At 38.2% G+C, this 53,431-nt stretch overlaps 1 protein-coding gene across 1 annotated transcript; it reads left to right on the top strand.

Annotated features, from left to right (window-relative positions):
* Positions 1–3,443: 3,443 nt before the first annotated feature.
* LOC139726665 (transcription factor SUM-1-like) lies at positions 3,444–24,446 on the top strand. Its single transcript, XM_071637650.1, has 3 exons — positions 3,444–4,027; positions 12,144–12,205; positions 24,325–24,446. The coding sequence occupies exons 1-3, from the start codon at positions 3,444–3,446 to the stop codon at positions 24,444–24,446; spliced, it is 768 nt and encodes a 255-aa protein (XP_071493751.1).
* The last annotated feature ends 28,985 nt before the right edge of the window (positions 24,447–53,431 follow it).

Here is a 53,431-nt window from a genome sequence, read left to right as displayed (position 1 = left end):
AATACATTTGCATAATTATACAATCGAAAAAATTGCAGCTTATTTTTTTTACAATAAAACAAACCATTCCTTTCGACGTATCATAAATCATAACAAGAATGAATAATGTCGCTCTTATTATATTTGCTGTTCCCATGAACGTAAAAATTGCGACTATACCAGTTACCATTAGGATGTGCTTCAAAACATTAGAATGGTGAAAATGATCACCATCATCTTCATCACATTCATCTTTTCTTTACAGAACTACGTCTTGTTTTCACCTTGGGGAACGTCTAGATGTTTGAAAGCTGTTTCTTTGTTTGTTTATTTGTTTTTGGTTGCTCTACTGAATAATTCATATAATGTATGTTCTAAGCGCTTTGGGGGAAAAATGATCAGCGTGTTAATGTAAACAAGATATCTGACAGATATTGCTAATCAACTATCGAGTCAGGTAACGTAATGATCTATTTTTGTACCAAAAGGACAGACTTTGGGACTAATTTTACACGAGCTTGGGGGGGGGGGGGAGGCAGTACACTCCTTCGACGAACTGATGAACGCTTACAATTTCTATTAGCATGGAGACTATATACGAGATCAGCTACTGTCGTACAGAGAGTCGCTCCAAGATGTTGGTGTTTTTTTTTCTGTTATTTTTCATTTCATTTTTGTTTTTGCTTTTTTTTTCTGAATGAGGATATGGGCCAGCGTGGAACGTAAATCAAAGCCTAGTCGACGGCCATTTAGTGACCCTGGAAACCTTCGTTCCACGATTCCAGTTAACGAGGACGGAAACAATTCTGAACATTTTTCTCCCTCGTTTATGTGATACAACGGCCGGAAATGGTCAGTTGCCGCGTTTTATTCAGTCGGATCATCAAGGACAGAGCAGTCAAACCGATAGTCAGGGGGAATGAGGCAACGTTTTGCCAGGATTTCTTTTCTCTGTATACTTGTCGTATCACCTACTGTAGCTTTAAAGGGATGGGTATAGTACTGCAGCTTTAAAGGGATGGGTATAGTTTTGTCTGAGATAGGGATTGTGATGCAAACTTTTTAGGAGATAATTAGAAACGAATTATATGAATTATTAACGAGCATACAATTCTAATATGAAATCGAAGTTTTTTGATAAAAATTGGTTTTGAAATGGCTGAAATATCTACAAGCAATGAGGTCATAATAAAAGGTGGGACCCACCTTTTATTAGGACCATTTTGTTTTACTTTGTTTTTGGATATCTCAGCCATTTCAAAACGGGTTTTTTATCATGTAAAGTTTTAATTCCTCTCAGGATTTGTATGCTCATTAAAAGTGTTTTCTGATTTTTTTCTTTTTTATCTCGCAAGAAGTGAAAAACAGAATCCCCATCTCCAACAAAACTATAGGCCTACCATCCCTTTAAAGCTTCTACGATAAATTTGAAAACTACCTTTTTCTTTTACAGCGCCGCTGATGGGAAAGTGAAAGATCAAAATATTAAAGTAATTTAGAATTAATGCACGTCTAAACACAAACGATATGCTTCTTCGATCGAGTCATTCTCTAGTTATCTATCATCTTTGAATTAATCTGGAATCAATTTCAACCAAAAAAAAAATGGAATGGAATTACAAACTTTGTAAACACATTTTTGGGGTGGGGGTTGGAGATGGCAATGAAATAAATGTAACCTTAAATTTGTTTCAGCAATATACTGCACTGCCATTACTGACATTGCCAACGACGAGGTCGCTGCAAATTTTTGCTGAGCGCCTGACTGGTTTTGAAAATCGCCTAAATGGCTACATTTAGCAATACCTCAGGGGCTAGTAAAACATTATAGTTCCGAGTTTCTCACCAGAAGTCATGACCGTCTCAAATTTGATTATGCCAACTGAAGTTCTGTTGAACCAGCATTTTTGCGCTGAACCCTCAATATTTTGGATGCACACAACAGCGGTCTCTGGAGATGGTAAATGAAGGTTATCATCCTCGGGCATATTTCGCGATGTCGTGGATTTATATTACGTTATATGATTAATCTCTTGTTTTGTAATGGGTGCAATATGCTGAAGGGAATTTGGGGCTCAATCACCAAACAGAACAAATATGTGATACAAAATACGTGGAAGGTAAATACACTGAAATGCCCACGGTATGGTATTGTGACGCTGTCACAACATCCAGGACTTATTTTTCCATCTTGAAGTTTTGACGTTTGCATTCATGCTGGTTTGAGCCCGTTTCAGACAAAAAAAAAAAAACGGCACTTACATTACTAGTATACAACATTGCAGGCCCTTCTCTGAGGAAGGAACTCTTTGGAAATGGGTGTATTGACAGCCACTGAGACATACCACAATTTTTTTCCACACTTAAATGATTGTATACCGGTGTACTTAAAGGGATAGTACAGTTTTGGTTGAGATGAGAAATAGGCTTTCGAATTTTTGCAAGATACCAAGAAAACACTTATGATATAGCACAGAGCATACCATTTTAAGAGGAATTCAAAGTTTATTTGATGAAAATCGGGTTTGGAATAACTGAAACATCCAAAAACAAAGTAAAACAAAGCGATGGTTACAAAGTGTGGGTCCCACACTTTACTAGAATCGTTCTTTTTTGGATATCTCAGCCATTTCAAAACCAATTTTTATCAAATAAACGTTGAATTCCTCATAAAATTGCATGCTCTTTCATATTTCATATGAGATTTCTCATTATCTCACCTAAAAATGTTAGAAACCTGAAATTAGGTCTCAACCAGAACTGTACGATCCCTTTAACGATAAACATGATACCAAATGTTGTTCCAAAAAGATGGGTTCCCATGAATAGCCACGTACAAGGTAGCTGTTTTGGCTGCGAGAATGTATTATAGTCGCTTCCGACATAACCGATTGTTTTGTTCACTAAAAATTCAAACATATAGGTGCCCATGTATATAATTATGGTATAGGCCCCCTATAAGATTAGGCCCTATAAATGCATATCTAAATGCATTTGTGTAGGCCTATGTATATTCAAACCGAGAATACCCTTCTTTTCTAAAATGTTATCGAGTGCTTCTTTATTTTACTAATAATTTTACTAATTTTACTAATAAATCAAAACAATTGCATGGTTCACTGCTATCGTCTTATCCTCATCTATTGGTAATTATGTTTGACACATGTCATGACCGTTTCCCGTGGGATGATACAGTGATTAATTATGTTCATAGATGACTACATTCAACTTTGTGAATCAGTTTAAACACTTTCGTTCATTTTCTTTGGATTTTATTCCAGATGAGCGAGGGGTAGGACAGACGGACTTCTGGAATCCCAAGTGTTTGTACACGCCGATGAGACTAGTCGCTCACTTGAATAGGTCTTCAAGAAAACTATTACTGACGGCAATACAGGTGATATGATTTGTTGGTATTGGGGCGAGGCCTTGTGATACACACAGAGAGGGTCGGCGGCGAAGTGATGTATCCATACGGCGAGTTGTCTACAGATGGGTATTCGCTGTCATTAGGGGACTCTAATGGACACTCCTGCACCTACACTGCTCTGCAGTACCACAATCGCGGCGAGCACGATATTGAGCGATCCGACGCCATGATGCTGGCGACAAACAACGGCAACGCAGGTTTGGAGAACGGCTACCACCACCACCCCCACCACCATCATCACCGCCACCGTCACTCGCACGTCCTCGCGCCCGTGTCGGGAGCCGAGCACGGTGAGCGCCGCTGCCTGCTCTGGGCCTGCTCGGCGTGCAAGAAGAAGAAGAAGTCGAGTCTGGTCGACAAGCGGCGCGCTGCTACGCAGAGGGAGAGGCGGAGACTGTGCAAAGTCAATGCCGCTTTCGAGGTGCTGAAGCAACGAACGTGCTCGAACCCGGAGCAGCGGATGCCGAAAGTGACAATATTGAGGAACGCTATTCAGTACATCGAAAGACTCCAGCTCATGCTGCATGAGGCCGACGATCAGGAGGCCTATCTCAGCTCGTACGGCGGCCTCGATTGTCGGGATATCGACATGTGCGACGAGGTAAGACACGGGGAGAGGTTTTCACAACTTTCACACTGTCCCTGCCGTGTCCGTTATGAAAAGGCAGTTGCTGAATTTGTTCGCATATCTATACAGCTGCTGTGATGCGAATCACAGACAGTGAGTGATTCCTTACATAAGAAGACAAGTATCTCATAACTTTGTTGACTTTTGAGAGTGAAGTTCAGTAAAGTGCTTGTCTACTTTCAATGGACGTCATTGTGTGAGGAGTTAGTGGAATACGCTGCATTCGTCAAAGGCAAACCAGGTCTTTTTCTGTGCTCCTGCCTTTATAGTGAAGCTATACCAAAATCTCAGGTCTTAAATATGTTCAAAGGCTTTTCATCAAATGATGGTGATTGAAGACAATGTATCGTGTGTGTGAAGAGAAGCAGAGAGATTGAGAAATTCGGGGAGTACGGGAATCGAATATATGGACATAAGACTTGTAAGATAATTGTTATAACAGTGTACTCATCTTTCAATGATGACTGGTGGATATTGGACGAAAACGCATCAAGATGGCATTATGCTAATCACTGCAACCAATACCTTTCACTTACGACTCACGTCAGTTCGATCGAGCACGTTATTATCATAATTAGATGCAACTTTTCATCAATGCCAGTATCATAACTTTACTGTCGTCATTGTTATCATTGTTATCAACATTGATATGCCAATTGTATGGCTGTCATTATCTTTATTTGTACTATATCACGTCCATCACCGGTGACAATAGCGACTATAGTACTGATAGCCATTTACTAATTATCATTATCATTTTCTGTGGGGCTGGAGAGTTGTGTGGTTAATTTTCATTACCACAATCTTCTCAACTCAAATACATCTTATAGAACCATAGCAATGCGAGAAATAGTCAAGTTCATGAAATAACGATCATTGATAATTTCTAACAGTAGTTAGCAAAGCCATCAAGTTGCGCAACAACCATTTTGTGAGTGCTACTAATAGGGGGAATGTGGCGAAATTTCTCCTTGTTGGCAGTAACACACATTCACTGCTACTTGTGCGGTAGTCCATCATATCTAAGCCGTGAACTAACTACTAGTATCCTGCCACTTTTATTTCACTGGAGGCCAGCAATGGAGTGATTAGAATCGGCATTATAAGACTTATTTCACAAAGTTAATGATTAATCGCAGGAAAACGATGTGAGCTGGGATGTCAAATCATCAAGATAATTGTTTTGGTTGTCAATTTGGAACTTCCTGAAAATAATTGCAATCCCCTGCGACACAACCAAACGATACATGTTGTTCTTTTAATGTCATACTTACCCCTCCCCCTCCTCCCCCCCCCCAAAAAAAAGGAAACAATTGTAAAGATTAAGTTTTGGCAGTCTGAGAATTATGAGTCCATGACGTCACCATTCTCATCTAATTTGCATAGGCGTATATACTTGCTGCACATATCCCTGTTGTTTCTTTTATTTGAAAATGTATGTGAAACTGAAAAAAAAAGACACCAACTTTGTATCCGATTCTGATATGAAGTCTTCGGTCTAATATTTTGATTTTGCACTCCATTTCTTAAAGCCACATTGAATATGGTGATAAATTTCAATAAAAGGAAGTTGAACACTAATGTAACAATATAGACCTACCTTGATTTAATCCGTAAAGGAGAACTCTAAATCTAACACTAAGTCATATTATGATTGTGATTGCTCGAAGAAACAGGTGGTGTAAATTGTAATTGAAAAGGTGCCATTTTTTTTCTTTTGACTTGAACATTACCAGTATCAGAAGTGTGCTTGTAACAGGCAATATAGGCAGAATGCAAACTGAGTTACTTGAATCAATGTGATTACAATGGATATATTTCCAACGCAGCAACGCAACAAGCAGGTGTGGGTGATGACCACATAATAGGGATGGACAAGGTCAGTTACCGTGGTTACTGGCAGCACTGATCAATACATAGTCTTCTCAGTGTCAGATTTGAGTAACGTGGTGGAGAGATGCGAGAGACAGAGATGGAGAACGAACGCTTGACTGTTGAGAAGAGTGACAGATGAGATCTTGGACCCCGAGTCAACTGGACAGACAGGTGTCAAAGTCACACACCCGATACCTGTGACCAGTTCGGATGATGCTTTCTTCGAATTGTTGGAATTTGTAGGGTGAGAGATATGTAATACCATAGCAAGCGATATCTCTCCACCCCCTCCCAAACCCCCAACCCCCACACCCATAAACCCCGCATCCCCAAGGTCTGCAACCCTAGGTAGTGAACTTCTGTACCGCTCGCTTTCCACAGACTCACTGCACAGACGATGAGATAACACTCCCCATTACTGAAATATGAATGATATTACCGCCATGCTTTCGTACGCGGCGGCATTTCCCGTCCGTCGCTCGAGAATCTGTCCCATAGTTCTTTTTAGTGAGTCTAGACCACCATGTGCATTAAAGATTGCATCACTTATATAGGCCTATATGTGGGAAGATGTAATTAATCACTTCTATTCATTTCATACGAAGCACGGGATGCTTGCTCGTGAATCTTGAAAGCAATAAAGATAACCACATCGAGCGTCAATGTTATATGATGTGTATATTGCATTCCAGCGCAATGATTGCAAACATGTTACTAGACTACTGATTAGATTTAACATGTTTGATCATCTGCGCCAAAACATTCAAGTACCTTGGATTAGAGGAATTGATTCATTTACATTTTTAATACCAAAGATTACCAAAGCCTAAAATTAGCAGACCTCTCATTTCCCTTCTTTTGAGTGTTACGGTTGATACACTAGAGAATCATTTCCCGTGTCACCGCTGTAGGCAGTGTAGAAACTGCTCGTAAAAAAATTGCTTACATAACTCTTCCCCTTGCAGCAAAGCAAAGAATTAGATCTTCATCAAATATACAAGCAATAGTGACCTTCATATTGAATTTCCTCTGTCGGACACTTTTTCGGCCCCGCCGACCAGCATTGCCGTTGACCGCTGTCGAGGATGCAACGCTATACCATCAAGGTGTTACCCGGGCGAGCTGTTTGTTTATCTCGACCCTACCCAGAGCACTTTCAAGTACTCAGATGAACCGGGGGATTATGATCTTCATGTTCGACTTCCAGAGAAAAGTACAGGTGATCCCCGACTCTTAAAGGGGATCATCAGAACTTGCAGGAACCGGCGACCCAGCGAGGGTAGGCTTTCGGGCATGGGAGTCCAAAACGTAGGTGGCTTCACAAGATGATGTAAGGAACCTTAAAGGTTCAACAAACTGCATCCAGACCCCACTGCTTTTCAAGGTCTGAAAACATGGAGTATATTTTCAGAGCCCAACAGCTATCGTATAGCTACGTGGGAACACGACAGCTAAAACAATTTTCGATATGACTTAATTTCATAATGGTATTTTTTTTCTTGAAATGAAATTACGGACGGGTAGGTTGTCAAATCCGTATATCTGCAGATGTACAGACACTCCAGGTCGTCGTCGATCTCCGGGTTTTTTTTTTCTTCTAAAATCCTCCTTTTTGCTGAGATTGCTAGATTGCTAGATTAGATTGCTGGATTGTGCCAAGAGATTACATCGTAGAAACGGATGAGTAGCAGATTGACATGCAAGCGGACGGGACACAGAGCCATGATTGTTGTGATTGGTGTGGTTGTTTCCATCTTTTGTCAGACAATAAGGCAACGGGGCGTTTTGAAAATAATTTTACAAATCTTTATTCTCTATGAAAAGCACATTCGTCAGACCTGTATTTCATTTCATTTTATTTCCGACGAAAGTATACAATATGACATTTGCATATAAACAAAATAAAATACAATGTGACTTTTGCATATTCATTATCAATATCTATTACTAACAAGGGAATAAATTTTGGATGTCATGGAAATTTTAATTTTGGTAAAATTATTTTATTCTTTCAAATTGTTCTACTTTAGTGACATCACATAATGTTGTAAAGTTCCCTGTAGCTCAGATGTAATGATTTGATTCTCGATGATAGATTATAATGGAATCTGGCATGGTCATTCAACAACCATCAACGCTTTTATTGTGTACCTTTTCTTCTCAATTCAAAATCTTTATAGGGAGCCAGAGGATGTGGTACTATCTTTATGAATCTTATTTGATTCCTTAAGTATTGCAAATTATGATTTATGTTTTTGCATCATGTTCTCTAAAAACCAAACATGACATTGCTTACAAAGTATTGTTTAGGAAGTATTGCTAAGGAAGCATCTAAATGTGATAAGATATCATACCGTCAATTGGTGCGATAGTTCTTACAGATATCAATACCGTATACAATTTCCATTCATTTTTTTTTTGTTCTTGAAAATCAAATGTTTTGAAAAGGTTTAAAAAACTTTCATGAAATTAGATATGGTGGCAAAGTTTTGTATCTGTCGATTTTCACTTGCCAAATAATTATGATAATTCAATTCATGCCGACTTTCATTCTGAAAAAAAAAGTGTAGAAATCTTTTGGTAATACATCAAAATAGCCATGATATACATCTCCAGTGAAATTTAGTTAACATCGAGAGAATTTGAATGCAAACACAGACAAAAGCGGAAAGAGGACGGGATATTGGAAGACGTGGCTTTGTGATCAGTTTCACGAAAATCATTTGTAGCTCAGACTGCTTGTCACTGTTAGGGAAAGTAATGGACATTCTTATTCAAAATCAATAGTGGCACTATGAGATGCATGTCTTTTGCCACATCGCTCAGATTACATCGTATCTATTTATTGCAATGAGAGCGCTAGAACAAAAGAAAAACAAATAATTATCTCCAACTCTAAGTGAGTTTTCATCAGCTATATACTTTAATGACGTGTAATACAAAGACTTTGTCCAGATGTTCTAAAGTAAATGATTTTACTGTGTAATTACACGGACGTCATTGAACTGGTGAATTCCGTTTTGCCGAGAAAAGAGGAATTGATAGCAAAGTAAATAGGCCTAAATCATTCTGATTGGTCGAACCTCTCCATTACTCGTATGCTGCCATCAGTCATGATTGGTTCATTCCAGTGAATGCCTTTTACCTCTTTCTTCCACTCGTGTGGATGAATCCGGATGAGTACGTTGAGTGACTACTCGTAACCAATCAATCACTCGACATCCAAAACGTTAGTAGTGAAAAATATGTAACGACATGGATTATTGTAGGCCTACTTGAGTAATAAATTAAGATATAATAAGATGGATAGATAAAAGATAGGACAGACAATCATGTGGCAAAAATGAAAGAAAGAGAAACATAGGCCTAAGACACAAACACACACACACACACACACACACGCACACATGCACACACACACACACACACACACACACACACACTCAGTGACAATTACTTTGTTCGAAAGTTTCCAAAATCCTGTCCTTTGCGTCATTGCGTCAAAAGAAAGATAAATTGACTTGCTTTGACTTTGTTTGTTTCTGACAAAGATGAGTCATATAATAATATGGGCATACTAAGACAGGTGAAGTTGAAGTCTCCCACCCACCCCACCCCACCCCCCTAAAATATAGAAAAAATAAACAACAACAAGAAACCCATCTATGGCATTGGCGTAGAGCCGAAAAAGTGATTGCAATATGTCGTTCCGTAACTTCAAAGTAGAAAATTCATACCTTAGCCCTCAGGTGCGCCCGTAAAGTCCTGGACTTACCGGACTGGAGGGCCCGTTAGCTCCCCCTCGGTGTTAACTCCCCGCTGATCGGCTAGATCAAGGAACGGCTGGAATTTCACTGTTAATCTGCTATCGATAATCTGCGAGGAAATGGCGGGTATAAGCCGCCGGGAGCACTCAAACAGCGGACGACGAACGCCGCTTGCATGTTTGTCCCTTACCTCCAATTGCGATGTTGCAATTTTATCATACCTAATTAAAAGTGGGATGGGGGTTAGTAAATTTTAGCAGTTGGTCAATGGGCATCAAAGAACACCAGAGTCATTGCGGTGCGAGAAAAGTTTGAATCGATGAAGAACTGACGAATGACCGGAAAATCTTTAGGACTAGCTTTAGAAACAATAACATCTATTATGCTAACAGGAGACTATGTTTAGAAAAAAAAAAACATCCAAAACAGACACAATAGAAATACTCGGGGCATATTAACCCTTTGTATGCTGTGAGTGCCGATTGTCAAAGATAAGCTCTATGGCGTTGTACACACCGTCCCAAGTCCTTGGCACAGGAAGGGTTAACCGGTAGCACTGATTACGTTGCGTAGACAGAGGACAAAAAAAAAAAATCAAATATTGATGTGATCATTACCTCACATTGCTCAATGAAAGCAAGCAAAAACCTACATTAACTGGTTTGTCATATTTTTTCATCTGCAAAAGAGTAAAATGGTCAAAACAGTCGGACAGCCAACAAGCAGGGACCAAAATTTCACCTGCACGCGTTCAAGGCCGCAGCATACCACCGCAGTGTTCAAGTCTTAGCGGCTTGAAGAGAGCCTACCGGAGGTGTGAAGGAAAAAGACCCGCTTTATCCTAGCGAAGACTGACACGAGAATTCTTCTCAACAACCGGCGTCATATTGTCAAAAGTATAGAAAGAGATAAACAAAAAAAAGGGGGAGTGATACGGAAGACAAAAGAAGAGAAGGGTGTAGGAGAGACGAGATGTGAAGAAGAGGAAGAAGAAGAAGAAGAAGAAGAAGAAGAAGAAGAAGAAAGAATAGAGAAAAGAAAAGAAGAGAAGAGAAGAAAGAAGGAGGGGGGAAAGGAGAGTGGGAAAGAAGAGAGAAGAATATGGAATACAAAGCGGGAGAGAGATGGAGGAAAATTGAAACGTTATCTCTTGAGTTGCATCCAAAGTTCCATTCTGGTTGACCTTCGTCAGTTCGCCATTCATTCTGACGAGAGGGTCCGACAGATGCTCTAACCACATCTGAGTCATGTGGTGCCTATGTTATGATGGATTTTTGAACTCTTTTAGCAGCACTTTGATGTTTTAAGAGGTTGTTATTCTTAAGATTCTGTTTCATTTTCCCGTCATTTGAAGTTACTGAGGTCATATCAAGAAAACATCCGAACAGCTTGATTTACAATGTACCAGTTTTATACAAGGAACCGGTTGTGCAACCAACTGACCATATACTTCCGCTTTCTCTCCCTACAGCATCGGTTAGATTGGTAAACAAGATGTTGTGGTAGAAAGAATGATAACGAATTCAGAAATAATAACAACAATGTCGATGGTAATATTGAGACAATTATATCAAACTGCATAATGATAATGGTGTCACTACAAGCGATAAAAACAATTACATTTTGTAGGACTATAATCATCACAATCGCGGTGAAGCATCTTATCAAATTTACACATTATGTTTTACCATCTCATTTACCTGTTGAATATAGATTCAAAATAGGCCTTTAATATGAATATGACGAAAGTAAACGATTGAATACTAACCTTGGTACATGTACATACCAATAATTATCAATTTCTGCATATGCCGAAAACATACGTCATACCGATACTAGTAAGGCGATAAGTTTAGTACAGTGTTCAATATACCAACATAGAGTACTTGTACATTAAAGTCAATAAACTAAACAACTGAAATTTGTGTTAGTAACATTCAATACAGTGACGACACCTTAAAGTCAGCACTCATTTCTCGATAATATTGTGATAAATTAAACTGACCAAAATACACTTAATTCTATAGCATTTACCCTTAAAGCTGAACTAGGAAGCACTGCAAATTGTCCTCGACAACTCCAAATGGTATAGGCCCCTATGTATTCGTATGATGTAACGGCCAATTATTGCACGGACTTATGCGATTCACTTTCAGCATTTTCTTATCAGGGCAACTAAAAGACAAATCTTGCACCAAATAGAAATAAAGATGCAAGACGTATGCCTATGTTTGTTGATATAGAGTCGACAAAAGGCTTATGTTAAGGGAAAAGAGACAAAGAGACGAACAAACAAATAAACTTAAACTTATAAATATATTATACCACCATCATACATCACAAATTGGCCTCGAAATCTCGTATCCGTATAATGGCAAATGGGCTGTTACCCTCAAGAAAGTATTGTTCAACACTTACTTTGTCGTTGTTATTTTCTTCTTTTTTTCATTCAGATGAGACTCAGCGGAACCATTCTAAATGGAGGAAACCATTCAGGCATCACTCACGACACTGCCTGTAGAAGAGGTAGGCATAATATTCGTCGTAGAGTAAACTAAGCCTATACTTTGATTGGATCTGCCAACCGACATTAGTTCATGAAAATAATGAGCAACTCGATTCACACCACGTCCAATTTGGCTTTAAAGGGGAAGGCTAGTAACTGATCAGTGGGAATCAGTGGAAATGCTGGGAGATGATTGTTCCCATCCTTATGGGATTTATTCAAGAGTACATTGTATATCTATTGTTGTGTGAAAATGATTTGCTTCAGAACGGTCTCATATTCAAGTAATGTGCAGATTAATGCTCCGTCACTGACCAGGGACGCTAACCTGGAAGCATTAAACTGCACATTACTTGAATATGAGACCATTCTGAAGCAAATCATTTTCACACAACAATAGATATACAATTAACTCTTGAATAAATCCCATAAGGATGGGAACAATCATCTCCCAGCATTTCCACTGATTCCCACTGATCAGTTACTAGCCTTCCCCTTTAAATGAATAATTTATAAAAGAAATATTTTTGGTCCAAATCAGGGATTTAATTTCTGTTTTGACCGTGTTGATTACATTCAATGGTAGGACATGTAGGGCCTATGCTTATTGCTCTATAAAAATCTGCATAGTAAATATGCAGTGTACGAGTACATCCGAGTAAGTAATGAGAATGATTGACATTACTATCCTACCGTAAATGTTTACTTGAAAACAAAACTACGCTTTCAATATAAGGCGAGAATCTTCAAAATATACAAACACACAGAACGAACCATGGTCAGAGCACACACACACACACACACACACACACACACACACACACACACACACACACACACACACACACATACCAACAAACAAGCAAGCCAACCAGTCTTTTGAATTCTCACAAAAATGTGGTTGACCTCGGGTATGCCGATAATATGATAAGCGGAACCCTGTTCGGGATGAAACATTGCGCAAAAAATTGCTCTGTTTAAAGGCCTGCACCATCTATTCTTTTACCGCAACAAGGAAAGACACAGAAGATATGGAATTCAGAGCTCGAAGAATTCCCCCTCAAAAAAAGAAAAGAAAAGAGAAAGTTCTATCAATTCATCATGAGTTTTATCTATAATAAGGGTGACGTACATCGAGGAAGCAGAGTCCCCAGAAGTTCTTCCATCATAGCCATCATCACTGTAATCGAACATGAGTTAGTGTTTTATCGAGTCTTCCAAATGCTTCCAAACGTCTCTTTGAAAAAACATTACAAAATGAAATACAATTTTGTTGAAATTTTGAAGGCCTGTCGGCCGAACGCCGTTCGTCTCTGGGGACGAGGTTGTTGTCATTTTCGTCCGCCACGGCTCGTGAATCAAGCTGGGCGGCGTGCGCGTGTAGAGCAAGGTTGATATACGACAACGTACCGGAGTAGACTCCGGGACGCCACGGATAGCTGGCGTGCTAGCGTGCCGCTGCGCTCCCCAAGGCTCGGTGTGCCGTTAATTTTGTCCTTAGAATTGCGTCGGTGACACTCATCGTCAGGCTCAGTGCGTTGACGGTTGCGTGAGAGAATCAAATTATTTCCGCACGGAAAGGCAAACTGGTAAACATGTTGCATGCGGTAGTCCTTCATATCGCTTTTGAAAGCTCGCAGAACCTTGATAAAAAATAGTAATAAACGTTTCATATCAGTATATTCTCAAAAAATATTCTCTGACGAAATTATTCAAAATGATAAGCTGTCTCTTTTACAATCGCATATCCCATACCTACAAATTCTACTGGCACACAGTTTAATATGAGTATGAAAACAGTAATGATATTCGGTCTCCTTTAAGATGTATCTACAGTATGTATGCCAATGAAAGCATCGACAAACACAAGAGTATTGTTTCCATTTTGACACTACGCGCACATTACGTATGGAAAAAGTGACTTTGATTCATTAATATGTTCCATAATTTTCTTAATACACATACACAGAATTAGGTCGAAAGTCGAAAAACATAATAGTTTAGTCGAAGTAAAATCACAACAATCATAAAATAAATATAATTTAAAGAAATACGTAGGGAAAAGTTTCAACTCATTAAGACTTAGTTGAAACTTTCGTACTATATTTGCCAACCTTCAGAAAAATTGAACCCTCTTTTTTTCCAAGGAAAATTCACCTTAAAAATGTTCATTTGATTTTACTATAAAAAAATGTATTTGTGCAAGATAAAATAGAACAAAAGCAATATGTCTCACCATGCACGACGGTGTACATGATCTTTGGTTGTCAATGGTACTTATATAGAAATAAAATGAAATATAAAGCTGAGAATGCTTGTCCACGTGTGAGCAGATGTGGAAGATATCAAAGAAGAAACTATAATTGTTTGTAGGAATATCTAAAGAAAAACAAAATATGTATTGAAAGCTTTCCTACTATCACTCAAGTGGTTAACTAAACTCCTATTTTTCAAACGTTATTAATTGAATTCTGTTTCTAATTATGATAGTCTTTTGGCAAATTCCTCTAACAAAGCACTTAGTGCACCTTGCGTTATAATGTGTTGAGTTTTTAGACGAGTATTTCTATAGTATCTTGAAATAAATAATCTCACACATTGTATATTGTGTCATTGAGGTTATGTCCTTTCGCATTTAGATATGACCTTCCAGCACAACTGTTTTTAGAAGTGGAAACGATATTATATGAAAGAGAAACAGTGGTTAAATGGATGGTATAGTAATGGTGGAGATGAGGATTTTAAGTTTTTGCGAGATACCAAGAAATCCCTTATGAAATGATACAGAGTAGGCCCTATTCCATTCCAAGATGAGTGTTAATTCTATTAGATGAAAATCGGTTTTGGAATGGCTGAGACATCAAAAAACAAAGTATAATAAAGCGATCCCAATTAAAGGGGGCCCCACCTTTTAGAAGGATTGCTCTGTTTTGGATATCTCAGCCAGTTCAAAACCAATTTTTCATCAAATGGAAGTTGTATCTCTCTTGGATTACATGCTCTTTCATATTTCAAAAGAGGTTTCTCATTTTCTCAACGAAAAATGTTGGAAACATAAAATTAGATCTAAAACTATACCATCGCTTTGAAATAAGCGGCAGTGTGTTCTCTAATACGTGACGGATGATTATGGTTTGCAGTTTTCATGCAGATGTCAAATATGAAGATCTCATCAGAATATGTCTCTACATAATACCTAATTATATGAATTGCAATATACAGGGGAGGGGGGCAACGGAGCTCATCTTCTAGTTGCGTGTGTGTCTGTGTGTGTGTGTGTGTGTAAAGTATACTTCCTGCTATCTATTCAGGATGAGCTTCTCTAAGTTTTACGTCAAATGGTTGACTATAACATGTCGAATCAAAACTTGCCAAGGTTTCTTCGGGAGGTGTAAACTATTTTGAGGTGTCTCAATAATGATTCGAACGACCAACGACGGCTTTCGTTTAGGTTCGACATGATAGATATTTAAGTTTGGAAAAGCTAAAAACTGTGTGCTCCCCCTCCCCAAACAAAGGGGAAAAAACCGCAGATGTTCTTTTGTTTCCTTCAACTTGATTTGTTTTGTCTCGTTTCACCGTTGTTTGATATGGTTTGATTTGAGATGATTTGTTTTGTTTTTTTTTGCCGTGCTGACCTTCCGTGTGAGCAGCAAAAGTGCAAAGAACGAAGTCTATGAATGTTTCCCTTGAGGACATGCCGCCGCAGACTGCCCTCAGCCGCACAGAGAGGGGGAGGGACGGGGGGGGGGGGGGGTAGGGTGGATGTCTGCGAGGACAAGTTGCATGGGTATAGTACATGTCGTCAAAAATCTACATCCGAAGTGGGGCAAACGGACCTTAATCCCAGAGCGCGCTCGAATATGAACACATGGAATTACTGCCAAATACCAAAGATAGTTTTTTAAGCATTCTTAAATGTGTACCCCATGAAACGGAAAAATATTCATAAATTGCTACATCATTCTCATCTTTGCCTTCTTTTTGAGTTCCTAAATTTCTTCCTCATTTTTACCTGTATCCCTCTACTTGTTTTTGTTTTTATTTTTTCTTTCCCGATAATCCTATCATATAGGCCTATACTATCCTTATTTTCCCTGTACTACTGCAGTCTGACAGTATTGATATATTCCGCCATGTCCATTCCCCCGTGTTATTTTTTTTTTCTCTTTTTGTCCGTACTGCGATTTCGAATCACTTCATTCCATCCTGCCAATTATCATGTATCTTCTTTCTCTCTTTCTCTATCCTCTCTTGATTAGGTTCATCCTGATTTTGGAAGATACTAAACACACTAACTTCGTGAATTTCTGGTCCTATCCTTTCTATAATAGGCCTACATAGTTCTAAAAGTAGGAATATTCACTTATTAAACGTGATGTTGGGACTTTACCGTAATTTTCTCTAGTCACTATTGCATAAACTTCATGTTTAGTGGAGTGATAGGCCTAATTTTATGGGTGAATGGCAGTATAATGTATCAGCGGCAATATCATGAGTGTTTGAGTCGGAATACGGCATACTATAGTTACACGATACAAGAAAAAGAATAGGCACAAGTTATATTGCAGTAGAGCAGTGGCAGTCACAGACGAAGTGACAGTATATTATGCTCACAAGGATGAGAGCAATAGCAGCAGAAGTCAAGATTTTTCGAAAGAGCATTCTAGTTTCGGATGTAATTCAGTAAATTTCTGGTGTCACTGTGCTGTAATTGTAGTTGGACTGGTGTGGAGAGCGTTGACGAATGACTGCTGCGGTTTCTATACCGCTTCGATGTTACCATGGGTCCATGCTGTTACCAAGGAGATTCTAGATACTAGTACCTCCTTGCTGTTTCCGATTCAAATTCAAATTCATCTATTGTAAAGAATGGTGTACGATTACTGATCAACAGGATGCATCTTTAGGACCGTTTGCGTTAAAATGCATGTTTCGCGTTACAGGTAGGCCCAACATCAAATGAATTACCCGCACTAGGCACTGATGAGCTAATGATCTCGAGCCGAATTTTCTACTTGGTAATATCTTCGTCATCGAAGTTCTCAAACAATGACAACCAAATATAGCTTTCATAAATTGTCCAGAAAGGAAATTGACCTTTTCTTTTCTCCCAAGCATGGTCTATGAACGTAATATTTCCACTGACGCTTGAAATGAGAGCGGAAACAACATTCTTCTCAAGAGCTTGTTACGGCATGTCAAGAATTGTTTCGGGTTTTTTTATAGCTCGCCAACAGCTGAGAACCATTCGGCACGAAGGTCGTGCTCGTGCACAAGTTCGCATATAGTTGGCCATTTTCTGCCAGTGTTACTGTTGTAAGCTGTCATCAGGTAGGTAGGAGGCCATAGCTCCTTGGTATGTCCAAGGAGGGTGAAGAGCTGGTTCGTCACGCTGTGCACGAAGACTTCTAAAGCGTTTGATCTGAATCAAACTTCACGGAATAGTTGCATTTCATAGTTAGTGTATCTGACTGATTTATATCATGAGATACGCAGGGAAGAAAAATAAACACACATTCTTCATTAAACGATTTGCTTAAATTATTCTCATTCATTCTGCTCCATTATTATAGGGGGTCCGTGATAGAGAATGATTCTGATCTGTACTGAAACGCATTTACTCATCAGTCTATTTTATGTTGCGCAATATTATGCTGTTGCTTTTGAGAAGCCAAGATATCAATGTTTATCATGTATCTTTGACTTTACGCGCACACACGCACACCCACACACGCACACACACATAAATGAATAAGCCCGTCTTAGATAATTAGGCCTATAAATCGTCAAGACTCCTAACAGCATGGCCGCGTGCTCGTGAACTTTCCTGATATCAAAATTACAAGTTCAAATTTTCTATGAAAGTCCCGATAACTTGAACAAGTGCAAGAGAGTAGGATAAACGGAGAAACAGAGAGAGAGAGAGGGAGAGAGAGAAAGAAAAGGAGGGAGAGGAAGAGAGGCTAGCGTCTTGCCAACATTATGACTGGTCGTTAGAGCCGAGTTGGGTTTTTACATTGGTAAGCGCGTTGGGGGAAGCTGTTTACCGTGTGCTACGCCTCAAGGGCGGCCCGACTCGCGGGGCAGAGGGTGAGCAGAGATCTGCGGCTAGGCTTGCCAGCGGCTGCTGCATTCGACCCCTGTGAAAGGGCGAAGCCGAAACGACTCTCCCGGGAAGGTGCGGGGGTAAATGTGTTTTGATGGTGCTGGCTGCACGAATTGGGCTCAATCGAAGTTTACCTCCCCATCTTTATTCTAACAAGTTGTGATCTAGTTTTCAAATTTCAAGTGGCTGACTTCTTTAGTAGACGATCTGATGATCAGAAAAGCATAATTTACGCTTACCAGCTTGATTGACTGTGCACTAGCTCAAAATACATCACCAAAAAGGTTGTCCGTGGCATTCAAATTGGACCTCTTGAAGAGAACTTAACAAGATACGAGGCTTGCAAAGCGAGTCTCAGTAAAAAATTATGATGTTGTCACGTAGAGTCGCAGCCTTACATACGTATATGTTTATAAAATACTATTTCTAAATCATTGTAATTCGTGAACGATTAATTTTCAATTACTAGCTGATTTCATGAGCAAAGCCTGAGAGAATCACGGAGGTATAGAAAGAAGAAGCTTTCTTTCTATTTTCATGAATGAATCGTATCAGCACTTTCCTACACCATGCAAGAAGCAAGGAGGCCATATTAGTCAAGCCATTACAACCTTTTTAGCCCATGTTGGCTTTTAATGTTTTTACACTCCTTAATATAAACACAACTGCACGAATTTAACCAATATAGGTCCTATATAATATATCTCTCTTTGCAGTGTTCATTATAAAACAACATTTACCCATTTCGGATTTGATTAGTTTTGACAAAGCTAGCTCAGAGAGAATATTTATTGGCTGGGCGATGATATGATAGATTTTGTATATATTGATGTACCCGGTAACTCTGTTAATAAAGATAAACATTAAAAGGTCTTTCGTCATCCAACATTAGAAAGAGTCATGAGGGTACTTTGAGAAGCAAACTCATATCTAACAGACGACAGCCCATGCAACTTCTTCGTTGTCCTGCATTTGATCTAATTTTGGTATAATACCAGAAGCTGTAGGGAAGAACATAACAAGGCAATACAAAAAGAACCCAGCGAGACCCCAGAAAAAAATCCAGACAATGTGATACCTCTCCAAATGGACAGCCATATGGGACGGCAAAAACAGGGCAAGATGAGGCATCATTTATGACTGACCTTCCCTTATCTCAACACCACGCATGAGCAGCGAAATGTTAGTGACTCTGGCGTCATCGAGATGGGAAAGGCTACCAGATGACTTCCACCATTAAACTCTTTTAGATTAATTCTTTACCTCCCTCGGGGTCTTCCCCACATCTTTTATGATCGTGTACTTGGATAGTATTGCGTCGTGAGAATCATAAATGCTAACTATAAGAGGACAAACATCGGAAAAGGAGCAGGCGGAAGGGAGGGGGGAAAGGATGACGAGATTGGCGGCGGTTCTTCTCTTCCAGAAGACTGTGAGAGATGCAACCCATTTCGTCATATCTGCTTGGTAGTCAGGCATCAGTGGACAAAGAGATAAAACAGAGAAGGCAGATTGACAAACATTTGATTGTTTAGCCACATGAGGATCTAGCCATCTTAACTAAATGCATTGTGGTTCACAGTAAATGGTACAGTTATTGTGATGGATCACTGGGGGGTCCATTTCCTCTGTATTGGTGATGAAAGAGGCGAGCTTTGGTTGCGTCATTAGAATTCATTTCATATTTATGTCATACAGATACTACAAAATTCATGTACTGTTGCGCTAAAAAAGTTTAAAGTGGGGTCAGATTTGAAACAGAAATATCATGTGTGAAACTGCTGCTGTAAGTGAATGATGTTATAGGCCTCTAAGGCTCACATTTTTGAGATATCAATGTTCACACATTTTATGTGTACTCAATATGGTATATAGTTGTATATTTATTTATTTATTTATTTTTTGATATAATTTGGGTTCATATATCTATTTCATTCAAGCATGAAACCTATATTATATAGGGTCATGGATAATGATTGCATGGAACGCAGTTTCAAACAGGACATCTGAAGTGTAAGTAAAAATTATGTAAATCGTAGTGGGTGCTGTTCGGAACGCACAGAATTGGTATTGGCGTGAAGTGAAGATGTATTTCCGACAGACTTAAAAATTGATTTGTTTTTTAGGGACTAACAGCAAAGTTGACCATTTATATCACACAGGGCCCGAGAAAAAAATACCATTGAAGTAAAACATTGTCTTTTCGTCCGTTTGTTATTTTTTATATGTATATATTATATACAAGAGGAGAGGAGGGGAATAATCATTCTCACATTTATTTGATGGTTTCGGTAGCGCAGGGATTTCACTTGAATGTTGTTTTCCAAATTATGCCACTGACGTTCACGTATTGTCGGCTTTGTTGTACATTGCATCCGTTTGACATTCCGCTAGTTTTGACGTCTCACCGTAAACACGTAGGCCTATACAAACTTTCTGCATTTCACCTGATGTAGTCCTACAATTTAGGAATGAGCCCCTCGCGACGATGGAGATTTCGGTCGACCTCTTTGAATGCGTTTTGAGGGAGCGATATCATAGGGGGACAAACCCGGGCCACGAACCGAGGTTCTCGTCTGTTCTCCTATGCGGGAAGACCAAATCCTTCCAATTTAGGCAAAGAAAACAAAGAGGTGTGAAGCTGAGCCTTGGGTAGGCTTCACTGCGCAGTCTCGTCTGGGAATCGATGTCCCTGTGTATGTCGTCCCCTAAAACTTCACTCGTCCTGTATACTTTCAAGGCTTCACGAAGATGTTAAATATTTAGTATTTAGTTGAATACTTAATAGTATCACCGTGATCTGATTTTACTATGAATCAATTCATCTACATATTATTTGATTGATTGAGCAAGTTGATAATGGTTCATTCGGCAGCAATACAGTGCCGCCTCGAATTGGAATTGAGAACTGTTTTACACCATGAACATTGAAAGTAAAGTTTAAAAATGCATAGTAAACAATAATAAACCTACCAATCTTAATTCCCCCGTTCAATAATCAATTCCTCTTTATTTTATGCATTATTAATCAATGTATATTCGTCATTAGCCTAAAATGCAAGCAGGAGTGGGGCCTAAAGGAAATTACCTCAAAATAAATCGGTGAAAGCTGCAATGTAGTAGAACAAACACAAACACAATTTCAAGTGTTTTCATCTCGTTAAAAAAAAAAAACCGGGCATTTCTCTTGTTCCTCACATCATACATCAATCAGGACATTTGAACGTTTCGCACGTTGTTGGTAGAGAGACAAGCAAACTGCTAGGACAGTTTTTGCCAGCACTTCACATGAAGTCCCACTTAGCGACGGGGGCATACTGAAAATCCTTTCTTAACGGCATCCTTTAGAAAACCAATCTTGATTCGGAGGAAAGAGGGTGGAAGGTTGACTAAGCTATTCCCTGAACCGAGAAGAGTTTGTGTGTTTTGTGGTTTTGAGTTTAAAAATCTGAGTTTTGGGTCACATACCTGACACAATAGTAAGTTATACTGCAATGTTTGTACAGGAGTTACACAGAATCTACAGTATCGTTGACTTCACTAGAATGCAATCAAATATAGCGAAAATTGTGCCTATAGGTTGAATAGATCTGATTCCACGTTTTGTAATTGCACAGTGAAATAAACAAGAAAAAAAAAAAACACGGCATATCATGGAAGTAATGCGGAATTCACACTGTATCATCTTTAAATGGCAAATATAATGAAGTAGATAAAAGCATGATGACAAAAGTGGTTCAACCTAGAGAAGATAGTACAAGATTGAAAGTTCTTCAGAAAAGACCATTTTATTTATTGTTAGGATGAAATGATACAGAACTCAGGTGATTCGGTAAAACAAATAATACATCTCGGTAGGATGTCAAAATTTAGCATTTTCACTAGACATTCAATTACTACACTCTTGGAAGAGTCTGCGCATCTGAATGCTTTATAAAACAGATGTATGGCGCCATACAAATGCTGTAAAGAACCATCATCATCATCATCGTCGTCATCATCATCATCATCATGTCAGGTTATCAGTTTCGTTTTTGACTTCATTCTCGAAAATGAAAAGCGCGAGTATTGTCTATACTCATGAGAATGCGGTGATCGTGCAGCAAACCCCTATGTCCACTTGCACAATAAAATTTGTGGGTAACTTAATTGCAATTAGTAGAGTTTCATGATATTATGTATTTTCATCAATCGAATCTCTGCAGCATTTTCATTTTGTCCCACTCAAATGTGTATTACGTTTCGTGGATGCAAGCATCAGTGAAACCCCTTGCATTATTTGAATTATTCACCATGTTTTTAAAACAGGTATCGGATTTCCTATACTCACACAAAATGTTACTATGACAACGAAAATTGTAGTTTCAACGTTTTTGTTTTTATTTCTTCTTCAAGCTGTTGAATTTTCAACTACAGTTTGTATAGTTTCGGATTATATTCCTACTCTCTTCCACTCCTCAGAACAGAGAAATTGAATTTAGATCAAATTGGAACTGAACCCCCCCCCCCCCCCAAAAAAAAGACCAAACCAACAAACGATTTGGAGGTATAAGTTTTCTTTTTTTTTTTTGATTTACAAAATTTTAGCAGTACTGGTTGCACCACATAATTCAAATCAAATAAGGCTATGAACAATCTAATCTTTCAATCCTCCTACAAGTTTGAACGCGCGCGCGCATACACAGCACACACATACACACACCACTTTACAAAATACAATGTAATGTTTGGAGTGTTGAGTCAGCAACTGCATGCCTCCTCGCTAGCATTCTATCATTTTAATGTTTTAGCAACTCTACGATGATTCTCTCTCTCTCTCTCTCTCTCTCTCTCTCTCTTTAAAGTGCACCATTTTCTTTATTGTTTTATCGGGTTATTAATTCATTTATGTTTATCCATCTTCAAAAGGCCGGTCTCTTTACAGCCATACTGACTTTCTTTTGTAAGGAAGCCCCGGGCCAGATGCATACTCGACTTAATTTCAAAAACAAATTCGCACAATACAGTGTATAGTAAAGTTTTATAGGGAGACAAGGGAAGTCTTTGAAGACATCATAATTTAATCAAATCTGCATATCATTATGTGGTTGCGGCCAGCATTATTGTTCGGTGAAAACAATGTGAAGTTTGAAATTCCAGAACTTTCTTACTTTCTATCCGATTTCAATTAAACTTTTAGGGATTCCTTTGCGTGTTTCTACTCTGTCTATAAGAGGCATCTTTGACATGGAGTGGAATCGCACTTACACAATTATGATTGACTTTATACGTACCTTTAAGGTTACGGGCTCGCCATTACATTTTGTTCCTGCTTCTACGGGTCGTCATACCTCCCTTGCTCGTGTGTGTTCTAGCTTGGGGCTAAGTACGGCGTTGGCGATGACATGCGCTATTTAGTCAATGTCGATGGACGGATAAGACGCCATGGTCTAGAAATATCAAAAGGGGGAAAGAAGACTATTGCCCTCTGAGAAAGTACTTTTCCAGAGAAACCTTCACTACTTTCGTCTTACCCCGCACTCGTCCTCCCTCTCTCTCTCATTGTTGTCCCAAGTATTTTGCTAAGGTCAGAGGGATCTGTGTATACGTTGTGATGGAATGAATCACGAATTAAGATATAAAACGTCTTCTTCTTCTTCTTCTTCTTCTTCTTCTTTTTTCATATCATTTTGCAAATACATGTATAGCAGTACAATGACTTTATGATAGACTAGAGGGCGTCCGAGGAAAATCTAGTGTAGATTCCTGCTCGCCATTTTGTCGCTCTTCCTCTCTTTATCTCTCTCCCTCTCTCTCCCCCCTCTCTCTCTCTCTCCATTTCTTTGCCCGACTCACCTTTTCCCAATTTTATCTCTATTCCCTCTTGTGTGTTTCAGATAAACGGAAAAAAATAAGTTTATTTGTTAATGTCCAATTCTGCAACGGCTTTAATCCTGCGATGTTTTGCTTGGCCAACATTTACGCGTGGCAATGCATTTTCCATTTTAATTATGACTGTAACATTTCTCATTTTCTTCTTTTTCCCTACAGTTAAAATTGAGGAACGAGTGTCAAGCTTGGATCACCTTTCGCTGATGGTGGAAAATATCAACACGCCGTGCACTTTTCCAGGGGCGAGAGAGACCAGCGAAAAGTCCAAGGGCGAAACATAAAGGGACAACACCGTGTTTCTTTCTTTTTTTATGCCTCCGCCCGAAGGGTGCCGGAAGCATTATTTTTCATCTCTCTTTTGTTGATTTCGTGTTTATCAAATTGGCAACGCAGGCAAACTATCACAAATTTGAAGATTCAGAGAAAGTCCTATGAGTAGATTTGACATCATCGCTTATGTGTGCCTGTTGGAGATGGAGCGTTGCCAACAGCCCCACCGGGATAATAACATCCGGGACCTTCGTGCAGACAAGACCGAGTAGTGTGATGGGTATGATGGCGCTTTTTCTCTGCAAGCGGACACGGACATCTAACAATCGCGCATCCGTATTCTGAAACTGCTGTGTGCACTGTACATTGCGGTCGAAACAGATGAACTGAGATGAAACAGCAAAGCAAACAAGTTTTTTTTTTTAATCTATTCTTAAAAAGAAATCGGCACCAATGAGCAGTGTTTGATTTTTGTTTTGTGTATTTTTTTTTCTGTGCGTGTGTGTGCATGCTCTTCGAAACTACAACAATGTCCTGTTGACGGCGGAAACAAAACAGATGACCACAAAATAGGTCAAAGATGACAAGGTATAAAAAACCAGGTATAGGCCTAAGTCAAATCAACTGTGTGGCCCATAAAACAGCTTTTCGTCATCTAAACATCGTCGCTTAGCTGTAGTTTTCACGGCTTCACGGCTCATATCATCATCAATGGTAGCTACCGGCTATGTTTATTTTTTTTTCTCAATATTCTGCATTAACATGCACTGATAGGCAAACTAAAAGGTGTCGCTCGTTACTCGAACAAGAAGTGTATGATATGAATCTTATCACTCATGTGCACGACATGCACAGACCATGGAGCTACAACACGGTGACTAGGGGAAAACGGTGTGGATTTGTGTTTCATTCGTGCAGTGTCTTATTCGTATTCTCGTTCCTATTCGAAATGAAAATAAGTTGCAAGGCAAATTCTAAAGACTTGATAACCTTATACTCCACTAACTCCGCAAGGGAGGATTTGAAAATACATTGTAGATGGAAGCAGTCCAGAGGCTGATTTCACTTTCCTTCTCATACTTACCAAAAGTGTAAACAGTACTTTAAGATGGAATCGTAGTTTGGGCTTCCAAAAAATTGTCCTCGTGTGAAACGGTTTTTCTGTTCTGTTTTGTTTGTCTTTATTTTTATTGTCTGCTACACAGATTCGGGAATATAAAAATGTGAAAAAAATACCCACCTATGTGAGATTTGCTTTGATTCACATACAATCCGTTGACAGTCCGCTAATTTACGAAACTTGTGATATCAATTCATCCATGTCACGTAAAGTTGACCCAAACTTTCAATCCAGCGTCCTGATTAAATTTAACATGTCTATGAACTTCAGCAGATCAAAAGCAATTTTTTTACAATGATTTTTATTACAAGAGTCTATTCGAAAAAAAAAATTATGCGTGCTTGCTCAGAAAATCACAGATACAAAAAGAATGAATTCTTTTTTAAAAGATATGATGTGTTAGGATATCACATTTGATCTCAGTGGAACATTATGAATCGAAATGTGGAAATCCTACACAGTGAGTTTGCTTTTTTGTTTTGTTTTGTTATTTTGTCAGATCGGTTCTGTGAGGTTAGCTGTATTTAGGATTTTTTTTTTCCTCCATAAAAGATGGTTTCTCGTTTGGCATGCATCAATCTATGTAGGCCTACTTTCCTTCAATTTACATGTGTTAAACTTATTTGTTTGATAACAGAACGCATTCCCAAAATATGAATGCGTTCTTTAGATGTCTGTCACATTTAACACCTGAAAGTAATAGTTGTTATGGAAGCAACTATAACACAGTAAGAGGTTTGTCTTATGATGTGTTTTTGTTTTGCTTTTATTTGTTTGAGATATTTTAGTGTTCAGCTTTGTTGCATAAAAAACAATAACAAACGAACAAACAAATAAAAAAACAACCTCACGTGGACTCCACTATAACTGTTTCTGACAGGATGACATGGACATTGACGGAGTAAAGGACTGTGTCACCACGCCCTCACGCGGATGTTCCTTGTTTTTATTTTTTTTAACAAAATAAAAGTGTGTGTCATCCCTGAAAAAAAGGGGGCAAATGTTAGCGCGAGAACATTCAGAATGTGTCACTTTTTGTCCAGGCATGGAGCCAGATGACTTCTTATTTGTTTTGATTTTCTTCCATCTAACCATCATCTTTAATTGCATGTGACAGCAATGATGAAGTGCGACGTGCCAAGCGATTCGAAACAAACAGGAGTAACATTTTAATTTCTTCTTTTCACTTTCGTAGAAAAGGGAAATCTGGGGACAGGTTATCGAGACTGATGATCTCCTCGTGAAAATCTCGACTTTTGGGAGAAATATATCATGGCATTTCCTCTGAATTTTAAAAATATGTCAAATAATGACTGAAATGTCAATTATGAATATCATTTTTCAATCATTACTAAAAGCAAGGCAGGTATTGAAAGCAATATTCACATTTGTACTCGTTGTCTTATGACACTCAATCCACGATTTGCAAAGTCTATGCCAAAAATAAACAATCCAATTGTGGATTGGTACATATGACAACGGTGTATTCCAATAGTATATGTAAATTTTCTTGTAGACACTTTAAGCAAAGTAAAAGTGTCAAACACAACCATGTGATATACTTCTTCTCTGTTGGAGAGCTGGGCGGTGTATCTTAAGCTCGTCCAAAGTTATTAGTTTATATATTAATTCTATATTTTCATTCAACGAACAAAAAAGAGAAGCGTAATAGGAAGCACAATTTCTGGGACAATAAGATACAAATTACCTAAAGAAAATCATCACTGTGACATTCTGTAATTGACGATAATTGAGTTGATGTTTATGTAACAATTTTTGCGATTCGGACCAACATGTATTTGAATGACAGTACAATGTAATAAATATCTATTAATTGTTATACCTAATTTACGATGCAAGGAAATGCAATATGACGCCTTTACAAAGAACTATGCAATTAACTGGGAGTTATTTCGTGTGTAATTTGTCGTTTGTTTATGTCTGTATGTTTGCTGACGTGTGCGTGTATGTGTGTGTGTATATATGTGTGTGTGCGTGTGTGTATGTATGTGTGAGTGCGTGTGTGTATGTGTGTATTGGCTAGTTTGAAAATTAGTCTCTGAAGTCTTGACACATGCGTAATGACAAATTGGTATAATGGGCACAAGTTGTAAAGTTATTTACGTATTTTAAGAAACCATTCATACAACCATTCAAGTTTTTGTTTTTTGTTTTGAAGTAACAATAATATGTTATATCATATCACGGATAATATTCGTAATACGTAATATGAATATGATACAGTTGTATATTATATCATATTCATATTCGTAATACGAAAAACGGTTGATTGATTTCTTATGGTTCATCTCTTTATCCACTGCTTTCAATGAAAGAGAGAAAACATAAAATATTTACCATATTTTTTATTTAATCTAATTTGATTAGATTTAGTAATTGACATTTAAAATGGTCTTTCTTAACTCCTAAAATGTTCTAATGGCTGGTTCTTAGCATTCTCGTGATTTGTTTCTTTTTTATTTTCACTGAAGATTATAATACTTAGTAGTCATATATTTAATCACAATACGAAATCGAAAGAATGGTTTATCATGAATTAAATGAACCGCCCTTAGAATCATGAAAAAAGGGGGGTTGTTTTATTCGTTTCATGTGATTTATGGCAGGTCTGAAGCTAGGTTTACATAGTCGTTCGCATTTTGGCTTTCCTAACCAGGATGGTGCCTGTGACACAATTTTTGTGTTGGGGTCAAACAAAGGAGGTCCATCGCATTTAACAGATGTAAAGTTTTTAATAGCATCATACTTTCGTTCTACCTTGTTGGCCGTGACCGTCGGCTGGGGTGTCACCGAACCACACTCACGAAAAAGTGCCGTGAACTTTTTTGCTCAGGGGGGAAAGCGTTCTCAGACCAATTTACGAAGCGGATCTCCTAAGATAAAAAGTGGTGAAAACCCTTCTTTAAAACTCTCTCGCTGGCCGCAGAAACAACAAAGAATCCTTCCGAATTTTAAGAGTGCTGCTCGGAAAGGGGGGACCCTGTTAGGGAAGAGCGGTGGAAAACAAGTTCTCGAAAGTGTTTGTGTAAAAGTCCAAAATAAACAGACGGGCGGAAAAGGGGATCAAGACTCGAATTGGACAGGGGGCAAAAACCGTTCTGGTGTTGGACAGACGCTACCAATAGATGGCGTTGTGTAGGGTACCACTAATTTTTTTACAAGTGGAATCGTGAGATCAGTGTAGGTATTGAAAGCATTTATTATACCCTTCAGGACTCTTTTCACGTAGGAACTTCATCAGAGATGCTCCAATGTGATTGATAACACGGAAATGAAATTGAAATGGAAGTGGTGGTTTGAAAACAAGTTATGGTTGATGAGGGGTCCATTTCTAAAATTCATTCCTTTAGAATCGAAGGAACTAGCGTAGGGAGGTGTGTTTTTCTGTGGAATCACGTAGTGTGTACGAGATATAGAAATATCTTAAAGCAGACATGATTTCAGACTTCGACATATGAACAACTATAAATTGCCAACACTGGGTAAAGAGTTTCAGAATTTATAGTGATTGGGGTGAGGAATAAGAATATTTTCAAAATTCATAACAAATCACAATGAACAAGGATGACATGGCAGCCTCACTAAAAGAATGAATGAGTAAGGGCTCAAGGAAGAAGAACAAAAGAAGAAAGCATGCACAAATTTCCGGCAGGTGGACTTGTTTAGTATGTGGTATTGTAATGGAATTACATTGCAACTTTTCTAAAATAATTATGTGAGACTCCTATGTCATCATATTTTTAAAGTGTAATTTGTTTTGGGTTTTTCAAAGTATTGATTTCTCTGCTCAAGGACCACAATAAATTCCACAAATCTGCACATGAAGCGATTGATTTATATATACTCCATGATGTGAAATTATGAAAATCATCTGGAATTCCCGTTTGAATTCAGGTCTAATTTGTTCGACCGGATTCACAGAGAGACACAATGTAAGATGTCATTAGATTCTTCAACCAATGCATATCATTGGTTACATAATTGCCTGAGATGTAATGAAATAATTGAGATTCCCTTGTTTCCGGGATTGGGTCATTCTGCATACAGTCGCAACTACAAGCCTTGTCTGACGTTGTAAAAAAATAGTTTTGAAAAGATTATAGTACGTACTGTTTGAATAGTTAAAGAGATAGACACATAATATGAGGACAACAGTGACACTATAGTTACGGGAGATTACCAGTTGTGAATATATTCCACTGAACAGATCTCATATTGTTTTGGGGGAAAACACTTGAAAGGGACCTCACATAATTACCAAACACGTATCGTGTGCAACGTGTGGCATACAGCCGCATTCAGAATCAGAGGTAATCTGAGGTAATGGGCAAATACACAGACAAGGAACAATTGTGTTCGGAAAGGTTCTTTTATTGTAAGAGAAGGCAGGCAGTGGTAAGCTAACTTCACACCACGTGTCTGATAACCACATACTACCCGCACAGTATTACTCAAGATATGTCAGCAAGTTAATCCCCAGATAATCTGTTGTACATAGAATTATGCTCTATTGCCCCGACCAGCCTCGATGTTTCTGGGGTGAGGTGAGCGACGGTTGTTTCTGACGAGACGTTCCGTGCGGGCTGCTTGCCTGGGCAACAGCTGTGTGGCCCTAAACTATTGTGTTATACAAAACTCTGCGGCGTAAAGATTGCCCTCAACGTGATCTTTCACCTGTCCTTGCGAGACACGTGGCTAACTGACATGACGACTTCCACGCGAACCCCCGTGACAAGTGGGTGGGGTGGGACGGGGAGGGAGTGTACAAAGAGGTAGGGATTTCTCCGCCAACGATTATCACAGTTGTGAAAGGAACTCAACAATCTTATGATATCATAAACAGGTCGGGGTATTAGGGGGTTCTAACCAAGGGGAAAGGAAGTACATGTACATACTCCAAGTGTGAGATGGAGAGAGCAATTTGGAAGTTTTTCTTCACCGTCGCTTCCTTAAAACAGAGACTTAAAGGGATGATAGTTTTGGTTGAGATGGGGCTTCAGCTAGATTTCCGACTTGTTTGTGAGATAATTAGAAAGCTTTTATGACATGTGAAAGAGCATGCAATTCTAAGATGAATTCAACGTTTATTTGATGAAATTTAAAATATTGGTTTTAAAAAGGTTGAGGTATCCAAAAACAAAGAGATCCTAATAATAGGTAGGACTGGAGGTGGGACCCACTTTTAATTAGGACCACTTTCTTTTACTTTGTTTTTGGATATCTCAGCCATTTCAAAACCAATTCTCATCAAATAATCGTTTAATTCCTCTTAGAATAACATGCTATTTTATATCTTATAAGCGGTTTCTAATTGTCTCGCGAAAGTTGAAATCTGAATCCCATCTCAACCAAAATTATACACCCCTTAAAGACTGTACGATTGTTATACTGCTCTACTGCTCTATTTACCCTTCCGCTTGCCATCAGCGATAGCTGAAATCTTGGTACATGGCACAATGATCTTTTCTCATCAACACATCACTGTAGAAAATGAATAGTAGATGAAACTAGTTTTTTATCCAGTCACCAGAATACTTCATTAAGAGGTGACAAACAGTCATGTCACAATCACAGGAAATGTTTGTTCGAATCCATTGCAGTTAACAGTTAGTACCCCCAGAGTACCATCATTAAGGTAATCAAACATGCTTAGACTACCTGTATATTGTCATTTTGTCCCGCTCTGTTCGATGGGAGGGGTGGGAGTTAGGTCAATACTATTCTTTATCACAATGTTGTACGCAGACGCCTAATTTCTAACCATTCATCTTTTGTAGGATATTGTATCAATGCTTCTCAACTGTCTGCCTATTACGCAGAGATTGATTTGATTTTTTGTTTTTGTCCGTTTGCCAATGTCGGGCAAGCTTGCGGAATCTGCATCCACTTGTACAGAGCTGCAAGACAGTGGCAACAGTGAAATGTGACCGACAACGCTCAAGAAGTAGCCGACATGTGCGACGAATTGTCATCAGATCCTGATAATGGTTTGTCGAAATCACTATTCTCTCAGAGGTCGTGACGAGCCCGGATCAAAGAGGGCTCGCCAAAGATCAATAGCGCCATCTACGCCGCTTCCACGGTTTCGCTGGACGATGTGCCAAAGTACTCGTGGAACTCCCCGCTCTGACTCAACCTTTGATGATTCAACACGTGCAGGCCAAGGTTATCACATTGACTTTGCCCTCCTCGTCAAGATGCATAGAAATAAAGTGAGACAAACAGTCATAGAGACCACAAGAAAGACATCCAGACCGACAGACAGAACACAGAATATACAGAGCATGCTAAACTTGTGTATGGCTTTTTATAATGTATACACTTGTAAAAGTCTTTTCTTTTTTTTTTAAATAGAAAATAGGCTAAGCGCCATTTTTTACAAACATTTTAAAGTAAGTCCATCATCAGATTTAGGGATATTTAACCTTTCCAGTAGTACCTGATTTGTTACATTACACAGAATATTCTTGGAGCTATGATTGAGACTATCTTATTAGTTTCTTTGTTTTTTTAGCAGCCTTAAACGCAAATAGCTCAATTCAACAAGAATGGATTTAGCTCTTTTTGCGATAAAACTCTTCACATGTATGTATAAATATGTGCGTGCGTGTGAGAGTGCTTGAATTATTCAAGCAAAATATTAATTCGATGAAGATATGGTGAGGTGAATAGTATTTTTACACAACAAACAAACACTGGTTCTGTCTTTTAAAGAAATATCTGCCAAGAAGGAGGTTGAAATTTTAAGATTCTCGACACACGAGTTAAAAACTGTAAATTTGTGCTGTTTCCTCTGTCGCTGAATCTCCTTTTAACCAAAAATTGTAAGATTTATACTATTTGATATTCTATCGTTATTCCATGTAACAATGTCCTGTCACTTTGTTTGGATAGAAGTGATTTTCGTTCCTTTTTTTAAAGTTTTATGTGAATACTAGGGCTATATCAAATATTTTATTTGACTTGAAAATTGATTTGTCTATTTCTGTCCTGTGTTCCTTCCATCCATTGGTGCGAGTAGAGTAAATTGTAACCAGATTTTATATCCTCACTTTCCACAATAAGATTAGCCAATCGCTCATGTGTGGCAATCTGATTTGGAACTACAAAAGAAGCAAACTTCACCGAAATCTTCCAGCATGAGGTTTCATGTGATATTCAGGGTCTATTTTGTCGATTGGGGGAAAAAAGGTGGAAATCTAATTAAGCTTTGTCGGAAATCCCACTGGTTGTGACTCGATTTCTTTCGTATAGGGATTCATCATGATTTTGTACGTTGTCATCGCAGGCGCTTACTAGCCGATTTGTCGCGATTGGATAAATTTGTGAGGACACCGTTGCCAATTTGCTGCGCTGTCACCTTTCGTTTCGGCGGAGGCACGTCCGAAGGAACTCTTCACTTGATCGATGTGGCGGTAGGCGACTATCGTCTAAATCAAATTTCCGAGTGCAATACGGGGGTCCGGTGTGGACAGGGCCATTATTACGTCACTACGCACCCCTCCCCTCTCTTACTTTCCTATCTTTACTGTTATGGTAATGTCTTTCAAACGATACTTTGAGATGACTCATACATGCGCCATGATCAGCAGTCTCTTCGTCAATCACAGGCTTGCAAACACGGAAGAAATACAAAAAAAAAAACAACTAAAAACTAAAACGAAATCATTTTTGTGTCATCAAAGACGCAAACTGTGATGCAATCTTGTCGTCATCTCCTACAGAAAACGTTGTTAAGTATTGTTACAGTTCAACATGATGTGTTGTCAAAGTGGTCATGAATACTCATTACAATGAAAAGAATTTTCTATCGGTGCATATATAGGAGCACACCACACCCTTAGACACGCCCTTGGACACACCCTTAGACCATGTAGGTCCATGCTTAGACACACCATCACCCCGTAACATTTCTTCTACATGTAATGATAGCCAAAAAACAACAACAGATTGGTTATGCTGCCAAAAGCAGAAAACGATAGACGTCATATTAAAAGTTATTAGCTATGTTTGATAGCTCTAACAAATTCTTTTTTTTTTCATTAGCGCAAATAATGTGATATTGTCCTTTTGCGGCAGCCGCTGATAAGAATAGTTACTGCCTTACATATCAGTCAACTACTACTATTAGTTAGCTACCCGTTAAACTTTGTATCATTGTCAAAGTATATTGGTGTTCTTTCGTTCTGTCAGTCGCTATTTTTCATGAGCGTAATATTACTATAATGAAACAATATAACCCTCCCCTCTCCCTAAACCTTTCTTTGTCAAATACTTGCCTGTTTGTTGTTCCAAAAGGAAGTGAAACGTGATAACTTAAAACGTAAATCGAAACAAAAATGATTACGAGAAACTTTCAAATATAACATGAAGTCACATTTCCTCACATTAGCATATGGCTAGATGATGTATTCGTTTCTCTTCTTTATGTTTGTCTGTTGTTTGTTTTTGTAATTTGCGCTACATTGCACTGCGCCTATTTGAGCACCTACAGTGTGTAAAATAGGTACAGTACTTTTCAAATATTCATGTCATTATTCATTAGTAGCATCAACCAACAAGGTTTGATGGGCGAGAGGTTGCATTTTGGATCGTTCTGTGTGCCGGACCGTTAAAAACATATTTTTTTTAACTTTTTGTTATGGACAAACAGATATTATGATACGTAAAGAACACGTTCTATGTGGTATTTGCAATGACACCCCCTTTTGTTCTCTTAATGGGACATATTCGCTACCTCTTATAGGTAAAGTTCCATCTTTTGACGTTTGTGTTGTTTGAGGAAAAAAGTTTGGTCACATTATCCATCCACATGTTTATCTGATACATATTTTGTAGTCTTTCTTTCAGGTTATTCCTAAAATGTAAAAACCACGAAAAAAAAGTAGAGGCTGTATTTTGGGAATGTTGCGGTGTCCATGAACCTCCAGTTTCTACTCGCACATACAAGCAATGTCATCTTCCTTTTGAAATACAGTGTATCGAGTAAACTTTGCATTATGACTTAAAAATCATCCATATTACAAACTGTCACGTGACCATGCACCTGTTGGCATGTTTACGCTGGCAGTCTCTTTTTTGTTGTGTGCATGTTTTGTTTTGTAAGCAAGCCATCAAACTGGCAGCGTATCCTCGTCAAGCTACTGCTTAAACACCGATGGCGGTTTTCGGTCTCTTCATTATTTTAACTCTGAACACCTTTCTTATTTAGATTACGACAAGAGAACGAAGTCAATGTATTATAATAATTTAGAAGTAAAGAAAAATGTCCACCACATATTTCATTTGATTTCAATAAAAAAAATGACATGAAACAATTGAATGATGAAAATGTCATCAGAATCTCACTAAAAATATAAAGATTGTAATACTAAAAGTCTCACGTGTTTTCACGAAGAAGTACTATTGGACGCAGCCACTGAATATGAAAGACATTATTCATTGAACAATGCGAAATCAAAATAAATCGTCACATTCACTGGATATTGTTTGTCAGTAAAGCTAAAATTGGACCAATATATTCTACAATGACAACATAACAGTTTCAAAATACACGTAATGCCAACAAGTTTGTGCCCTTACTTACCTCAACGCGTTAATCTAGTGTAGTTAACTAGCTTTCGAGGTATTGATTTTGTGAACGTAAAAAATAAATAAAAGTATCCTTCTTTGTCCAAACATTCAGTTCAGTTCAGTTCAGTTTGATTTTATTTCTGCATTTTTTCTAAAGGAAATCATACATGAAAATGACAATACGTGTATCTGACAACAAAATAGGAAAAAAAAAACAGTACTACATTCATAGTATAATAAATCACAACAGTCTTTAAAGTTTAAACATAACGACAATGAGACGAAATGAATATATGATACACTATTTCCAGGTAAAGAGGAAGAAAAACTGGAGGTGCCTGCAATCATCATTAATTTACACCTCTTCCGTCTCCTCCCACACACCAGCATTCATACTGATCAAGTCATCCCAATGGAATTCAGTGAGATAGCTTTAACCATCATCAAACTGAATCATGAGCTTTTTATATAAACTGAAAATATTTCATCCCAGCCTCTCCCCTACCCCAACCCCTCTTTCTACAGACATCATAGTTACATTTGACTTATCCCCTCACAGCTGTTTATAGAAAGAATCTTGTCAACGTATTCCTACAATTTGATACGATATGTAAATTTTTTATGCCGACTGAATGTCAGAAAACGGGAGGGGGAGAAAAGATGCAAACAATAATCTTTCAAGTCATGCGAACTCAAACGTCGCGACCTTCTCAAAATTGGGTCATGCATAGCCTCGGCAGTAGATGGCGCTAGACGAGAAAGTCTCTTTCGACCTGTCAAACCTGATTTGGTATGGTCCTCGTTACGCGCTCGCACGGCAGCCCAGGAAATCAGCCATTAGTCCCACTTATAGAAAATCCCGTTACCATCCACCCTCCGCATAGCAGCATCCCGTAATACGCTCTGACGTGTGAACACCTATCCTGCCAGGTCCTGTTAGCCAGACCTCGTCCAAACGAGAGGGCTAGGAGCATGACTCGGTGAAAACTCTATCTCCAAAAAGCGAAAAAGGGAAAAGTCTAAGCATTATTTCCATGACAAAACCAGCAACTGTCGGGGTAATAATGCATTCTTGGAGCCATGAGGTGATTGTACTTTCCTATTGTCACGCGATTTGCTGTATCATCCTAAGAAGTGATAATCTTCGGTATGTGAGGGAAGAGAAGGGAGATAATGTATGGAAGAAGTAAAATCTATCATTTCTTGTCGATGAGGGGCAGTATTGTCTATGGCGTATGTCTGGATTTACACGCCTTCATGTTACCATGTTTGCCTAAAGCGAAACTATGAAGTCATTAGAACGCACACGCATTTCCGCGCACACGCACACACACACACACACACACACACACACACACACACACCCACACACACACACAATATATATATATATATATATATATATATACATTCACTGTCAGTGGTTCTTATTCTTATTGAGGAGAGAATAATTCACAATGATTTACTGTTGCATTTCTTTCTTTTCTTTTAACAAAATGATTAAGAAGCATGGCAAAGAGACAAAAACATTTTTTTTTCTGAAGTTGTTTCTCCGAACCCATATCAGAACCCATAATAATCCATGGTAATTGTGAGTCTGCTCGTGCCATCAAGGATTCGTGTGAATACACACTCTTCTGTCCCTGGATGAATGTCAAGTTAATGATAATATGATTATAAATGTCATTAGTGCCTCAAAAAGAAATTACAGCCACGTGTATTGCACAATTTCTGCTTGTGTTGCTTTGCGGTTGATGAAATGCACTGCGCTTCACTTGAGCCAAAATTACATGGCGCCACTCGCTCCCTGGTTTGTGCGACTGAGTGATAGTACATTCACCTATTTGTGGAAACTGCATTTTCCTTTCAGGAAAAATCTTCGTCAGCACTGCACTCACTGCTCTCAGTGAAGATTAAAAAGAAACCCGAACAGGATATCAAATACGTGCTCTCAAAATTGATTGCATAGCTGATTGCCTCTGTTTTTATTAACTCCAAGTGCTAATATACTTTTCCTCGATCTTTCTTTCATACAGCACTAACCTTTCGGAAACCATGCCTGTGAGAGTCACACACATGCGACGATTGATATAGGTGAATTGAAATAGACGAGAAACGTTTTTTTTTTCGATGTTTGTTTGAAAAGATATCATTATCAAAGACTTTTGTTTTGAATGCACTATAATAAAACGGAGGCCTTTTTTTTCACGTATGATAGAAAAAGACATTTTGTTCCATATAGAGAACAATTCGATGATGACTAAAAATCAGGTTATAATTGACAGGAGAAATGAATAATTATCAATTATACAAAATAACATCACATTTTGATATACCAGTGCTCTTTTTTTTTTGCATTCATACAAATCATACGATGCTTTAACCCAGATTTAAACCGCCAATTACATGCACCATTACATCTATTAGCACTAAGAACGATGGGTATCACCATATTATTAAAATTAATGAGCAGAACGCATTACATGAACCTGACAACCGCCTGCAAATCGAGGTTCTTTTGAGAGAAAAAACAGAAAAAATGAACAGGGACATAAACTGTCGTTACAAACGTAAGAACCCAAGTTCAAGCCAACCCAAGTCACCAAAATTATGCTATATTTTACACATCAAAGAATAAATGTCATAATGCTGCTTAGACAAATCTAGAGTTTAATGAGACGATTTCAATTTGAAACAAATAAATGCGTTAATGCCAGCTACAGTCAGTCGATAGTAATCGGTAATAATTATGAGATTTAGTCGAGAAGGATAGTGCACACCAGACAATAACTATTGATTTCCTCCTGAAATAAAAACAAAAACAAAAACGAGTGAAGGCCAGCTCATCGAAAGAATAAATCGAGCTCTTATGCTGGGTAGGTACTAGGTATCATGGAAGGGTGTCACTAAAACAAAACAAACCAATGAATTCAATCACTACTAATGATGTATACATACACGTGTCTGTGAGGATTGGGTGTGTATTCACACTGCAAGGAGGGTACTCAAAAACCATTTTCAGCAGAGCTATCAATTTGTCTTTAATATTCTATTCACAAATCAGAGAACACAACAGCGTGTTATCAGACTCATGATGAAAATCAAGGAAACATAAGTGCACATTTTGTTGAACAACATTTTCTACAACCTAGGATAAGCAAGATCACGCATGCTTTCAGTTTTCCTGTGATTGTTATAAGATTGCTTTCATCTTGTGTCTAAAGTTGGCAGTTTAATATGATTAGTTCAAAATAAGTTTTAAATTTCTGTATAGGGCTAGAACTTGAAAGAACATTCTATATGAGAGCGTGCGGTCCAGCACGGGTCCCGAGCGACAAGGAGAGGGTCTGTTTCATGCAAAAACGCCGCCGTTTCCTGGTTCAACACTGCGTCACTATACTTGCGTAGGATGTAGGCTACATGCTTTCGTGGGCCTGTTTGTGCCCCAAAGTTCATTTGATTCCAAAGCCCAACTGTTGGTAGCAGGTGTCGGATTTTTGTATGTTTTTCACAAGTACTCTTCCCCATCTTATCCCAGGTCTTCATGTTTGTCTATACAGTTGACGACATCGTTAAAGTTTCGCGCCCACGTGACTAATAGCTGCCTGTCATCCTGGCGCTAAGTAAACGTAGACGATACAGAAAGAAAGCAAAAAATGGCGGACAACTTTTGATGTCCCGAGGTTCATGTTTTCAGCGACGATGTTGCAATCCGGTGGAAGGTGGAATCCGACCTTACTTGAGATTGCGCAGAAAAAAAAAACACTGAAAAGGCGGGTAGTATGAGTGGAAGTAAAGCATAATTAGGAGCAAGAGTATTTGCAGCCGGCAAGAAAAGAGTAGTTGCAATTAATGTTGTAAAAGTAGCCACAGTAGCATAGCCGCATTAGCAGCATTGGTAATTTTTTTTATTGAAAGGTTTATTTATTCATATCACATCTCGTAGCCCGAGGGCTAAATTGCGTATAATATCACATAAAATATATACATACAAATTCAAACATTCAGACGGTCACAGAGTAAAGCATTTGCACGTGTGATAGAATTGAGTGGGAAAATATCATAAGTATGCAAATCAATAAGTTGAGCATTATCCGATATAATATATCATGCAAGATAAGAACATATTCCACATTTGTCAAAACAAGCAGAACTATATAAGAATACTGTGACGGCTGGTTTGCCTCTACTCCAATAAAACTACAAAACATCATACACAAAACATCAGGTTTGCATGACTGATGATAACCAAAGATAAAATATTTAAAAATTTAAAAATGTGATTGCACAACCCCAATATAATTATATCAACTGATTTTTTTTGTGTATATTTCATAACCAAATTTTATTCTAATGACTAGATTATCAAATGAAACATATACCCTAGCACTCTCATCCGACCCCTTAAAAATACCCGTGACCCACATTCTTCTTTAAACATAATCCAAATAACAACATCATACTCACAGAATAGTTCCTCTAACTGTCCAAAAATATACATAAAAATATACATAAAAATGTCATATTTCTCCATTCAGAATTGCAGATTTATAAAAAAATAGCTTTATGGGGGTGATTCTCAAAGCAATATACGGAAGAGATGTAGAGTATAGAGATACGAGAGGGATAGAGGGAGAAGGAGAGATAAAGGCAATAAGTATGTGTATACAATACATCATGCACAATACGCACAAATACACAGCCTTTTGCATGTAGTCACATACCATGTGCGAACCTTTGTATAAGGGGGCAGGGTTACAAAAATAACATATTTATATTCTGCGTAGCTTTCTCAGTAAGATACATATCATAAACCACACATATTTGTTAATAGATATTGGGAAAATAGAAAGATACCCGGTGATGAACAGCAACATAGTCAGAAAAGTTGCTCCATCAAAAATGATAACATTATCAGTGAAAGTTTTCGCCTGCCGGGGGAGATGGGAAGGATAATTAGGAGTAGTGGCAGTCGGCGTAGTATAGTAAAGGTAGAAAATTTATCAATGGCATAATTTTATGACAGTAGCGATGATGGAAGTGGCCCCAACTTGTGTTCGATGCAACAACGGTAATAACAGAAGTCTTACAAGTCAAAGGTAATATCAGTTATCGTTTAAGGGTAACAGCAACGGAAGTAATTGAATCTACAGCAAAAACAAACAGACGAACGGAACCAAACAGAACAAATATTTATTAATGATGTAGTAGTATAAACACAGTAGTAGTAGTAGTAGTAGTAGTGGTAGTAGTAGAAGTAGTAGTAGTAGTAGCAGTAGCAGTAGTAGTAGTAGCAGTAGTATAGCAGCAGCAGCAGCAGCAGTAGTAGTAGTAGCAGTAGGAGTAGTAGCAGTAGTAGTAGTAGTAGTAGTAGTAGTAGTAGTAGTAGTAGTAGTAGTAAAGTAGTAGTAGTATAGTAGTAGTAGTAGCAGTAGTAGTAGTAGTAGGAGGAGGAGGAGGAGGATGAAGAGGAGGAGGAGGAGTAGCAGTGGCGGCGGTGGAGATGGTGGTGGTGGTGGTGGTGGTGGTCGTGGTAGAATCAGGATCCCTAAAAATGATGCTAGTTGGTGATACAAGCATGATGCGTTCATACAGAATGAGAATGACAAAGATACTATTTGGAACTGAAGAAATGAATGAGGGAAATGAAAGAAGAAAGGCAGCAAGGAAGGAAGAAAATACGACTGTAATTGTCAAAGAAAGAGAGAGGGGTGCCCTGGGTGGGAACGACTTACAGAAATACAAAAAATACCATACAACAAACTAGAGACTAGCAGCATGGAGAAGCATTTCAATGTGCAGTGCAGCCTCCCTTCAGTTCAGTAATTACTTTGTTAGTGATATTATTCATGTACTTCAAAAGGAACGCCTTCCATCAAATTCCCCCCCCCCCCAAAAAAAAGGCTTCCTTTCAAAATTTTGCCATCTTAAAGGAGCAGAAGCAAGCGCGCACAAGAAAGAGAGAGAAAAGGAGGAAAATTCCAAGACCTTGTCATGGCATGTCTCAATAATCAGCACTGGATCTAGAAGGGATTCGGAAATGCTGTGGAAACTTTTCTCCGAAGGATTTCGAGCGCGGCAGGGTTAAGCTTGGATTCAACAGGTGGGGAACCGTGACGTTGCGCACCTGCTTCGGAGGGGCGCAGCTGCCCACCGCAGACGGCGCAGCGGGGGTCTGGTGGCACACGCCTCCGAGGAGGCTCTCCTCCTCCAGTTCGTGACTCTGAGGAGGACGCAGGAAGAGATACGTGGTTGCCGTTCAAGTTCGGTCCCTGTCTCAGATGATTATAAAGCATGACACTAACGACATACTCTTGAAAGCTGCCCTCTTGAATTAAATGCCAAGGCGTTTTTGCTTTACTCGGTTACTCGACACGATGTCCCTACAAATAGCAAGCCATGCAACCGTACGTGTACAGCTAATAACTTCAGATGTAATCCAAACTCTTCCTTCTTCTTGCTTTTTCCTACGCCGCACGCACACTGGAATTCCTGTATCCATATTCCAGAGATATTTCAGCCTGTATATTAACACAGGTGGAAATCCAAGAGCGACAGCCGCCAGGTAGGCCGGCCCGGGAAACGATGCTGACGAAGAACGTTGGGAGATGTTGGATAGCAAAGTGTGCATTTGCTTACCAAGCTTGCTTTCAGAATAGTTTTAACGAGTTAAAGCACTTCGAACATAATCATCGCTACTTTTGTTAAGAGTTACTTTTAATATGGAGCAAAATACACCTTACATCATAAAACAGTCACCAGGTAAGAAAATAAAGTCGAACATAAGCTATTCTTTTAATTTCATTTTAAGATGTCGACAAAAACAATTAATTTTGTTTGTATGGCTATACTACGCAAACTGTTAAATACATCAATATAGATATGGAAGGACTGGTGCACTTGAGCAAAAATAAAATCAGCTCGCTAAAATTTGTTCATAAAAAACACTGTATCTATAGTAAAATTGTATTTACTGTGAAACAAATCGGCTAGGCAGGTCAGTTATTCATCTGTTGGGGTTTTCCAAACATTATAGGTATTTAAAGAAACTAAATTAGTTTGCTTTTCATGAGGCATTGCCTGTTGCGTCAACTTTTGAGAATGTCCCGTTTCAGAGAATAGAGTGTCATGTCCTGTTGTGGGTATACATCTACCAGGTACATTTTTTTTCAACAGTTCGGATAAACATACTTTCTCTGCGATGTGTGTCGCGAAACTAAAATCGTGCTAATCAGCATTTTCAGTCTGAAATGAATGTAATTTGCCCCCAGGGCTACGTCTGTACGATAAAGTCGAGAAGAAGCTTCTCTTCGGCGAAATAACAATGTAAATTACAAAGACAGTTTATCAAGGTTCATTTCGATGGAGCCCCTCCTCTCCATAGGTTGGTATTTTTACCCCTACAACCAACCCCAAGAACAGTGAAGAAGAGTTACCACAAAATAGCGGCCGTGTAGCATAGTCATCAGAGTAACTTAATTTATCGATAAGATCATTTCGGCTGGGGACACAAGTGAGTACATGGGTACATTGTGCTCTTTTCAGTTGCCTCTGCTGCTTGCAGGATGAATAATGAAATCGGACCAAAATACATGCGAGTGGGATAAATTTAGTCGGCTATTACTCTGTCGCTGCTAGCTTGATCTGATGCAACATTCGCCCGGCGAGTTGCCGCTATAGTGCACCCTGTTTGCACCCTGGCGTGCCTTTACGACAGCCACTTGTACATCATGAAATGCGGTTCAGATCGCGAACAACCTGTAGAATTCGCACGCGACACCATGGTGAAGGGGTTTGAATGAAAGATGGGATGAAAAGTAGGGCTGGAACCTGAAGAAGAAGGGTCGCTCCTCGGAAAAGTGGAAACATTACATTGCAAATATGGAAACAAATTGACCACGCGCTTGACGATCATTTAGCCAGAGAATATGTAGCTTGGAAATGTGTCCAGTGCTAATACGACATCACCAAAGACTTAAAGGGAAGAAGTAAATCTTTATATAAATGTACATATTGTTTTATGTACACATATTATTATTATTATTATTATTATTATTATTATTATTATTATTATTATTGTTGTTGTTTATATATATATATATATATATATATATATACCTACATACATTCACTTAGCGGTGACCCAGTGCTCACCAGAATTAGATGTATACTTATGGCCAAAATTATCTGAGAAATTTATGTTTTCGTAGCCCAATCGGGCCCCAACATTTTTTTGAGTATGCACAATGTCTTCGAGTGTTTTTCTCAGTAAGAATAGGGGAGAATAACTCGCAGCTCATTGCTTACAAGATTGCCGCTAGATTTCAAACTGATTCTATTTCACTGCAAAAATAGACCAAATTATCTTATAATAAATTCATGAATATGTGGTGTTATATGGAAGTCATATTGATGCCTCAATTTGATAGCATGAGAGTGAACATAGTCTCAGTACTTTTTACATATCTGTCCAATTTCACATATCTTAATTATAATCATTTTGTTGTTCTATTTAATTATCTGAAATTTCAAAGTGTTTTTTTTTCTTTAATACTTCTTATTTACAGTAAGTGGTATTTCGAACCTTTTATCATACCTGCCCATTTTCACATATTTATCGTGGCTTGTAATCACTTTGATGTTTTATTTTATTATTTCATTTTTAACTTTGTTACCTTACTTCTTAGTCATAGTATACGTGGCATTTGCAGCACTTTCTCATACCTGCCAAATTTTACATAATTTCATTGTTTATTGTATTTTTCATGTTTAATTAAACTTTTCATTTTTAGTTTTTTCTTCATTTTTCAAGCCACCAAATTTCATCGTCTGGCCAAAAAAAAAAATGAAATTTGATAATTTTGGTGTCCCGATCGATCACCACTACCACCACCACAAATAATGATAATGAAAATAATCTCAACCTTTGATATATATATATATATATATATATATATATATATATATGTATATATATATATATATATATATATATATACGAATGTGTTGATAACACGTCATATCATGAACAATTTGTATCCGCCTGATGTGTTTTCTGCTAATCCCCGCAAAGATCTGGAGAAGTGTTTTGCCAGCAAGTTTAGCAACTTGTTGAGTATCTAATAGCGTATACAGTCATCATTTGTGACAACAGATAGTGAATTATTCGAACACTGGTCGAAAAAAATATATCAAAGCACATCGAAAATCTTTGTCGTATGGGGTTCTCGATAAAGAAAAAAGATCCACCTTGAACCAATTCTTGTTATCTATGTGAGTATTAACTGCGTTTATTGATACAATAGAAATGATTTGCACTCTTATTTCTGCCGTGTCAAAATTTCAACTCTGAATCCGAGTCAAAAAATTTTCACTCCGATCCGTGTAAATTTAACACCAACCGTGTACTTCTGACTCAATTCCGAGTTATCATTCTGGTTATCGGACTTTTTACACCTGCGCAGAGTCACATCAGAAATATCCAGCGCGATGTACATGACATACGCGCGACAATTGGACAAAACATGTCATGTGTCCCATGTGACGTAGTACCCCCGCGAAAAAAAAAAAACCCGTCATTTCTCGACGATCCGCTGCGGCCGCGAGATGTCTTGCAACTTTTTGTCTTCAAGATGGACAATTTTGTGTGCCTTTTTCTATAGGAAGGCGGAATGGAGGAATACATAGGAGCTTTCATCGGTGAGTACCCACCTCATTCACAACACTCATATAAATAATTGCCTGAGACATGGTCTAAACAGTCAGTTTTATTTAGGGCAAAATGAACTTTCGACACGGACACATTAGCTGGTAATGGCGTAACCGTAGGCGGCCGTACGGTAGCTCGTACCTTTTGTACGTAGCCCTGGGCTATATGCTATACGTTAGAACCAATCTACAATAGATGTGAACCTACCTAGCTACACCTCCACTGTACATGCATAAAATACACATACGATCTTGTTTGCTAATTCGAGCTACCGTACGGCCGCCTACGGCTACGCCATTACCAGTCAATGTGTCCGTGTCGAAAGTTCATTTTGCCCTAAATAAGACTGACTGTTTAGACCATGTTTCAGGCAATTATTTATATGAGTGTTGTGAATGAGATGGATACTCACTGATGAAAACTCCTATCTATTCCTCAATTCCGCATTCCTCTAGAAACGTGCACACCAAATCCGAGTCATTACTACACCAAAATGAGTTACTTACAATGCGGGAAACGACACCGTATCAGAGTGAAATTGTGATCTTTTGATTCGGAAATTCGTGTCATTTTGCTGGAATAGATTGCACCTAACTGACCCCATTTCCGAGTCAAAGTTGACACTTTCTGACTTCATTTTACTCCACAGAAATGACTCGGAAAGTGACTCGGAATCCGAGTGAAATCATTTGACTAGGAAGCCCGAGTAGCTTTCACTCGGAAGGAGTTGACTCCCAGCTGGCGCCATTCATTTCCGAGTCACATTTCACACTTTCCTAGTTATATTTGACGCCGCAGAAATAAGAGTGTGTTTGATTTATTTGTTGATTGATATGAACTTCGCAACAACTGGCTATAATCCAAGAGAGTACTTTATGAAGTTGTTGTTTTAATTTGTTGCTGTTGTTTTCTTGTTCCGGAATGAGGAATGCCAAACAGAGAATTAAAAGTGTGTTGCAAGTTTTTGTTTATTTGTTTGTTATTTGTTTTTGTTTTTTATTGAATTTCTTTTCATCTTTTTTTCTTTGAAACGGAATAAGTAAAAACACGAACATTTCACCTTACAGCTTAGAGTTTCATGCCCGACATGCCCGAGTTTAACGAAACTTTTACTGGTTCATGTAAAGTCAGCCTTAACACGGAGTGGATTTTCGCTTTTAGTGTCCAAGTCGTAGAATTTAATATGCCTATAAGAAAGTGTCTCGTACGTCTCCTCTAAAACAAAATAAAACAAAACAAAACAAAACAAAGCAACAACAACAACAACCGTGTTTACAACAGCAATCATATCGATTTAAGTTTAGTCTTTTTAATCTGTTTACACCAAAGATATTCAGCTAATTGCTATTAGTGCACTTCCAACTTGAGCCGTCTGAGGTTAAACTGATAGTCGCGTTTGCTTTTTTTTTAACGTTGAAAGAGTCGTGGACCATTGTGACGCAACGCTGTATGCGAGGAAAATAAAAGCAACCTACAACAACAACAACAACGACAACAACAACAACAACAAACGTTCAGCTGACCCACGAGGTACTGGAGATTCATGCTTCATCAGTGCACGCTGCTATGAGTCGAGAACCGGGTTACAAACCGCGTGCACGCCATGAATGTAGTCGCAAAAGAAGCACGACCATGTCGTCGACATCAGCCTTAATTAATGGTAAATGTGCTTACACAGAGACATTTATTTTCCCCCTTACTGATTCTATTGTGACCATAACGAACCCACAAAAACCGTCCACCACCACTTTAAGTCTGTCGAATACCTCCTTGAAATCTCCCTTTCCGGTAAGCCCTTGTTACATTTTATTGATAAGACGGTATCTCTCGCACGCACACTTTCGTCAACGCCAAAAAAGTTGAGTCCTTGAACCTTGGATTTGTGGGTGCGTATGTAGGGTAAAAGCAGTGTAAAAAGGGTGTGAATTTGATCTTGATGATCTTTTGGATGATCTCATCCTTATTGTCACCATCGACAGAAAAAAAGGTGAGTTGGATTGCAGGTAACGATTTCTTGTAAAGCGCCACAGTCTTGCAGTAGATTGCCAGGAATATAAAAAGCAGCTGGCGTTGCAAGACTCGCACAAGGAACATACAAGTTTCGAGAATTTCAAAATCAGTAAATGAACCTTCAAGGCTATCGAAAAGTTTATTTAGTTCTTTATTATTTATTGCCAATTCTATATATTCGTTAACCCCTTTTGTCAGAATGTAGTTTGATAAGGTCTTGTTTTAAGGCAAGAAAAAGTCTTCCGCCACCATTTTTTTTACAAACAGCTGACAAAGTTACTCTGAAGTCACGATCTTGTTCGTGTAGTCAACGCATGAAGATTTCAATACGACATCATTAAGCAACAAATTTCTCGCGATTCCGCCCATTTGCAAACACCACCACCATAACAGCAAGAGAAAGGAACATACATGTATTAAACTGTGGGGATCGCTATAGAGCGTCCAGTCCAGTGCGATTCGATCTTTAAGATTCTTTAAGAATAATGCCTCAGAGTGAAAGGCCAGTGTCGTGAAACAGAGGAAAAAGAAGGAGGAGAGCGTAAGGCCCCTTTAACGCTTTCATGGATCGCGTCAGGGATTACCCCGGATCGTCGCTCCCGGATCATCCGTGTTGTCTCCGGGGATCCTTGGGATAACAGCGTTGATATTTCACTCCTGAAATTTTGAATGTAAAACAATTGATAAGCCACCCATCAGCATTCAAAGGGTATCCAGGTGTAGACAACGCACACGTCCGTGTAACGACAATAAAAGGACCCAGTGGTTTCCGTGCTCTTCCTTGAAATTTGTGTTAATTCCGGTGTTGTCCTCGTTGTTACCTTGTTTGTCGTTGTATACACTCAGTTCAGCGGGTGTCACTCTGTCCCGAAATTGAGCAAAGATGGATACACGATAAAGGACAGTTTTTATTCAAATTCGGCTCTGATCTTATAAACATCCTGTCTGACCGCTAATGGAGATTCTCAGGCTCTGGAACAACTTTGGCAAAAAAAAAACACACCAAAACAACAACAACCCAAAACAACAACAAACAAAAACAAAAACAATACAAAAACAAAACAAAAACAACAAATCAACAAACAAACAGAAAACGAAGATCGTGTTTACTATCATTTTACAATAAAGATTCACATCTTTGTGTAGTCATCAGTTTGAGTGTTATCGTCTTGTTCCGTCCTGTCTTTGCAAACAAATATGTTCACATGAATCCTTTCAGTGGTTCACAATTTACAAGCATGCTTTTCAGTGGACCTTTCAATTCTTTTTTTTTTCTTCTTCAAACATAACTTTGTATTTTGCCGGTATGCATGTATAATTTTTTGAATTTGTTAACCATTATCTATCATGTAAAGTCGAATACATGCCTATGTTATACCTTCTGATTCATTTCGTGTTATGATTGCTGAAAAAAAAACCACAATGATATAAATGAAATGAAATGATGATCGCATAACCTTCTGTAGGCATCGTATTTGCTTCGGTTCTTCGGTTCTTGATTGGCTTTTAACCATGTTCGGCACTGTTCGGGGCCAATTGAAAATTCCATATATAGTATTCGTTTAGACATCTTGTTCCCACCCTTCAGAGCGTATATTGCAGGGAAATTGTAGTGTTGCACGCCGGATCACCATGGATTTCGATCCGGGATGATCCGTGGTAAGCCCATCACTCATTGATTAAATACTAAAAAAAAAAAGAAGAAATCCCATCAAGGTACAAAAGGCGCAAACCACCACCATGACCACCACCACCACCACCACCACCACCACAACAACAACAACAACAAAAACAAAACACACACACACACACACACACACACACTCAACACACCCTTTTCCCCTCATGACATCTACAGGACTGGATTTGTGGAAAGTTTACTGTAAAATTGATCGTCAAAACAATTACCATACGAACACCAATGCTTGCCGTAAACTGATTAATTTTGTCCTTGCTGCATTTCTGTTTAAAAAGAAACAACAAGAACACGATGATGATAAATGGTGACTAAAAACGGTGAAAGTGGGAAGTTCTCTAAAAATTTAAAATGGCCATAATACTACCTCTCAATGCTTTTCTCTTTGTCCTTGCTGCATTTCCATTATATATTAGTACGAAGCTTTCACAATGCTTAAGATGAAGGACGATTTTGACCTATTATTCATAGTGCTGAGACTAAAACGGCTAGTATGGTGATTTAGGAAAAACATAAAAAACATCATCACTCGATGAGATGATGTGAATAATATTGTATCATTCGTGATTAATGCCTTTGGCACCAGCTAACTTCAGGCCCCTGGACTGCCTTGATTGATGGCCACTGTTGTCTTTAGCAATGGACGTGAAGACGGAGCGTTTTATACAACAGGAACAGGAACTATCCCTCCCCTTTCCACTTTCCTCATCCATCCCACCCCCATCCCCCTCCCATAATGGTACTTCTCCTCTCTGCCATCGTCTGCGCGCAGTTCTGTTTGCGGGATTGTTAAACCGCGAAACATACGAAAATTTCGTCGTACTGATTTCCCCCCCTTTCCTCTCTCTCTCTCTCTCTCTATGACATAAAACCTTGACTGTCTGACAGAAGCTATTTACCTGCCAAATCCTGTTTTCTTTTTCTACCTGATGTGAAGACGACACACCCTGATCATGTTCATCACGAAAACAATGTTTAAAAGAAAAAATGACTTTGATCTAGGCCTCGGCGAGGAATGACGTGGTATGAGAGGGAAGAGAGAAGACAACAAAGAGTGAATGTCATTTGAGGTTTGATGTCTCTTTTCCTTGGTGAATAGGACGCAATTTGTCGATTAGATTAATCCAGCAACATTATCCAGAGCAGCTCAAGGTTTCGATGTTTAATTGAATCATACTCTTAGGCCTTTTCGAACTGTGGAAATACTTTCTATTACGTCGTCGTCGAATAATTAATTTTGGAGGGAGCGCAGGATAAGCCGCCAGCCTGTTGAGTGATTTATCTGCAAACAACCAACTTTTGAGTAGAGTCGAAAGACTTTTTGTCAAAAAATTAATGTTCACGTTGTTTGTTTGATTTGCTTTTTTTTTTCATTTTGCAAAAGCCGAGTGAAATTAATCTTGCGGCCTGTAAAAACGAGCAAAAATCTCGGAAAATGCTCGTCTATTTTTTTTTAAGGTCCCTTTCCACATCCACATCTAATTTGGATGTAGATTTATTAAAACCGTTCCTTGAATTCCAGTTGCAGAGGCATAATTATTATTCTGTTCCTTATCCATCTATTCGGTATTCTCTCCCCCCCCCCCTCTCTCTCGCTCTCTCTTTATATATATATATATATATATATATATATATATATATATACACACATATATATAAATTATATATATATATATATATATATATATATATATATAATTTTGTCTGATTTTCATCAAATATTTACTGGTAGAGTAAATTGATAAGAACAGAAGAAGACAGAAAAATTGATTAAACTTGGCTTAGAATTACGGACTTTTCGAAATTAAAATGTCTTGATTGGTCCACATGAATATGCGAATGAGTAAGTTGCCCAAAGTCTCAATTCCTAATGATATCTGCCTCATCATTATTTTTAGCTTATTCAGCCAGAAATAACATCATGTTTTACACTTTTATTGGAGAAAAATTGAATTTTCGTCAACATTATGGACACAATCAACCATAAAAATGGGTGGTGATGTCACCATCAGCTAATTAATTTGCAAATATGATATTAACGGTTCGAGAACTGTTTCTCAAAAGTTTCTAGAATTTCACAAATTCGTAACTTTCTTGATTTTTGTCAGATTTTCATCAATTTTTTTTTCACTCTTTCTTTTCAGACTAATATCAAATTGGTCTGGAATTCCCCTTTAAAAGGAAATTTAGTCCTTGATCGGTGGCATGACAATACCTAATCCTTGACTGATTGCATACAACTATGATTATTTCCTTTCAAGGTGACATTCTATGTATCATTCCTAGGGTACTTTGTTTACATTGTTCTCCGGCGGGGGGCCTACGTCAGTGCCTGGTCCAGGTCAAGGACGGGTAACCTATTTCATCGGGCTCATTTTTTATAGGCACAACTGAATCACCGTGCCATCATAACATATAGTGTATACGCCTGTGTGTGTGCGTGCGTGTGTGTGTGTGTGTGTGTGTGTGTTTTGAAAGATTAATACAAATGCACACAACACACACACACACTCGCTCACACACAAATACACACAAACACACTTCTGGGCCCTGTTTTATGAAGAGTTAAAATTGATAATGATTTCAACTGTAAGTCTATGGCAGCCTGTGTGGTGAGGAAATTTAAAATCGATTTTATCTTTTGATAAAACGGCCTGCACTCTTATACTTTCTCGCACTGGCCGTCGTATCGACCTGAGAATGTCACCCATGCGCATAATCAAAATCCTAATTTGATACACTAACCAGGGTATTTTCAAGCTCTTTCATTATTGCTTCTTACTGCACAGTTTTGTTTTTCTCTCTCTCTCTTTCTGTATACTCTTGCTCAGTTTTTGAGATTCGCTATTGTGTAGACATGGTTGAAAAGGACATCATTATAATAATCTAATTCTTTAAAAAAAATAAAAAAATAAGCAAAAAGAAATCGTACATGGCCGGAAGTACGCACCTATAAAAGGACATGAATATAATGGCAAAACATCAAATGAACCATAAACAGACACTAGTTTCACTTTGGACTCGGATCAACACACTCTTGGACCTGGACATACATACTAGTTGACAATTAATAAAAGATGCTATAGAGAGATTATAAGTCGCCTGACATCGAAGTCTCAAAAAGCGAGATTATTCCAACTTCATTATATTCTCTTTTCTGGCCACATTATTATGTTTAGAAAATGATTATGGTCCTTCATAACATTCACAGGCAAATCGTACTGATCTATATAATTCTACACACAAACAGAAATACAACTTCTTACAATTATATTTCTGTGGTTTTGTTTGCTGAGTTTAGCCATTTTCATTTTAGTACTTGATATATGTTTCCATAGCAAGTGACGTCATCATTATCCATACATTGTGAAGTACAGAATTTGTACCTTTGAAACAAAACATTGAAATCTTCGCAGAGACTAGATCACAGAATCTATTTATTATTTTAATCTATTGGTATAGATTATCCATCATACCTTACAGTGCTTCTCGCATGCAATGAAGGAGTTACAATAGGAGTAATTTCTGTAGATTTCCTAAGCCTTGGAAGGTGGCGCACTTGCGTTTCCGTGGATGACGTCATTCATAGAGTATGGCTTTAATTTCCCTGTCATCCTCCTTTATTATACTTATTATCATATTTGTTATTTGTTAATATCTAATTTGCTATATATTTTTTTTTCTTTTTTTTTTTTTGCAAACTGATACTCTGGGTTTAGGCTTTGTTTTAAGTCAATCTTAGTTATAAGGTGTTACACAGCATTAATGCAAAAATCAAATTGAATGCACTCTCAGGGTCCTGTGACACTGTAACATTATCTAAGGGATTTTCTTTTTTTAAGGGGGGGGGGGGCTTTCTGATTTGAGATCCAACAGAACTTTATAATGTGTGGAACTTTTCGGCTTCCAAATGTCTATCCTATGTCTAATTCTGATTTGACCGGCACGTTCATTTATACGTCTTGTTCTGGGCAACGCATTGAGGTAATGATTTTGTTATTTCTATTGTAGTTGTTCCTTTGAGAAATACGGTCTCCTAAGGTACAGATATACTATAGCCTGCTTTTCTTGCGTTTATCTTTTCCAATGAAAGATAAATGGTTTCAAAAAAGTACAATCAAAGTCAAATTAATCTTGCTCATAAATTAAGTAAAGAGAATTGAATTTTACAAATTTGCCATATCAAATAGTACATATGAGGACTAAGAAAAAAAGAGAACTAGAAAATAAAGCCTCAAAGCCTTGGTACGAAATAGGTTATATTAGGTAGTATGAGTGCTTATAGAGGCACACTGAATATCATACAATTTCATGCATTAAAAAAGGCCCATACAAATGTGAGAATTATACTATAAAAACATGCATGAAGAAGATACCTTTTTGAGAGATCTTTGAAGCATCATAAAATATCTTTTTAATGTGTATTACTTGGTAAGGATTCCAAACAACAGGAAGATTGAAACAGACGGGTTTTTCCCTTTTTTTTTGAGGAAAAGTTGTTATAACTTTAGAACTATATGAAAAAGGTTGCTATTACGAAAATATGGAAAACAATTTTTGCTGTATGATATACAAATAAATCATGGAAATTAAATATTTTTAACTTTTTAAACACAGGGCCTGAATGAGCGATAATATAATCACTATATACCAGTGCAAGTACGTACTTCTTTTTTTTCTTTAATTTCACCAGTAAATCTACTTTAGACTGGTCACAATTTCTACGAACAGATACACAATATCTTCGATGAGGTAATATCAACGAATTGTAAAAAATAATAACAACAGGTAATGTTAGATAACACTTTACTTTGTGCAATATATTGACACACCTTATGATTTTGCTATGATCTATGTCAGTTGTAGA

Source organism: Diadema antillarum, unplaced genomic scaffold, assembly GCF_040938485.1.
Source record: "Diadema antillarum isolate AM-2024a unplaced genomic scaffold, OU_Dant_1.0 seq00000095_RagTag, whole genome shotgun sequence".
Taxonomy (NCBI): Eukaryota; Metazoa; Echinodermata; class Echinoidea; order Diadematoida; family Diadematidae; genus Diadema; species Diadema antillarum.
Note: the sequence above shows the minus strand (reverse complement) of the source record. Positions and strands in the feature narration are given on the sequence as shown.

Coding starts and splice junctions, on each gene's coding strand:
- LOC139726665 (XM_071637650.1), top strand. CDS start 3,444: ATGTATCCATACGGCGAGTTGTCTACAGATGGGTATTCGCTGTCATTA. Junction 4,028..12,143: donor GAGGTAAGACACGGGGAGAG/GTTTTCACAACT, acceptor GATGAGACTCAG/CGGAACCATTCTAAATGGAG. Junction 12,206..24,324: donor CGACACTGCCTGTAGAAGAG/GTAGGCATAATA, acceptor TTTTCCCTACAG/TTAAAATTGAGGAACGAGTG.